General features: G+C 43.5%; 1 protein-coding gene across 4 annotated transcripts; it reads right to left on the minus strand.

Moving 5' to 3' along the window:
• Positions 1-9,888: 9,888 nt before the first annotated feature.
• LOC140716411 (uncharacterized) lies at positions 9,889-40,129 on the minus strand. 4 transcript variants are annotated; one of them, XR_012096292.1, is made up of 3 exons: positions 40,044-40,129; positions 23,056-25,439; positions 9,889-11,662 (listed from the first exon to the last, which is right to left on the minus strand). XR_012096292.1 is itself a non-coding variant. In XM_073029114.1 (3 exons), the coding sequence occupies exon 3, from the start codon at positions 25,239-25,241 to the stop codon at positions 24,189-24,191; it is 1,053 nt and encodes a 350-aa protein (XP_072885215.1). In that variant the 5' UTR covers positions 25,242-25,439; positions 38,814-38,918; positions 40,044-40,089; the 3' UTR covers positions 22,975-24,188. The 4 variants fall into 4 exon arrangements, 3 of the variants coding, with proteins under 3 accessions (XP_072885215.1, XP_072885214.1, XP_072885216.1); XM_073029114.1 differs by lacking the exon at positions 9,889-11,662 and adding an exon at positions 38,814-38,918 and having other exon boundaries at positions 22,975-25,439; positions 40,044-40,089; XM_073029113.1 differs by lacking the exon at positions 9,889-11,662 and having other exon boundaries at positions 22,975-25,439.
• Positions 40,130-72,089: the final 31,960 nt, after the last annotated feature.

Below are 72,089 nucleotides of genomic sequence, written 5' to 3' on the forward strand. Positions count from 1 at the left end.
TAGCAAAGAAGACATTCTGTTAAAATCTTCAATTTTAAAAGATCTGAAGGACAGCCGAATGGAGATTTTTAAAAATCTTTGCAGGAAGAATGAAATTCAAGAATTTTTTCTGCTCTTTATAATGAAGTGAATAATGTTAGGAGAACGAGTTCAGCCCTCACAGGCGGAGTTGCATTCCATTTTGGGGCTCCAATCCACATAAAGGATACCATAAACTCAAGAGATTTTCCAAATGTTAGAAAACTTGAGTAACACACACAAAAGTGCTGGAGGAACTAAGCAGGTCATGCAGCATGAATAAACAATTGATGTTTCAGACAGAAATCCTTCATCAGGACTGGAAAGGAAGGGGACGGAAGCCAAAGTAAAGAAGTGGAAGGGAATCACCATTCTTTGGGAAAAAAAAGAGGGCATCACAGATATTCTAGAATACAATGCCACATCTGGAATGGAGATGGAGGAACCCACATCTCCCTCTGGTTCTCCGCCTCCTTTGCTTTTTTCCATGGTCCACTCTTTTCTATTAGATTCCATCCTCTTCCCACCTATCCCTTCCCAGTTTTCTACTTCATCCCTCCTTACCCCCACCCCCCAGCATCTCCCTTACTGGTCCCACCTATTAACTGCCAGCTTGTATTCCTACCCCTCCTCCATCTTCTCATTCTGCTTCCATTCTTCCCAGTCTCCCAACAGAGGGTCTTGGCCCGAAACATTGACTGTTTAATCCCCTCCACAGATGCGACCTGACCTACAGAGCTCCTCCAGCACTTTCTGCATTTCACAAAAAGGATATTTTGTCGTGGGAATGTGCAATTCAGGCTTTGGATGGGAACTGGAATTTGAAACGTGGAATGAGTGTGGGCAGGCTTCATAAGCTTATTTTGAGTTTGGACGGCTGCAGGTTGGCCTGATTCAGGAATACAACGTGTTGAAAATACTTGGCAAAGTGGCAATATAAAATTATTTTCATGCAACGGACAATCTGCCTGAGGAGGTCAGCACGGTGGGTAGAAATGTTGGGGAGCATATGTTCCCCATATGTTGGAGAGGAACTGCTAATGTTTTGGGCCAAGACACTACATCAGGGCATGATGGTCATTAACCCCATGAGTTCCATTAGCAGGTAGTTTGATGCTCCAGATTCCAGAAACTGCAGTCTCTTGTATCTCCACTAAAATATTTTGAGACTGTTGGTGGAGTTCAGAACAGAATGTCATATCACCGATTTAGAATTAATATTCTGGGTATGACACCGAAAAGGACTTTCCCCTTTTTTTTTGTAAATATCGGCCCTGAATGATTGTGGGAGATTACAGAAATTTCTACGATGCCAGGCTTGGTGATCTTGTAGAAGTAACCTTAAACAAGCTGAAGGAACCCAGTTCAGAGATGGATTCAACTTCATTCATCCTACCCTACATGAAACACAAAAATCTAGAAATAAACATATTAATTAAAAGAAGCCAATTTATTTAACACCTTTATAGTTAATGAATCATACAAATATTTAGTAGCTTAATAGCAAAAGAATCAAACCCTAGAATGATCAACATCGTAGCAGCATCTTAACTTTGCAGTCAACTCTGAATTAATTCTCTGGTGTGTCTGTAAATTAGATCCCATCCTGCGCACGGACTGTTTGATCTGCTTCCGTCTGGTAGGCGCTTCAGATCCCTCCAGACTAAGACTAATAGGCATTGGAGAAGTTTTTTCCCTACTGCGGTCACTTTGCTGAACAGTTAACTGCCGGTTAACTGTCGGCTAACTATTACTTGGATTGCACTACCTGTATGTATAATCTATATTTTCATTTATGTTTATCATTATTATTGTTATGAGCAGAGAGACAACATCTGCCGGAAGTAAATTCCTTGTATGTGCATTGGTACTTGGCGATTAAAGTCTGATTCTGAATGAATCCCTTCCCACACACGGAGCAGGAAAATTGTCCCTGGTGTGAACGCACAGCAGGTTAGACAAACAAATGAATATCTTTATACTCACGGTGCAGCAGAATGGTCGCTCCCCATTGTGGAGTGGTTTGTGCATCAAAAGGCCGGCTAAATGATTGAATCCCTTCCCACACACTTAACATGAGGAGTGGCCTTCTCCCCATGTGGACCCCCTTGTGAACCAGGAGACTGGAAGAGCAAATTAACCTTTTCCTTCACATGTAGTATGTGAATGGCTTCTCCCCAGTGTGAACTTGCTGGTATCTCAACAGGGGATTGACTGAATGCCTTGGCGCAGGTGTACGCCTGTTGCCCGGTGTGAACCTGCTCCTGTAGTAGGAGGCTCTGTGAATGGGTGAATCTCATGGGCTGCTCCACGGTGCGAACTTGCTGAAGTGCCCACAGATACTGAGAGCTTTTCACAATTAGAACCATGCTATCATTTCTTGTCACTGTGACCTCAGTGACGTGCCTTCAGCTTAGATGACTCGAGGAATCCTTTCCCACACACTGTACAACATCAATTCCTGTTGGTGTGTCAGCAGGTGGGATGAATTTCCTATAAACGGAATAGATAAACGGCTTCTCCTTGCTGTGCACCCACTGGTGAATTTCTAGTTGGGATGGGTAAATTAATCCCATCCCATAGTCCCCACACTTACACGGTTTCTCCATGATCAAAGTGACATTGTGACTTTACAGGTTGGGTAATCACTTGAAACCTCATTCACAGAACAGGTCCTTCAGCCTATCTAGTCTGTGCTGAACCACTTAAGATGCTTAATCCCATTGACCATAGCCCTCCATTCTCCTCCCATCCAAACTTCTCTTAAATGTTGAAATCGAGCTCACGTGCACCACTTGCGCTGGCAGCTTGTTCCACACTCTCACAACCTTCTGAGTGAAGAAGTTTCCCCTTAAACATTTCACCTTTAACTCATGACCCTCCCAGTCTCAGTGGAAAAAGCCTGCTTGCATTCACCCTATCTGTACGCCTCATAATTTGCTATACCTTTATCAAGTTCCCCCTCAATCCGAGGAATAAAGTCCTAACCTATTCAGTCTTTCCTTACTACTCAGGTTTTCCAGTCCTGGCAACATCATAAATTTTCTTTGTACTCTTTCAAGCTTATTAACATCTTTCCTGTAGGTAGGTGACGAAAGCTAGACACAACACTCCAAATTAGGCCTCATCAACATCTTATACAACTTCAACATATCATCCCAACTACTGCACTTTAAAAAATGACAGACAAAAAAATCTGACAGAGCTTGAGCTGTTTTGTAAAGAAGAATAGAGAAAAATTGCAGTGTCCAGATGTGCAAAGCTGATAGGACCTATCCACACAGACTCGAGGCTGTAATTGCTGCCAAATGTGCAGCTACTAAATACTGACTTAAATGGGGTGAATACTTACGCAATCAATTATTTTGTGCTTTATATTTGTAATTACATTAGATCACTTTGTAGAGATCTGTTTTCACTTTGACATGAAAGAGTCACAGAAAAAGACTTTTCACGTCAAAGTGAACACACATACGCACGTGTAAAACACACACACACAACGCCTATAAAAAGTATCTATAACAATCCGTTTGCAATTTGACACGAAAGCGTCTTTTTCTGTTGATGTATCAAAAAATGCCAAATTACATCCACTGTGATTCATTGTTGCAAAACAATAACCCATGAAAACTTCCAAAGGTGTTATAGGTATTGTATATATCTGAAAAAAGCTTTTGGTATCTTCTTTTATCCTATCAGATAGCTTACCTTCATATTTCATCTTTCCTCTCCTGTTGATTTTTTACTTGCCTATTGGCTTTTTAAGGCTTCCCACTAATCTTTCCTATTGTGTATGCCTTCACTTTTGTTTTTATGCTGTCCTTGACTTCCCTTGTCAACCTCATTCTCCTTTTAGAATACTTATTTTGGATAAATCTATCCTGCGCTCCAAGTTACTCCCAAAAACTCCAGCCGTTGCTGCTCTACCATCACCCCTGCTCATGTCCGCTTCCGATCAACTTTGGCCAGCTCCTCCCCTGTGCTTCTGTCGTTCCTTTTACTCCACTGCAATTCCAATACAACTGATTTTAGCTTCTCCTTCTCTAACTGCAGCATGACTTCTATTAGATTATAGTCACTCACTCTTTAAAGATTACCTTACGCTCCCTAATCCCATCTGGTTCATTACACTGCACCTAATCCAGAATTGCCCTTGCTCTAGTGGGCTCAACCACAAACTGTTCTAAAACTCCATCTCGTAGGCACTCTACAAATTCCTTCTGTTGGGATCCAGCAACGACTTTATTTTCCCCGATCTAATTGCATATTAAAACCCTCCATAAATATCACAATATCGCAATTTAACATACCATTCCTATCTCACATTGTTAAATTATATTCCACATCCTGGCTAGTGTTCAGAGGCCTGTATATCACTCCCATCAGGGTCTTTTGACATCTATATTTGTAGAAGAACCTCCGCATTTCCATTAAGCACTTCCCTGAGAACATCTGCTTCCAATTTATGCTGCCATTATCACATAATCACCTCCTCCCTATGGTGCGGGGATCAGAACTGCACACAAATTCCAGTTGCTGCCTCACTCGTCTCATACAGCTGTAACATGATGACCTAACCCTTGTACTCAGTGCCTAATCCAATGAAGAGAAATGTGACACTTCCCTCCCTATTTCCATCTATTGCAAACCTACCGACTCTCACAGTCTGTAGCACTATACCTCATCACAGCCTCACAGCCTGTTACTTGTAAAGGAAAATTCCACTCCCATCTCTCATTTCCTCTGTCTCCACTGCATCTGTTCTCAAGATGAGGCTTCTATTCCAGTACATCTGAAATGTCCTTCCCCCCCCCCCCCAAAAATGTGGTTTCCCTTCCACCACCATCAATGCTGCCCTCGCCTTGCCCTGCACATCTGCCCTCACTTCATCCCTTCTTGCCACTGTAACTAGAATAGGGCTCTCCATGTCCTTACCCATCACCCCATGAGCCTCCGTATCCAGCACATCAGTCTCCGTAACTTCTGTCATGTCCAACAGGATGCTACCACTATGCACTTCTTTACCTCTCCCCCAGCCCAGAGAGATCTTCCTCTACCTGACTCCCTTCCCCACTGATCTCTATCCTAGCACTTCTCCCTGCAAGTGGGACAGCAGCTTTACCTGTAACTATACCCACTAAATTCCACCCCCCAGTAAAACTCCTATCATCAAGAATCTAATGCTTTTCAATTTAGCAGTTTTTAAATGTGTCCCCACCTTTCAAATCTACTCATCTTTTTTTCTCCAGTCCTGCTGAAGGGCCTCAGCCCGAAACGTTGACTGTACTCTTTTCCATCGATGCTGCCTGGCCTGCTGAGTTCCCCCAGCATTTTGTGTGCGTTGCTTGGCTTTCCAGCATCTGCAGATTTACTTTTGTTTGTGAGCACATGAAGGGATTTTTAAACTTTACCACCGTTTAAAGGATTTATAATGTAACCTGAGATCAGTTGTTGGTGTAATGTTCCTTTTAGCAAGACAAATAACTCAACTCTGCTATAGAAAATTTAAACCCCCTCCAATGTCCCTGTTCCTCTACTTCATTAGTAGTTGCCTGCATTTTGCTAACTATATAATTTATATTTCTGCCTCTCTGCCACACTGCACCATTATCAGCATATAACGATTTGGAAATGTCTGAGTCAACATTTAAGAAAAAATCATTAATCATAGTATTAAAAAGGAATGGGATTTACACACACTCCCCTGTGGAGTCCCATTCTCTGTCTCATGCTCCTTGGAAAATGTTGTTCCTACCCTAACGTATCTTCCTGTCACATAAAAGTCTTGCATCCAGTTGAATATTCTCCCACCTAGTCCCGTCTTTTCCAGTTTAAACAGCAACCCTTATATCCATAACATATCAAAAGCTTTCTTTGTGTTAAAAGAAAACTGCAATCACTGATTCTTTATTCACTTGGACCTTACGAATGTCCGATTCCAAACTTAACAGAGTCCAAGGTCAGTCTCCCTTTATGAAATCCAGATTGGCATGCAGCTTATTTTCCACTACTTTATACAAATTTAAAAAATGTTAAAACCATTTATTCCATGTGAAGTTTGCGAATTAGGCCTATAACTGGAAGGATCTGATTGATCCTTACCACTTTTATATATAGGGTTAATAACCGCTAATTTCCAGGAAGGAGGAAGTCATCCTTCAACCTATATTGTATTAAAAATTTCCAAGACCAACGTGAGTTTCAAATCTGATAACCAAGAAGAAGAAAGAAGAAAGCCCTTAACTCCGAGTGGAGTCATCGGGACATCATCGTGATGGCATTTTTTTAGCAGGCTTTCTTATTTTTACGAGGCCGAGTTGCCAGCTCGACGCTCAACCCAGCACAGATGGAAAGCGTGCAAGGGAGCCGGCTGGATTCGAACTCGGGAGCCTTCGCTCCGAAGTCCAGCGCTGATGCCACTACGCCACCAGCTAGCTGATAACCAAGTAAAACTAAAATATCATTTTTCCCAGGTGATGTATGACCAGCACTATTAATATCCCTTTTAAGTTCAGTCATTGTAAATTCAATATCCAAACAGGAACTGTAACATTCTTTTTTTTCCTCAGCATCAGTAGAGTTAAGAAGCTGGAAAGGTAAAAAGACCCTAAGGAGAGTCAAATACAGGCCCCCAAATAGTAGTCAGGATGTGGGATATAAATTTCAATGAGTAATAGAAAAGGCTTGTAGTAAAGACAATGTTACAATAGTCATGGTGGATGTCAGTGTGCAGGTAGATTGGGAAAATCAGGCTGGTGCTGGTTCCCATGAGAGGGAATTTGTACAATGCCTATGAGATGGCTTTTTAGAGCAGCTTGTGGTTGAGCCCACTCAGGAGAAGGCAACCCTGGATTGGGAGTTGTGTGATGAACCACATATTATTAGGGAGCTTAAGGTAAAGGAACTCTTGGGGGGACAATGATCACAATATGATAGAAATTGCTCTGCACTTTGCGAAGGGGAAGATAAAGTTAGGTGTAACGGTATTACAGTGGAGTCAAGACAGTCCCAGAGGCATGACAGAGAAGCTAGCCAAAGTTGACTGGAAGAGGTCACTCCAGGGATGACAGAAAAACAGCAAAGGCTGGAGTCTCTGGGGGCAATTCAGAAGGCACAGAATAGATATGCCCAAAGATTAAGTAGTATTCTAAAGGAAGGATGAGGCAACTGTGGCTGACAAGGGAAGTCAAAGACAGCATAAAAGCAAAAGAGAGGGCATATACTAGCAAAAATTAGTGTGAAGTTATGGGATTGGAAAGCTTTTAAAAACCAACAAAAGACAATGGGGAAAAAACCATATGAAGAGAAAAGATGAAATATGAAAGCCAATAATATCAGACGATACCAGGTTTATTTTTCACAGATAAAAAGTAAAAGAGTTAATATTGCACTGCTGGAAAAGTAGTAATGGGGAGGACAAAGAAATGGTGGATGAACTTAAGTATTTTGCATCTGTTTCACTGTGGAAGACACTAGCAGAATGCCAGAAATTCGAGAACATCGCGGGGAGAAGTGAGAGTTGTTGCTGTTACTATGGCAAACGTGCTGGGAAGCTGAAAGGCCTGAAGGTAGATAAATCACCTGGACCAAATGAACTACATCCTCGGACCCTGAAAGAGGTAGTTGAAGATAATGTGGAGGCATTAGTAGTAATCTTCCAAGAATCATTAGATTCTGGAATGGTTCCATAGAATTGGGAAAATGGAGATGTACTCCACTCTTTAAGAAAGGAGTGAGGCAGAAGAAAGGAAATTATAGGCCTGTTAGCCTGACTTCAGTGATTTAGTGTCCACAACTAAAGATGAAGTTTCAGGTTACTTGGAGGCCCATGATAAAGTAGGCTGACTCAACATGGTTTCCTTAAGAGGAAATCTTGTCTGATAAGCCAGGGACCTATCCTGGTTGGCTGCTGGTGACAAGCAGGGGACCTTTTCACGTTATACTGAATGATTTGGATAACGGAATTTGTGGTTTTGTGGCCAAGTTTGCAGTTGATACAAAGATAGGAGGAGGGGCAGATAACATTGAGGAAGCAGGGAATCTGAAGGAGGACTTGGACAGATTGGGGGAATGGGCAAAGAGGTGGCAGATTGATTACAGTGTAGTGGTGTATGGTCATGCACTTTGGTAGAAGGAATAAAGGTGTAGACTTTTCTGAATGGGGAGAAAATTCAAAAATCAGAGGTGTAAAGGGACTTGGGAGTCTGTGCAGTATTCTCGAAAGGTTAACTTGTAGGTTGAATCAGTGATAAGGAAGGCAATGGAAGGAAATGCAGCGTTAGCATTCATTTCAAGAGGACAAGAAAACAAGAACAAGGATGTGATGTAAAGGCTTTATAAGGCATTGGCCAGACCACATTTGGAGTTTCTGGGCCCCTCATCTATCTAAGGATGTGCTGCCATTGGAGATGGTCCAGAGGAGGTTCACAGGAACGACTCCAAGAATGAAAGGGTTAATGTACAAGGCGTGTTTGGCTCTGGGTTTGTACTCACTGGATTTTAGAAGGACTCATTGAAACCTCTCGAATATTGAAAGGGCTAGACAGGACGGATGCTTCCTACATGTGTGAGTCTAGGACCAGAGTGCACAGCCCCAGAATAGAGGGATGTCTATTTACGAAACGGAATTTCTTTAGCCAAAGGATGGTCTGTGGAATTCATTGCCACAGATGGCAAGTCATTGAGTATATTTAAAGCAGTGATTGATAGATTCTTGATTAGTTAGAGGTTACTAGGAGAATGTGGCTGAAAGCGATAATAAATCAGCCATGATGAAATGTGGAGCAGGTTCAATTGGCCAAATGGCCTAATTCTGTTCCGATGTTTTATGCTCATATTGCCTTATACACTTTCCAGTACATATACTTGTTATATCATGAAATACTAGTGTAAAGTCTATAGCAGAAACGGCATTATTAGATTTAATCTTGTACTCCTACCATCATTCAAATACACCAAACACTTTTCTTCCAGAAACTCTTGCACCACCGTCCATTCAGATTTTTGTCGCTACAACTCCACATAGTACTATGAAATTTAAAATCCCTATACCATATAACCTTACCTTTCCCCATTTCCAATATGACCGGGTGTCAACCTTCCACAAGGGTTATAAAAAATTATCTACGTTTTACTATTCATTCCCCAAATTTCAACCACAATTGACTCATAACTAACTCCAATTTCCAAAGCTCTATGTTCCATCACACTTTTAACAAAGGTAGCCTCTCCACCATAATCCTTTTTCCAATCGTGCCCTATATCAACCTTGTATTTAAAACTCAGATAAAATTTCAACAGGTTTCCTGCACATGTCATACGAGGTTTAGTTGGTAAATCTTCAACTAATTTCTTAAATTCTTGACCATTAGCTGTCAAACTTCTGGCATTCCGTTGCACAATTACAATGTCCTATTTTGAAGTCTAAACATTATTTAACTCCTCATCATTAATAACTTCTAGTCAAGTATTTTATCTCTAGATGTCTTTCTGTAGATTTTAATATAATTTTTTCTCTCCTACTTTTACATTATGCTTTACAATTTATTACATCTGCCATGAGATCGATAAACCATTGTTGATAGTGAAATCCCTCACCGGGCTGGTGTGGAAACTTGGGTCATTGCTGGCCCCATTAACAGCCACAGGACTCAGCGGTGAGAAGCCTAACTTTCATAAACAATGAGTGTCTAGGGTCAGTATGATTTGGGGCTCAGCCAAACAGGAGCATCATGATGTTCTGATTAAAGGAACCTCGATTTGAGTGAACACTGTGTAAATACTGCCTATACGCAATTGTTGGTCAGCAAGAAATAACAAATCGAACACCGCATAAAATTATAAAGAAAGTATATTTATATATTTCAGCTTTATCAAACAATAGGAAGAAGAAAAGGGGAAGAAATAAAAGGGCCTATTAAAATTAATCGGCCTCAATGTACACAGCAGTGGAGTTCATACTGAAATTGTCTTCTACTCGCTTTGGACTCTCAGTCTGCGTGAAAGCACACACCACATCCCCAACATCACCCAAAGTCCGTCTTGAACACGTGGGCTCTCCCATGGGAGTACTGGCCCTTCCTCCTTGGAGTCATTCATCTGCACAAAGCACCTTGTGCAGCTGGATGCTACTTCCTGCGACATCCTCGGCTATCTTCCCTCTCTGCAGCTCCCCCCAAAGAGACCATGAACCCCACCAGGGTCCGTCACAAAGTAGAAGAAGGCCAAAAGTTGAATTTATTATAATACGCACAGGTACATGTAAACACAGGTGCAATGAAAAACTAACCTGCAGCAGTATCGTAGGCACATAGCATCAGATACAACATTCACAAGAAAAACATAAATTACTGGGACACAGCTACTGTCAGACAAGTTCAACGTCTGTTGTGTGGGCACGTCAGATTCTACAGGTGCTGGAAATCGTGAGCAACACACACACACACACAGAGGGAAAGGGAAAGAAGACAGAATGAGGTGGTGTCAGGAGAGGGAGTACAGGTTGGCAGGTGGGAGTTGAGACCAGGTGTGGGGAAAGGTGGGGGAGGGGGATAAAGTGAGGAGTTGGAGGGGATAGATGGAAGAGGTAAAGGGCTAAAGAATGAACCTCAATGGGAGAGGAGAGCGAACTATGGAAAAAAGGGAAGGAGGGGAACCAGAGGGAGGAGATGGGCAGATGAGGAGAAGAGAAGGGATCCAGAGTGGGGAATGGAAAACAGAAAATGAGGGAGGGGGAAGGAATTACCACATGGTAGCGAGATCTACCTCCATGCCATGAGGTTGGAGGCTACCCAGAAGGAATGTGAGGTGTTGCTCCCCCAGCCTCATTGTGCCTTAGGAAGAAGGCATGTCAGAACGGGAAGTAGAATTGAAATGGGTAGCCACCGGGAGATCCTTTCTTTCACACTGCAAAGAGTGACCCCCCCAGTCCGACGTCAAGGAGGCTGCACCAGGAGCATGAGATACAACAGATGACCCCAGCAGACACACAGGTGAAGTGTCACCTCACCTGTACAGACTGTCTTGGGCTCTGAATGGCGCCGAGGGAGGTGTAGCTGTTGTCCGGCTTGCAGGGAGAAGTGCTGGGATGGAGATCAGTGGGGTAGGGAGTCAGGTAGAGAAAGATCTCTTTGGGGCGGGGAGGACAGAAGTGCACAGAGTAGCATCCTGACAGAAGTTACAGAGACTGATGTGCTGGATATGGAGGCCCATGGGGTGATGGGTAAGGACGTGGAGTCCCTGATCTCCCCCCACTGAAGGACAGGTTGTGCATGAGCCCTGGGGCAATATAGCCCTTTAGGGAGATTCGCTTGGAGCGAACTGGGACAAAGTGCAAGTGGCAGCAAGTGTGGGGAGAACACCATTGTTTTGCATTGGGATGTGGGTGGGGAAGCCGAGGTTTCCTTATCCAGCCAGGCAGCTGCACTCGGTGTTTTGGGAAAGTGACACCTCTCCAAAGATGAGAAACTCTCTTACCTCCTGCATCAGCTTGTCACAGTGGAGTGTGCACGCTCAGCCGGCCCTTCTCTCCTGCGACCTCCTCCGTCAGTCTGATCCGACAGATAGCAGGCAGATTGAGTTGATGACCCAGCAGACGGCCTGGAGCTCCGAGCTTTTGTGTTTAGTAGAGGGCGGGGATGTTATTCTGCACAGGAACAAAATGCACTTTTGGCAGATTAGTTACCAAGGAGGATATGTCGCCCGCTCCATGTCAAAACATCCCTGCTCGTCCATTGCACTGCCCCCTCCCCAGTAACCCTGCAAATTCTTTCCTTCATATATTGATCCAATTCCCATTTAAAACGACTAAATCGGATCATCATCAACATCCCAACTACCCGCAGCATAACTAGCTTTTCCACATCTTTCATTGGGTTCTCCTGTCCTTTAATTGTTGCCCCTTTGACCAACAGGAACAGCTTCTATCTGTTCTAGGTCCTCCACCAGTTTCTTTTTTGCTTTGAATTCCAGCATCCGCAGCCTTTTATGTCTTCACGATTTAAGATACTTCCATCAGATCCCTTTCCTCAGGAGGACCCGTTTCTTGACTTTATCCAGATGAACTAAAGTTTCTCAATCCTTTGGAAATATCTGTCTGCACCTTAGACATCTTCCTTAAGGTGTTGTGCCAGAAATGAGCACGATATTTCAGTTGCAGACAAACTCTTCTTTATATAGATTTTACATAGCTTGCGTGTTTTGTGCCCTATTTGTAAAACCGGAAATCATGCATGTTTGAAACACACACAGCCAGCCGCACGTACAACCTCACACCCCCTCCCCCCAACTAACATTCTCGGTTCTGAGTCCTACTGCCACTTTGAGACCAAACGCAAGTTGGAGGAACAGCAACTATATTCCATCTGGGTAGCCTGCAACCTGATAGCACAACATCGATTTGTCTAACCTCCGGTAACCGCTCCCATGTCCCTCCCCCAGTTTGTTCTTCCCCACCATTCTGGTGGCAGTGTTGCGTTTTTCTCTTTCCCTATCCTCGTGACCTCCCCATGCCTACTTCCGGTTCCCCTCCCTCCTTCCCTTCCCTTTATTTCTGTCGTCTCCCATGGTTCCTTCTTATTGAGAGCCCTCTATCTCTTCCACTTATCACATTGCAGCTTCTCACACCATCACCTCTCCACCCACCTACTTTCACCCTCAACTGATCTCACCTCTCACTGCCCACCAACTTCCTATTCTGACTTCTGCCCCTTCCCCCATCCCTTCCAGTCCTGATGAAAGGTCTTGGCCTGATACATCAACTGCTTATTTCTCCCCAACCTGCTGACTTCCTCCAGTATTTCGCACTCGTTGCTTTCTGTTCTGGTACCCACTTTAGAATTTTTGCCATGTTTACTACATAGCCCCTCATAATTTCTGCCCTTTCTCAGCATTAAATTTCAACTGTAACCAATTTTCAATTTGATCAGCATTTCAGAGAAATCCATTACTATCATCATAGTTCATGACAACTTCACATTTTGTCCCATCTTCAGATGCAAAAATTCTGGTCTGTATACTCCAGTAAAGCCATTAATCTGCAGTAGCATGACGTAGCTCTGGAAACATCACTCACCACTCCCCTGCAGTATGAGAAGAAACCCTTTCCTGCCACTCAGTGACACCTGTCCAGAGAAACATCTCACATTTCAGACCAAAGACCCTTTATCCTGCCCGACCTACTGAGTTCCCAGCATCTTTTTATTCAAAAATTTTCAGCATCTGCAACTGAAGTAAATTTTTCATTGTACCTGTATACTTGTGCATGTAACAATAATCTTGAATTTGACACATGGATTTACTTTTAGTACTGCTTTCTGTGACCCAGCCAGCTTTCTGTTGCTGTGACAACAGTCCATTCTATCCCCTGGCTGTTAATCTTGGCAACAAACACGTTGTGCTGCATCTTATCGAAACACCTTTTGGAGATGCGTATCTACCATATCAACCTCATTTCTCTCTGCAACTTCAACAAAGTGGAGCAAAACATTTGAATATCTGTTGGTAAAGTGACCTAGATGAAGCAATGGCGAGATACTTAATGAAGTCTGTGGACAACACCAAGTTAGGTGGCCCAGTATATAACGTGGCTGGGAGCAGAAAGTTGTAATGAGATACTGATCAGTATGGATAATGGACAAAACTGCTGTTGGAAGAGATCATTGAGATACCCTGGAGAGAGGGAGAAACAGATATATTAGAGTACTTTCTAAACGGCTAGAAACATGGGAAATATGAAAGACTAGAGTGATATTGAAGCATCACAAACAAATGGGTGGACGTGTATTGGACAATAACTGAAGTGAATGATGCCTTGGCCTGTCATCCAAAGGGATGGAAATTCAGACTATTGCTTCTGGGGGCAGAATGGATCTGGAAACTCACAAAATGATACTGGATCAATAAAGATTAAACATTAAATATCAACTACGTTGACCAACAAACAGACAAAGCATCATGACCTCCCATCACTTCTCCCTGGTTCCCCGCCTCTTTCGCTTTATTCCATGGTCCTTTCTCCTCTCCAATCAGATTCCCTCTTCTTCAGTCCTTTACCTTTTTCACCAATCACCTCCCAGCTCTCGCATTACCCACCCTCTCCCACTCACTTGGACTAATCTGCTAACCTATCACCTACCAGCTTGTGCTCTGACAACCCCCCCGCCCAAATCCACCCCTTATTCTGGCTTTTACCCTCTGCCTTCCAGTCCTGATGAAGGGATCGGCCTGGATCATTGACTGTTCATTTCCCTCCGTGGATGCTGCCTGACATGCTGATGTCCTCCAGTATTTTGTGTGTTGATAGACGTGTATGTGCAAGGTCAGCACTGACCCATTTGAGGTGTTTACTGTCATCAAAGATGATGATGGACAGAATTATTTCTTATGAGGCAACAACAAACCTTTAACTTTAGCATTAAGAGTTCATACCACTCTCTTCCATGGTGGCCGATTCATTGTCTCACCAGTCCCTGAATACAGAAGTTTCTTCTGTATGTGTTTCTGCCTAGCTTACATTCATCTGTGTTTAATATTTTACTTCCTCAGCCACAGTAATACAGCGGTTAGCGTGATGCTCGGGGCATTCCGCAGTGCAATTCCGTTGCGGTGCGGTAAGGAGTCTCTGTACGTCTTCCCCGTGGAATGGGTGGGATTTTCCCCGATGCTCCGGTTTCCTCCCACAGGCCAAAGACATACCGGTTAGATTATCCCGTGATTAGGCTGGGGTTGTGGGGTTACTGGGGTGGTTCGAAGGGCTAGAAGGGGACTGACTCCACACTCCGCCGCTAAATTAATTTAACTTTTGCATCAAATCTATCAAAATATAATTCCCTAAACCTCAATCAATTGTCCCTCAGCTTTTGCTTTTCAAAGCTTTGCTTCTGGGCCTTCTTGCTTGTCTCACAGATGGAGTGTGTGGGAAATACTGGCAGCAAATGAGAGGAATCAGCTCGGAAAACCCCTGTTTGGTATTGAAACGCAGGAAGGTCTTACAGCAGGTTCAATGCCGATTCACCAGAACAATACCGGGAATTGAAAGATTCAATGTGAAGTTGTTTTTTTTTAAAAATAAATTCAAAGTTCAAGGTACATTTATTATAAAAGTATATGCAATTTTGATTCATCTCCTTACAGACAGCCACAAAACAAAGAAACCCAGAAGAACCCATTAACAAAAAGACTGTCAGACACCCAATGTGCAGAAAAACAAATCACGCAAACAATAAAAGTAAGCAAATAACATTCAGAACTGAAGTTCATGAAAGTGGGTCCATAGCCAAGAAGCCACTCTTCACTGCAGCTGATCCGCACACCTATTAGTTACAGTCTCAGTCCAGCACAGAGACGAGTAAACCCTGCAGAGCAGCAAGCTGAACTCCAGCCTGTCCCTCACCTCCGGCCCCAGGACGCTGACCTTTTCAATCTGGCCTGGTGCTTAAATCGCTCCTCACCCTCACACCCAGGCCCTGCTGCCCCGACTCTGTCTTGCCTCCATCTCAGTTCTGCCTCATCGAATCACCTTCAAGTCCGCCCCAAACATTGGCTCAATGCCGCAGTCGGGCCCGGGCCTCGCCCCCTCGATTCAGTCCATCACAAGTATCCTGCACCTTTGAGACTCCAGTTCACACCACAAAAATGTCAGGTGGTTCGAAAGCTCAACTTACAGACTAATGATTGCTGTGATCATCTCTGAGATTAATACAGTAATTCAGTTTTCCTTGCTGCCAGTATTGAGAAATATACCTGACATAATCACTATATATACCTGAAATATAACCACTATGTACTGGCTATTTACTACACTATGTAATCACTATGTAATCACTCCTATGTACTGAATATTACTATGTATTATTTTACTAGACACATTTTGCTTTGTATTGTTTTACTAGATACCTTGTATTCTCTTAGCTACATACTGTGGCAGTTAAAGAACACCTGTTTAGCTAGCAGCACTAATTAGCTGAAGTGTACTCCATGTATTATACTCAGCCTTTGTTTATGAAGAGATAACGGTGGCGGACAGGATGGTACGAGCAGAAGATGTAATGTGAGGGAGGTTAAGCAGGCTGACTGAGATACAACCTTGGCCAGGAATGGGGCCCCAATGCGAACTGGAGAGAAATAATGGTGGTGCACCGAGAGCTAGGCAAGAGCGATTGATTAGTTAATGTATAGATGATATGCAACTAAAAACTGATTGGGTATGCTGATAAAACCGAAAATGTAACTGAGATAAGAAATTACTATAAAGAATGCTGTACACCGGAGCTCGGCGGGCTTTCGGAGACAAGTTCATTGATTGCCTCAGTCTTTGTTTGCAAATAAAGGTTTAAACTTCTCGAAGGATCGTCTGCGTCTCCTGGTCATTTCAAGTAACCGCGACACCAGCAAGACATCACTGTGCTTCACCAGAGACACCTTGAATAATAGACAATAGGAGCAGGGGTAGGCCATTCGGCCCTTCGAGCCAGCACTGTCATTCAATGTCATCGTGGCTGATCATCCACAATCAGTACCCCGTTCCTCTCTTCTCCCCATATCCCTTGACTCTGCTATCTTTAAGAGCTCTATCTAACTCTGCCGTGAAAGCATCCAGAGACTTGGCCTCCACTGCCTTCTGAGGCAGAGCATTCCATAGATCCACAACTCTCTGGGTGGAAAAGTTTTTCCTGAACTCCGTTCTAAATGGCCTGCCCCTTATTCTTAAACTGTGACCTCTGCTTCTGGACTTCCCCAACATCGGGAACATGTTTCCTGCCTCTAGCGTGTCTAATCCCTTAATAATTTTATATGTTTCAATCAGATCCCTTCTCATCCTTCTAAATTCCAGTGTATACAAGCCCAGTCGCTCCAATCTTTCAACATATGACAGTCCCGCCATCCCGGAAATCAATAAATTCAACCTGTATCTGCAATGTGTGACGTCACAGAGAAAATAGTGTGGTCACATGACCAGAAGATGTGCGCGCTTTGTTGCGTTATTGAAGTGGGATTACAGGACAGAGTCTTTTCAATCAAAGTACACAGAATCATCATTCAGACCTCTTCACCAATGACGATCTTCCTAATCCTTCCTCCACTCTGCTCTTTCATTTACGACTGATTCTTTTCCACTTCCTACGTTTTGCAAACTGATTTACCCTGCAGCATATAACATTCGCCAAAATCACATCACTGTGTTGTGCTTCCTTCTGTAATTCCAAAACGTGTGCTAACAAGGATTCTTTAGCCCCGTTTAATGTTTCTCGTTACACGTCCAGACATCCTTAAGTTCACATACACTGCGCTCATACCTTATTGCCGCACTGATAATAAATAAATAAAGCATGGATGCTCAAATTAAAATTGAGATACAGCATGGAATGGGCCATTCTGGCCCTTCGAGCTGCACCGCCAACTGGTATGCCTTTGGACTGTGGGAGGAAACCGCGGCACCCAGAGGAAACACACATGGTCACGGGGAGAACATGACAGAGATGGGAAATGAACCCAGTCATTGAAATGAACAACACTCTAAAGCCAACCACTACACGACTGTGTCGCCAGATCTCATCTGGCTTCTCCCAGGGCAGGTTAATCTCTTGATGCAACCTCCCTCTCACCCTTACATTTCACAACTCCAGATTAAAGTTTTGGAGCATTTCTTTGGGCTGAAATCACTGCACATCTTTTTAGATAAGGGGCCCAGAATACTCCAAATGCAATCTGGCCAAAGCCTCAGCATTACATCCTTTCACTTATATTCTAGTCAATCTTAGAATTGAATTCACATGCTGCCGTTATGAATTTAGCATCTGGATCAATAGTTCAAAACTTTGATGAATAGAGCAGTGTCAACCATTAGCTCATTACAGTCGTTCCACAAAATATAGGAGTTAGACTAATCCATCTAAAGCGAAGGGCGCTGAGTAGGCTACTGTCAATTATGGATAACTCTGAACATCCTCTACATAGCACCATCCAGAGACAGAGAAGCAGTTTCAGCGACAGGTTACTATCGATGCAATGCTCCTCAGACAGGATGAAGAGGTCAATACTCCCCAATGCCATTAGGCTTTACAATTCTACCGCCAGGACTTAAGAACTTTTTAAAAGCTATTATTAATGCTTTTTGAGATAGTGATTTAGATGCATATCATATTCTTTACTGAGTTAAGTATTGTATGTAATTAGTTTTGCTACAACAAGTGTATGGGACATTGGAAAAAAGTTGAATTTCCCCATGGGGATGAATAAAGTATCTATCTATCTATCTATCTAAAGTTCTTACCCCCATTTGATAAGATTATGTTTCATTTAACTAGTTTTCCCTGTACTCCAAAAATTGAGAGCCCTGAACAGCGATCTCCCTCTCTGCTCAGTAGGATAAAGAATTCCAAGTACTTACAAGTTCCAGTGAAGAAACTCCCCCCACCTGCCCCCCCATCATGGGAGAGCAGCAGGGAACAACTAACCATGGGAGTGGTGAATAATGATAGTGGCATAATGCAAAGTATAAACAGCAGAAATTAGAAATGCACATTACAGGAAATAGGCAGATTTGCACATCGTCTGGCAAAATCAAATTAATATTGACAGGATTTATTCCTGTAATGCAGAACTTTGGAGCAACACACACAAAATGTTGGAGGAACTCAGCTGGTCAGGCAGCATCTGTGGAAATGAATGAACAGTTGATGTTTCCAGCAGAGACGCTTCATCAGGACTGGAGAGGAAGGTGGAAGAAGCCAGAATTTTGGCCCAAACAAGTTACCTACCTGATTTGGACCTATTTGCCATGAACCAGTCTAAATGTCCTTTAAGTGTTGTAATTTAACTCACCTCTACCACCTCCTCTGGCAGTTTGTTCTACAAATCCACTCCCATCTGTGTGAAAAATCTGTCCGTCACCTTCCCTTAAAATCTTTCCCCTCTCACCGTAAGTCTACAGACTCTAGGCTTGGACTCCCCTACCCTGAGTAAAAAAGATGGTGTCTATTCATCTCATTGACACCCCTCATGATTTTCTCTTCATAACCTCCCACACTCCCAGGAAAAAAGCCCCAGCCTATTCAGCCTCTCCTTGTTTACAGGATGATTTCATGATTATTACTTTGAGGAACTGATAAATGAACAGGCTATTTTAAATCTGGTTCTATACAATAATAAAGCATTAATTAATAAACTTGCTGAAAAGGGACCTTCTGTGAAGCAATGCCATGATAGTGTTCAAAAATGATGTTGCTCAGTGAAAAAGGAGTTTTCAATCTAAATTAAGTATGAAGAAGATTGAGAGGCAGGTTGACCGTGACTGATTGGGAAACCATTTTTCAGGATAGGACAGTGGACAGACAGTATATAGCTTTCAAAGAAATAATAATTAATTTGCCACAAAAGACATTTAAGACAAAAAAAAAACGTATCTTAACCATGCATTAAAGTAGTAGTTAATATATGGAAGTATAAAGTTACCAGAAAAAAATAGCAAACCAGAGGATTGGGAATGATATACTTAGAAAAGAAGGACACAGATGTCAGTAAAATAGGGGAAAATAGAATGAGGTTAAACTATGACTTACAGCGGACTGAAAAGCTTGAGCATGTAGATATTAAGGAAGAGGTGCTGGAGCTTTTGGAAAGCATCAAGTTGGATAAGTCACTGGGACTGGATGAGATGCACCCCAGGCTACTGTGGGAAGCGAGGGAGGAGATTTATTTACACTACACGCTGCATCCGCAAAGGAAACAGCATTATGAAGGACCCCGTGCACCCGTCATAAAATCTCTTCTCCCTCCTGCCGTCTGGGAAAAGGCTACGAAGCATTCGGGTTCTTACGACCAGACTGTGTAACAGTTTCTTCCCCCAAGCTATCAGACTCCTCAATACCCGAAGCCTGGACTGACACCTTGCCCTACTGTCCTGTTTATTATTTATTGTAATGCCTGCACTGTTTTTGTGCACTTTATGCAGTCCAGTGTAGGTCTGTAGTCTAGTGTAGCTTTCTCTGTGTTTTTTTTAATTACGTAGTTCAGTCTAGTTTTTGTACTGTGTCATGTAAACCATGGTCCTGAAAAACGTTGTCTCATTTTTACTATGCACTGTACCAGCAGTTATGGTCGAAATGACAATAAAAGTTGACTTGACTTGACTTGAGATTGCTGAGCCTCTGGCAATGATCTTTGCATCATCAATGGGGACTGGAGATGTTCTGGAGGATTGGAGGGTTGCAGATGTTGTTCCTTTATTCAAGAAAGGGAGTAGAGATAACCCAGGAAATTATAGACCAGTGAGTCTTACTTCAGTGGTTGGTAAGTTGATGGAGAAGATCCTGAGAGACAGGATTTATGAACATTTGGACAGGCATAATATGATTAGGAATAGTCAGCATGGCTTTGTCAAAGGCAGGTCGTGCCTTACAAGCCTGACTGAATTTTTTGAGGATGTGACTAAACACATTGATGAAGGACGAGCAGTAGATGTAGTGTATATGAATTTCAGCAAGGCATTTGATAAGGTACCCCATGCAAGGCTTATTGAGAAAGTAAGGAGGCATGGGATCAAAGGGTACATTGCTTTGTGGATCCAGAACTGGCTTGCCCACCGAAGGCAAAGAGTTGTTGTAGATGGGTCATATTCTGCATGGAGGTCGGTGACCAGTGGAGTGCCTCAGGGATCTGTTCTGGGACCCCTACTCTTCATGATTTTTATAAATGACCTGGATGAGGGAGTGGGGGACAGGATGGGTTAGTAAATTTGCTGATGACACAAAGGTTGGGGGTGTTGCGGATAGTGGGGAGGGCTGTCAGAGATTACAGCAGGACATTGATAGGATGCAAAACTGGGCTGAGAAGTCACAGATGGAGTTCAACCCAGATAAGTGTGAGGTGGTTTGTTTTGGTAGGTCAAATGTGTTGGCAGAATATAGTATTAATGGTAAGACTCTTGGCAGTGTGGAGGATCAGAGGGATCTTGGGGTCTGAGTCCACAGGACACTCAAAGCTGCTGTGCAGGTTGACTCTGTGGTTAAGAAGGCATACGGTGTATTGGCCTTCATCAATCGTGGAATTGAGTTTAGAAGCCGAGAGATAATGTTGCAGCTATATAGGACACTGGTCAGACCCCACTTGGATTTCTCTCCCATTTCCCGCACATCTGCCCTCACCCCATCCGTCCACCACCCCACTTGGGATAGGGTTCCCCTTGTCCTCACCTACCACCCCACCAACCTCCAGGTCCAACGTATAATTCTCCGTAACTTCCGCCACCTCCAACGGGATTCCACTACCAAGCACATCTTTCCCTCCCACCTCTCTTTCTGCTTTCCACAGGGATTGCTCCCTACGCGACTCCCTCGTCCACCCCATCCCTTCCCACCGATCTCCCTCCTGGCACTTATCCTTGTAAGCGGAACAAGTACTACACCTGCCCTTGCACTTTCTCCCTCACCACCATTCAGGGCCTCAGACAGTCCTTCCAGGTGAGGCGACACTTCACCTGTGAGTCGGCTGGTGTGATATACTGCGTCTGGTGCTCCCAGTGTGGCCTTTTATATATTGGTGAGACCCAACGCAGACTGGGAGACCGTTTCGCTGAACACCTACATTCAGTCTGCCAGAGAAAGCAGGATCTCCCAGTGGCGACACATTTTAATTCCACGTCCCATTCCCATTCTGATATGTCTATCCATGGCCTCCTCTACTGTCAAGATGAAGCCACACTCAGGTTGGAGGAACAACACCTTATATACTGGTTGGGTAGCCTCCAACCTGATGGCATGAACATTGACTTCTCTAACTTCCGTTAATGCCCCTCCTCCCCTTCTTACCCCATCCCTGACATATTTAGTTGTTTGTTTTTTTTCTCTCTCTCTCTGCCCATCACTCTGCCTGTTCTCCATCTCTCTCTGGTGCTTCCCCCCTCTTTCTTTCTCCCGAGGCCTCCCATCCCATGATCCTTTCCCTTCTCCAGCTCTGTATCACTTTCGCCAATCACCTTTCCAGCTCTTAGCTTCACCCCACCCCCTCCTGTCTTCTCCTACCATTTTGCATTTCCCCCTCCCCCCACTACTTTCAAATCTCTTACTATCTTTCCTTTCAGTTAGTCCTGACGAAGGGTCTCGGCCCGAAATGTTGACAGTGCTTCTCTCTATAGATGCTGCCTGGCCTGCTGTGTTCCACCAGCATTTTGTGTGTATTGTTTGAATTTCCAGCATCTGCAAATTTCCTTGTATTGGAGTACTGTGCTCAGTTCTGGTTGCCTCACTACAGGAAGGACGTGGAAAGCATAGAAAGGGTGCAGAGGAGATTTACAAGGATGTTGCCTGGATTGGGGAGCATGCCTTATGAGAATAGGTTGCGTGAACTCGGCCTTTTCTCCTTGGAGCAATGACGGATGAGAGGGGACCTGATAGAGGTGTATAAGATGATAGGAGGCATTGATTGTGTGGATAGTCAGAGACTTTTTTCCAGAGATGAAATGGCTAACACGAGAGGGCATAGTTTTAGGGTGCTTGGAAGTAGGTGCAGAGGAGATGTCAGGGGTAAGTTTTTTACACAGAGAGTGGTGAGTGCGTGGAATGGGCTGCCGGCAGCAGCGGTGGCAGATACAATAGGGTCTTTTAAGAGACTCCTGGATAGGAGCTTAGAAAAATAGACGGCTATGGGTAACGCTAGGTAATTTCTAAGGTAAGGACATGTTCGACACAGCTTTGTGGGCCAAAGGGCCTGTATTGTACTGTAGGTTTTCTATGTTAAACAACCGACCTCCAGAGCTTCTGAGTCCAGTGAGAGCAAATGTGCATTCAGGGTAAATGCATGGTGGAGAATAAGGATAGAATAGAGAGAATAAACAAATATCCTCTGCCTGTCTTCACAAAATAACAAAAATCCCAGAAATGTTGGAGAAACAATCTGATACAAATGTAGAAATTAAAATTAATATCAGCTTAAAAAAATTGTACATGTTAAAGACAGTTAACATTTTAATACTTTGTAGAAGCACAGAAAATGTGGCTGTTGGCTGACCCACTTTAAATCAAGTATTCATTTCAAACTTACTGACTTGCTCTTTCCTGGCAAATAAGCTTAAGAAATTCTGCAGAACTTTTGCAATTCTCTTGATTTCTGAAAAATTTTGGAAAAAAAAAGAAAACGAGTCAGTTACCCAGAGAGGAACCTTAACTTTGGCAAGCACATTTATTTGTGAGCAAGTATTTCTCTGCTGATTATCAACATATCAAAAAGTCTTGAGGCACATCTGCATCTAGGACGTGGTAAATAAAGACCAGTCTTTCAGAAACAGTATAACATGTCACATTAATCCCAACAGTCAGAATACGAACCATTTCAAAGCAGTGACTATTTGAAAATCAATGATGAAATACTGAATGGATAAAATTAGAGATTGTTGCTGAGCTTTTTAGACGGTTAAGGGCTGAAAAGATGATTTCAAGCTATGAATGCAAAGTTGTCGGTCACAATTCTATACTTTAAAAAAAGCCTACAGAGTAGATGCGGAAAGGATGTTTCTCATGGCGGGAGAGTCTAAACGAGAGGGCACAGCCCTCAGGATAGAGGGGCGCCCTTTCAAAACAGATTTGTGGAGCAATTTCTTTAGCCAAAGGGTGAATTTGTGGAATTTGTTGCCACATGCAGCTGTGGAGGCCAGGTCGTTGGGTGTATTTAAGGCAGCGATTGTTAGGTTCTTGATTGAACGTGGCATCAAAGGTTACAGGGAGAAGGCCGAGAACTGGGGTTGAGGAGGAGATTTTAAAAAAAGGATCAACCATGATCGAATGGCGGAGCAGACTCGATGGGCTAGATGTCCTGATACCGCTCCTATGTCTTATGGTCTTTTAAGGAGAAAACCTTTATTGTTGCTAGAAATTTTAGCAGAAAATTTTGTATTTATGCCTTCATGATTAAGAATAGCAGTATCCATTCACATACGGAAATCTTTCATGAGCAAGATTCGATCTGGCTCATTAATCTGACCCTGGCAGTGACAAAACAAGAGGAGTGTTGTCATTCCAACTCTTAACAAGCTATAGAAATTCAGTTCAAAGATGTATTTAGTTCAACTTCTGAACTTCAAGGAGTAAACCAACGTTATTTAAAAGAAAGCTGATTTCACACTTTTACACTGCAGATGAACTATCAATATTACGATCAGGATCGAAATGTCACAATGGTCAGCTCTGGCTGTGATTAACAGCTGTCTTATGAGCAGAATCAAAACTCTGCAATCGTTTGTGAAATTGTTGGTGTGACAGTAGACGGGACGACTGAGTGAATCCCTTCCCACACACCGAACAAGACAGAGGGATTGTCCCAGGATGAATCCGCTGGTGCCGTAGCAGGTTGGATGAATGACTGAATCCCTTATCACAGACACAGCAACTGAACAGTTTCTCCCCCGAGTGAACAAGCTGGTGACTTAGCAGATCCCCTGAGTTTTTGAAACTGTTCCCACATTTGGAGCAATGAAACGTTCTCTCATCAGTATGAACTCGCTGGTGATGGCACTGCAGGTGGGATAGCTGGGAGAATCCATTCCCACATACAGAGCAGGTGAAAGGCCTCTCCCCAGTGTGAGCTCTCTGGTGCGTCAGCAGGTTTGACGAACAAGTGAATCCCTTCCCGCAAGTGGAGCAACAGAACGGTCTCTCCCCTGTGTGAACTCGCTCATGTATCTGCAGGTGGGTTGACTGAGTGAATCCCTTTCCGCAGGCATTACAGGCGAACGGCCTCTCCCCCGTATGGATACGCAGGTGCCTCAGCAGAACCTCCGAGCTTTTAAAGCTTTTTTCACAGTGAGGACAATTAAACGCTCTCTTTTCAGAGTGAACGAGCTGGTGCTTCTGGAGGCTGGACATCTGAGTGAATCTCTTCCCGCACGAGGAGCAGGTGAACGGCCTCTCCCCGGTGTGAACCCGCTGGTGTCTCAGCAGGTTGGACGACCGAGTGAACTGCTTCCCACACGCCGAGCAAACGAATGGTCTTTCCCCTGTGTGCGCCAGGACGTGAGTCTCCAGGTGGGTTGACTGAGTGAAGCCCTTGCCACACGCGGAGCAGGTGAACGGCCTCTCCTTTGTGTGTGTCCGTTGATGAGTTTCCAGCTGGGATGGGTAGCTGAATCGTTTCCCACACTCCCGACATTTGCACAGTTTCTCCATGGTCTGAGTGCCCTTGTGTCTTTCGAGACTGAGGAACGAACGCAAGTCTCCTCCATATATGGAACCCATGCACAGTTCTTCCTCACTGTGAAAGGCAGAGTTTTTGTTTCAGGTTATTCATCTTTACGAAGTTGCTTCCACAGTCAGTGAACGAGGACACTGCCAGTACAGGAGATGTGCCTCAGACACACTCCATTCACCCGGACGTTAGAAATACTGTCCACAACAGATAAATACTCTCCTGTTCTGTTCGGTGATATCCAGGTCCTGGTAAACAGAGTGATAGTTAGATTGAATAGTGAGGTTTCCATCTGCAAACCCTTTAATACACACCATGTGAAACAAGCGTTCAAAATAACATTCAACAAATACAAAATAAAACTTCCAAACAACACTTCTTCCATTTAATATTACTTCATTCTTCTGCAGCTGCAGATCTGAGTCCCACAAACTCTCCCTCTTTCCTGCATAGTTTTCACACCTTATAGTTTTCCCTCAGTTTTGTTCCCTCCCTGAACTGGCTGGGCGAGAAACTGTTCCCTTCTTACAGTGCAATAGTTTACAAATTCTTTCTATGGGCTTCAGGAATGAGTTTCTGCTTCAAGGAGAGTGAGAAGTAAATGGATTGATAATTGTCGCATGTACTGAGGTACAATAATATCCATATCAATCATTTCATCACAGCAGTACAATGAGTGTTGCATTAGAGCATATATGTCAAACTCAAGGCCCGCGAGCCAAATCCGGCCCGCGGTGGAATTATCTTTGGCCCGCGAGATAATATCTAATTACTATTAAAGCTGGCCCCAGTGATCGAAGCGCCTATGGCGTATGATATGGCTAATGCTGAGTTTATTCAGGTACCAGGTTTTCAGGGTTTTTAGTGTTTATTCGGCAGTCTTCTTCATAAGAAACGGAATTTGTAAAGTGAAACACTTTGTAGTTATAGCAGAGACTGAGACACATGAGAGCAGGCTGAAAAAACGGAGGCAACGAAAGCTGCGTTCGCACGCGTCCGACTGATCTGGCCCGCATGAAGCTGCATTTTGCTCAATCCGGCCCGTGACCTAAAATGAGTTTGACACCCCTGCATTAGAGTGTAGAATTGTTATTTTTCTTGTAGTTTAGCTTTCCTGTGCTTGCTTGTATTGTAATATGTTCACCTGTATACCCGTAATTCTTCAGTGAATTTTCCAACAAGTACAGTACTGTTGCATTTGTACTTTTCTAAAAACTTCCTTCTTGTCAGTAGCAGATGTCACACTACTTGAATCTGGCTATTTTATAGGTTAATTGCTATCACTGGAACTTTTTGTTTTCCTCTGTTCTGAGTATCACGATTGCCCTTTTCCTTCTTACTTTCATCGTTCTCTCAACTCTCTCGGGTTCATTTTCATTCTTGTAACATTTAATAAAGGGTCATAAGCAACAAGTTTTATTCCCCCATTCCAAAGGTACTTTGGAACGCAGATGTATCGGGATCCAACACTGAAGCGGTACAAGGGATTTGTATTTACATTGCTTCCTGCTCAGTTTGCTACAAAGGGAAGTGTCATTCTACATCAGAAATGCTATTATCTTCCACCTTCTCTGTAGCAAGCATTCTGAGGAGCTCACTGAGATGTTATCAAATAAACTTTGACAAAGAGACATCACCCTGTTTGGGAATGAGAGAGGGCAAATGACAGGAGTGTGTTTTGGGGAACACTTTGGATCTAGTGATCATAATTCCATCCATTTCCATATAATTATGCAGAATGATAGGACTGCCCCTTAGATAGAGATTCTAAATTGTAGAAAGGCCAATTTTGATAGCACCAGAAAGCATCTAGCAAGCGTGGATTGGGATAGGTTTTATTTCAACCCAAAGTTACGCTTGGCAATTAGGAAGCCTGCAAAAGTGAGATATTGAAAGTAAAATTTGCATGTTTCTGTTAGAATAAAAGACAAGGCTAACAAGTTTACTTTGCTTTTCGAGGGACAGCGAGGCTCTGGTTAGAAGAAGAAGGTGCTTAGCAGTATAGGTAGCAAGGAAAAAAATGAGGTTTTTGAGGAGTATAAGAAATGCAAAAAAAAACACTCGAGGGGAACCAAGAGATTGAAAAGCAGGAATATGGTGGCACTGGCAGAGAAGGTGGGGGAGAATGACAAGGGTTTCTACAGAGTGCGGTCATCTTTGGACGGAACTGAAAGAGATGAGATCGTTTGCATCCGTATTTACACCATGGCATAATAACAGTGAGGCCATGGGCCATATATGGTGCAAATTAGGATGGATTATTTCCCAGGGCCTGACCAGCTGTCCTCTCGGATCTGGTGGAAAGCTAGTGCAAGAATTTCAGGGGCCTTAGCAGAGATATTTAAAATGTCCTTAGCCACAGGTGAGGTGGCAGAGGACTGGAGATTAGTTAATGCTGTTCAAGAAAGGCTCTAAAAATAAGATGGGGAGCGATAGTCGGTGAGCCTGGCATCAGTAGTGGGTAAATTTTCAGAAGATTTTCGAAGGGACAGGATATACGTATTTGCACAGTCAAGGCCTTAGTAGGGACAGTCAACACGGCTTGGTGTGTGGTAGATCACAATCAACCTCAGAGAGTTTTTCAAGGAAGTTACCAGGAAAGCTGATGAAGGAAAGACAGTGATCATTGTCTACGTGGAGTTTAGCAAGGACTTTGACAGAGTCCCACACGGAAAGCTGGTTCAGAATGTTAGTCGCTTGGCTTTCAGGATGAAGTAGTCAGCTGGGTTCCACGTTGATTTAGTGGGAGGTGCCAGGGAGTGGTAGTACATGGTTGCCTCTCTGACTGGAGGCTTGCTGCAGGGACCCGTGCTGGAGTTGTTGCTATTGATCATCTATATTAATAACCATATAACCATATAACAATCACAGCACGGAAACAGGCCATTCCGGCCCTCCTAGTCCGTGCCGAACTCTTAATCTCACCTAGTCCCACCTACCCGCACTCAGCCCATAACCCTCCACTCCTTTCCTGTCCACATACCTATCCAATTTTACCTTAAATGACACAACTGAACTGGCCTCTACTACTTCTACAGGAAGCTCATTCCACACAGCTATCACTCTCTGAGTAAAGAAATACCCCCTCGTGTTTCCCTTAAACTTTTGCCCCCTAACTCTCAAATCATGTCCTCTCGTTTGAATCTCCCTTACTCTCAATGGAAACAGTCTATTCACGCCAACTCTATCTATCCCTCTCAACATATTAAATACCTCGATCAAATCCCCCCTCAACCTTCTACGCTCCAATGAATAGAGACCTAACTTGTTCAACCTTTCTCTGTAACTGTAAATTAATGGTTTAGATGACAGTGTGGTAAACTCCATCAGCAAAATTTGTGGATGACACCAAGATGATGACTATCAAAGCTTGCAGTGGGATCTGAACCAGCTAGATAAATGGGCTAAGATGGCAGGTAGAATCAGATGCAGACAAGTGTGAGGTGTCTGTCCACTTTGGGAGGGCAAACCAGGGAAGGACTTGGTTGTCATGTTGAGTATGATGGGGTTGTCTACCGGTGGGCTGTAGAGGCTGATCCAGGGCTCACATACTATATTCCGGTGCATGAGCAAGTGGTGGCTATGGCTAGCAGCTGGGTCTTTTGCTTGTGCAAGCAGCTTCCTTAGTGGAGGATGTCTGTGCACGGATTTGTTTCACCCGGGGAGGCTGATGCACGGGCAGCCACCACACGGTCCTTGCCAGGTCGGGGTCTAGTGGCACGGAGAGCAAGACGACCGGAGGGGAGGACTTACACAGTGCAGGGTAGGGCACCGAGGAGTGCGGCAAAACAGAGGGATCCGGGAATACAGAACTACGATTCCCTGAAGGTGGCCTCAAAGGTAAAGAAAGCTTTAGGCAAAGTAGCCTTTGTATATGAGCACAGGAGTTGGGATGTTATGTTAAAGTTGTACTGTATAAGAAATTGGTGAGGGCTAATTTGGTGTGCAGTTCTGGTCACCTACCAAAAGGAAAGATACCAATAAGACTGAGTACAGAAAAAAGTTACAAGAATATTGTCTGACTTGAGGATCAGAGTTAGACCATAAGATCGGAAGACAGAGGATCAGAATTAGGCCATTTGGCCCACCAAGTCTGCTCCAGCATTCAATCATGGCTGATCCATTTTCCCCTCCTCAGCCACATTCCCCAGCCTTCTCCGCATAACCTTTGACGCCGCATCCTATCAAGAATCTATCAAACTCTGCCTTAAATACATCCAATGACCTGGCCTCCACAGCTTGTGGTAATAAATTCCTCAAATTCACCACCCTTTGGCTGGGGAATAGGGAAAGGTTGAATAGGTTTGGACTTTTATTTCCTAGAGCGTAGGAAAATGAGCAGAAATTTGATCAAATTATACAAAATTATAAGGAGTAGATAGAGTAAATGCAAGCAGGTTTTTTCAACTAAGATTAGATGAGGCTAGAACCAGAGGTCAAGGGTTAAGGGTGGAAGGCGAAATATTTAAAAGAGGCCTTTTCACTCAAAGGGTGGTGCAAGTGTGGAATGAACTGCCAGAAGTAGTGGTGGATGCTGGTTTGATAGCAACAATTAACAGAAGTTTAGATAAGTAGATAACCTTTGGATAAGTGTGGGGTGTATGGGGTGTCTAGGGAGGGGTAGCACCTCAGGTGAAGGAGCTTGTCGTGTCCATTCCAGGGCAGCTCACTCACTGTAGGTCCCCACTTGACACTCGGTTCTCACCTGTGGCTCCAAGTAGGTGTTTGCATGTGACAGTGGCCACCCCCTGGTGCACCAATTTAACAGGTGGGCTAAACCAGATGAAGGTAGCTGGCAGCTTTACACTCAGGTGATAGGGCCACGCCTGGCCGAGCATGCGATCAGCTGCAGCGGACTGGGCAGACGGGACCTAAAGTGACAGGTGGTACTTCAACGCTCTGTGGAAGGCGAAGAGCTAGCACAGCGCAGAAGACGTTATCTTGCTCATACAGCTAGTTATGCTTACAGCTCACTAACATTATTCACAACTCTGTCCGTTACCTATCCATGGCGTGCAGTCTGCCTAATACTGTGCTACCTCCTGTCTAAGGAAGGAAGAGCCCAGTTTGCGACGCTGGACCTGGACTTCTGAGTCAAGAGAGTGGAACTGCCCCAGTGCTTTTCCACTTTAAAAACTCCGCCCCGCGCAGGTTTCCTGTTATCGTCGGACAATCACCAGATGACTACATTGATGGGAGGAGCAAGAGGTGCTACGGACCAGATGCAGGTCGATGGGACTAAGCAAAATAACACAGCATGGATGAGATGGGCCGAAAGGCTGGTTTCGGTGCACTATGTCTCACTGAGACATGATACAAAAGTTGGTCATAGGAATGCTAATTTGCTTCAACCTTGGTTACTACCTCTCTGAGGTCTCCATTTGTCTCCTTCACAGCCCCTTTTTATCCTCTTACAACCTAGTAACAACTTTCATTGATGTTACCCACAGGTTATTATGTCCATGGTGCTTTAAATCAAATTGGCAGAGAAGCAGTAATTGGTCATGTTTTTATTGGTGTATACTGAAAAACTTTACTTTGCATGTTTTCCATACAGGTAATTTTAAAAACTCAAGTCACTGCGTTAGTATAAAAGGAAGAGCCATAGCAGATAATAATTTAGATTTTAAAGAATACAATGATTATGACAGAAACTTGCCGTCACCACATGAGACATCAATACAGCAGTAGAAAGGAGAGTATACAGAGCACATTTATAGCACTTGTACAGGAAGCAGCAGCGCATTAGGCAGGCTGCGAGAAAGCCATGGACAGGTATGGAATACGTATACGGTGACACACAGTTCTGAATAATGTTAGTGAGCTGTAAGCACAAATAGCTTAAGGAGAAAGAAAATGTGCCAAAAAGTGAAGCTGGGCAAGAGAAAATAAGTGGGGGGGGGGGGGGGGGGGGGAGAGAGAATCTGCTGGGAAATTGCAATGTGGTGGTATTTGGCGACTTCAACTATCCAATTCCGATTTGGATAATGTTAAATGCAAAAGAACGATCAATGCTCTGAAACGTAAATATAGAGCATACTGTGAGGAGGATGTGAAGAGGTTAGACATTAGGCAAAAATCTTGCCAATTAGGGTGGGAAAGTGCAAGGGAATGCACTTCAATAGGAAGAGTCTGAAGGCAAAATTTTATCTAAGTTGACAGACATTGCAAATCTGTGGAGCACAGACAGATCCAAGTACGAAGGTTTGCACAGAGACACAGCAAGTAGTTAGGAAGGCAATAAAGGCAATTATTCTATTTGAAAGGGGACTATAATGTTAAAATAAATAAGAGTTGTTTCAATTCTACTGTGAACAGTTTTGATCCCCTTAAGATCTGCAGGCAGTCCCTGAGTTAAATGAGGGTTCTGCTCTTGAGAAATGTTTGTCAGGTGATCCATCTGTCAGTCAGAAATACTTGTTTACTGAAGCTAGCTATCCTGTACTGCTTCAGCCTACATTTCCTATAACCCTTACTTCACATGAATATCCATTCCAACACTCCCCGTGCTCCAACTAATGGAACATATACTGCATCCAGTGAGACAGGCTTGAACAAGGGCACTATTTATAAGATAAAAGCCATGGAAACTTCTTCAGACAGAGGGTGGTAAATTTTGGATTTCTTTTCCTCTGAAGGTGGTAGAGTGCAGATAATTGGAGGTCAGGTTGAAAACGCCTTATCCAAAATTCTAAAATCTGAGAAGTTCTGAGCTCTGACAAATGTCACAGATGGAAAATCCCAGCAGATGCACAGCACAGACAGTTCTGAGAAGTGAGCTCACATATGTAATGAACAGAATGAAAACTAGATAAAACTCTGCATAAAGTGAAAAATGAGGGTCCCTATCATGTATTGAAAAGAGTCGATTCGTCAGCAGAGCGAACGTACGCTGCTTAACAGTATGTTAATTGTGAAACAAGCAAAGATCTATCACAACAAACTGAAATTTGAAGGTAATTGTGAATACTCAGCAGGCTGATTACAGAAACTTAAGAAAAGGCATGGTATTGAATTTTTAAAGTGTCTGCTGATCATGAAGCAGCAGAGAAATTCATTGATGAGTTTGCAAAGATTGTTGCTGATGAAAATCTACAAGTCTAGAATGCTGTTTTTATACCTTACAAAAAACTCAAGGTAAAATAAACTAAAATACCAATTCAGTGTACTATAACATTTTAATCAAAACGCGGGATCATAAAGGGAGACTGTAAGTTTGTTGTTACTCAACAGTTGATTCAGGTGTTCCCCCGATGTTGCAGAGCTGCTTTCGTTACTCTGCACACATTATACTGTTAAGTACATTTGTGTGATGAACAAGTGTAAGACACAGACTGCTTTCCAGTAGCAGATTAATTCAGTTGGAAATGATGGTGATCCCAAGCTATCTTATTATACATATTCAAAATACGAAAAAATCCACAGTCCAAAAGACTTTTTCAGATAAGGGGTACTCAACCTGTAGATAAATTCTTCAATGGTCAAGGAATTGAGAGGTTTGTGGAGCTGGCACAGGAGTGGAGTTGCGGCCTGGGGAGATCAGCCTATTGAAATGCAAAGTAGGTGTGAGGGACCAGGTGGATTCAAGAGAAATTTCTCAGTTACTTTAGCTCAGGTCCAATAAGAGGACAGAGCTGCAAAGTAATGGATCTGCCACGTGAAGTGCGCAGAAACAACTTCTCTCAGAAGATAGTGATTCTCTAGAATTCTCTGCCCCATGGTAATAGATACCAGATTGTTAGATATAATTAAGACAGGTAGATAAATATTTGAAACATCAAAGGAACTATGGGGAACAGAAGAGGAGATGGAGGCAGTAGGGATCATATTAAATGGTAGGACAATACTGAGGAGCTGAGTGGTTGAATCCTGCTCCAATTTTGCGTTATTGTGAAGTTGTAGCTGGATCTGGTTCTGGAGAATCAGGTTGACCAAGTGCTCATGGAAGATCTCAGAAGGTTGCCACTGGATTACGGGCTTCAGGTTAGCTACGAAGGACAAGAGGAAAACCAAATGTGAACTTCCAATTTCAAGAGGGATGTCCATCACAGGGACGACAGTAATTCTGGACAGAATAGAGTGGAACCCAATATTTACAGAAAAAACTGTGTTCGATGAATGAAAGACCTTTAAGTGGACGCTTCAAGTGCAGGTTAGTTACTTTACAATCAAGGTAAAGGTAGATAAATACAATCAGAGCTTCTAGAAAACAATGAAATATGAAGAAAGATACAAGCCACGTAAATGATTTAGGTGAGAACTAGTTTGACATTGCAAGTTAACTGGTAGATGAAGTGGAATGGCAATTAATATAAAAGCGAGTCTGAAAATCTTCAACCAGCACACAAATAGCAAGGAAGAGCAGGCATGCATCTGGTAAAGGGAAAAGGCAGTAATCTGTGCATTAAGACTGAAGCTACAAATGGAAAACCAAATTAATTCTTTGTATTGGTCTTTACCAGGGAAGATGCTTTTATGATTCATAGATTAACACAGCATGGAAAACAGGCCCTTCAGCCCAACACATCTGGCCAATCTCTTACTATATCTTCTCCATTCACATACAGTACAAGTGTCTTTTAAACGTAACTGTACCTACTTCCTCTGGCAGCATGTTCCAACACTGCGTGTGAACAAGCAGCCCCTTTAAACCATCCCCCTCATCTGAAACCTATTCCCTTTCCCTTGGAAAAAGACCACTGAGATCTCAGTAGAATGTGAGGCAATAGAGATAATGGATGGGATGAAAAGTGATGTACTAGGGAGTCATCTGACCAAGAAGGGATGCATCCCGAGCTGCTGAAGGAATTTATAATGATTGCAGAGAAACATGTTGTAACCTTCCATTTCTCCCCAGCAACAGGGTAAATGGCAAGGGACTGGTAAAAGACAATTATACTACCATTGCTCAAGACGTGCTACAGGACCATACCCATTAACTATAGAGTAACCACATGAAATGATGGAAGTCATCACACACGCCTGTTTAGGACTACTACACCACCTTGATGATGTTTCTGAACAACTACCACCAACATATCACCTGTGGACCCAGAGGAGCCAACTCACTTGACTACAGTTATACCACCATCAGGAAGGCTTAAAGTGCCATCCCACGCCCACACTTCGGAAAGAACAATTTCTTCACTGTACTTCTGCTCTCTGCATATCGGCAGGGACCAAAGATTGCAGCACCCGTAGAGGGGGCCGAGAAGGTGTGGTCAGGGGAAACGGAGGAGCATCCACAGAACGGCTTTGAATCAATGGACAGGGCAGTATTCAGGATTCATCTAAGAACCTGAATGAATATGCTGCAGTTGTCACCCACTTCATCAAAACCTTTGTGGATGAGCGTGTGGCTTCGAGAACAAACTGACATACCCAAATCAAAAATCCACTCTCTCTACATCCACAACTGTGTGGCTAAGTACAGCTCAAAGTCCATCTGTAAATTTGCCAAAAACACAACTACTGTTGGTAGAATTTCAGATGATGACAAGGAGACGTAGAGGAGCGAGACAGATCAGCTGGTTAAGTGGTATCGCAACGACCTTGCACTTGCTATCAGTATGACCAAGGAATTGATCGCGGACTTCAGAAAGGGTAAGTCTAGGGAACACACACCAATCCTCATCAAGGAAAGGGTGAGCAGTTTCAAGTTCCTGAGAGTCAACACTCCTTGCTAACGATCAACACTGCACACCTCAGGGGTGTGTGCTTAGCCCACTGCTCTACTGTCTATATACACACAACTGTGTGGCTAGCCATAGCTCAAATACCATCTATAAATTTGCTGACGATACAGCCATTGTTGGTAGAATCTCAGGTGGTGACGAGAGGGCGTACAGGAGTGAGATATGCCAACTAGTGGAGTAGTGTCACAGCAACAACCTGGCACTCAACGTCAGTAAGACAAAACAGCTAACAGTGGGTTTCAAGAAGGGTTAAGATGAAGGAACACATACCAATCCTCATAGAGGGATCAGAAATGGAGAGAGTGAGCAGTTTCAAGTTCCTGGGTGTCAAGATCTCTGAGGATCTAACTTGGCAGTTTTAAAGAAGGTAAGACAGCGTCTGTACTTCATTGGGAGTTTGAAGAGATTTGGCACTCAAAAACTTCTATAGTTGAGTGCAATCTGACAGGCTGCATCACTGTCTGGTACGGAGGGGCTACTGCACAGGACCACAAGAAGCTGCAGAAGGTTGTAAATCTCGTCAGCTCCATCAAAGTACTCAGGACATCTTTAGGGAGCAGTGTCTCAGAAAGGCAGCGTCCATTATTAAGGACCTCCAGCACCCAGGGCATACCCTTTTCTCATTGTAACCATCAGGTAGGAGGTACAGAAGCCTAAAGGCACACACTCAGTGATTCAGGAACAGCCTCTTCCCCTCTGCCATCTGGTTCCTAAATGGACATTAGATCTTTGGACACTACCTCACTTTTTAAAAAAAATATACATTATTTCTTTTTTGCACAATTTTTATTCTATTCAATATACGTAACTGATTTACTTGTTTATTTATTATTATTTTTCTCTCTGCTAGATTACCTACTGTATTGAACTGCTGCTGCTAAGTTAACAAATTTCACATCACATGCCAGTGATAATAAACCTGATTCTGATTTTATCCCGGACCCAATATATTGATGCAATTACAAAAGACGGCACGAGAGAAGCTATGTTTCATTCAAAGTTCAAGGAGAACTGGTATGCCACCAAAGACACCCCAAAAGCCACCCTCAGAGAGCATTGTAACTGGTCGCATCACTGTCTGGGACAGAGGGGCCACTGCAAAAGGTTGGAAAAAAAGCTGCAGGAAGTTGGCTATTATTTCTCAGCATCCAGGGCATCTTCAAATGGGAATGCCTCAAAAAAGCAGCATCCATCATTAAGAACCCCCGTCATCCAGTACACAAGACCATAAGAAACAGGAGCCCACTGCGTCTGCTCTGCCATTTCATCATGGCTGAACTAATTTCCTCAGCCACAATCTCCTGCTTTCTTCCATATCCCTTCATGCCCTGACCGATAAACAATCTGTCAACCTCTGCCTTAAATATACATAAAGCCTTGGCCTTCACAGCTGCTTGTGGCAAAGAATTCCACAGACTCACCACTCTCTAGCTAACGGAATTCCTCATCTCCATTCTAAAAGGACACCCCTCTATTCTGAGGCTGTGTCCTCTGGTCTTTTCCATAGAGGCTGCCTGGCCTGCTGAGTTCCTCCAGCATTTTGCGTGTGTTCCTCTGTACAGGTCCTTTCTTCCCTGGAAGAGAGCCCAATGATCCAAAAATCTAATGCCCTCCCTCCTACACCATGTATTAACCCGTATAATCGTAGCCAGGTATTAACCCGTATTATCGTAGCCAGGGTTTAACCCGTATTATCGTAGCCAGGTATTAACCCGTATTATCGTAGCCAGGTATTAACCCGTATAATCTTAGCCAGGTATTAACCCGTATTATCGTAGCCAGGTATTAACCCGTATAATCTTAGCCAGGTATTAACCTGTATAATCATAGCCAGGTATTAAACCTGTATAATCTTTCTAGTTCTGGCCTCACTAACACATGGCACGCGTAGCAATCCTGAGATCACAACCCTGATTCCCTGCCCTTTAACTTAGCACCTATCTCCCTGAACTCCCTATGCAGAACCTCATCACTCTTCCTATCCATGTCATTGGTACCTACGTGGACCACGACTTCTGGCTGTTCACCCTCCCACCTAAGAATGCTGAGGACTCGATTGAGTTATCCCAAACGCTGGCAACATACCATTCAGGAATCTCATTCTCGCCCACAGAACCTCCAGTCTGTTCCCCTAACCAGCAATTCCCCTATCACCACAGCATGCCGACTTTTCCCTATTCCCTTCTGAGTCACAGAGGCCGACTCAGTGCTAGAGACCCAACCATTGTGACTTTTTTGTTAGGTCACCCCCCACCGACAGTACCCACAATGATATACCTGTTGTTGAGGGGGGACGGCCACAGGGGTACTCTGCACAGGCTCCTTAACCCCTTTCCCCTTCTGATTGTCAGCCAGTTTCCCGTGTCCTGCACCTTGGGTGTAACTACCTCTCTATCTGCCTCCTCTATCAGCCCCTCATCCTCCCGAATGACCCAGAGTTCATCCAGTTCCAGCTCCCTAACGCAGATTGTTAGAAGCTGCAGCCGGATGCACTTCTCGCAGTTGTGCTGGTCAGGGACACCGGAGGTCTCCCTGCCTTCCCACACTATCCTGCGAGGAGCATTCCACTATCCTGCCTGAGAACTCTACTGTCCCAGCTGAGCAGATATTAAGGATAAAATAAACCTGAGCTTTTCTTTCCTTTGCTTCCTCTGAGTGAGGCGTCTCTTTGCAGAAACCTTGAGGAGCTTTAAGATCACCACTCTATGTCCACTCAGACGACGGCTGCTGCACTTGCCCCCTGCCTTCCTTCAATTTACTCTTACTAGTCAACCCCAAACTCCGACTGGCCGCTGGTCAAAGCCCTTTTACACTGCCGCGAGCCACTCCGGCCTTTCATCCTCGGCCAGTGGACCTGTTTGAAGTTCCCACCTCTCCAAACGTCTGATATCTGATTGGCCACTGGTCAAAGCTCTACATGGCCTTCTCTGATTGCTACCATCAAAGAGGAGGTGCAGGAGCCTGAAGATACACATTCGATGTTTCAAGAACAGCTATTTCCCCTCTGTCATCAGAATTCTGGATGGACAATGAACACTTCCTCAGTATTTCTCCTTCACTTACTTAAATTTATTGTTTTTATTACCATGTATGGCAATGTACTGCTGTTGCAAAACAACAAATTTAAAGACATATGCCGGTGACATTAAACCCGATTCACCTTTGACTTTGATCTATGATATCAACTCCAAGACTCACCAATGATGAGACCTCAAACTCCAAGTCTCTAAAGCAGGACTTGCGGACTCGAGTTTGGGGGGGGTTTACGAGTGTAATGCGCTGTATGGTTTCACTGCTAATTTAATGCCTCTCTGTAATGTTTCACTGCTAAGGTAATGGTTTCTGTGTAGCAGCAATGTTTGGGTTATGACTGGAGATAACGGGGGCTTTGGAATGTGCGCCATCCAACGAGAGGCGTGTTGTTCTTTCTCGTGGGTCTGGGAGCAGGGATTTTGCGGTCTTTTGTCGACGAGAGATGGAAGGGAGAAGTCACAAGTGGAGATAGTTGGTTGACCGCTGGACAGAGTGGACTCGGAGTGAGGGTCTGAAGGTCGGCGACACTCGGAGGTCGATGGGGGACGAATGGACAAATCCGTGAGCTCCAATGTGCACATTTGACTGTTTCATTAAGATGGACCCTTTTTCTTTTTTTATTTACTTTACTAACCCTATAGTCCGATTAAGATTTATAAAGTTCAGTCGTTTAATTGCACATGGTGTTCTGTCTGATATTTTGCGGTTCAGATTTGTAACCGGGCAACGCATCACGCAGCATCCACACAAACGAGATTTCTCAGTTTGGCTGGGCCAAAGGTGGTCTTCCCCTAGACAAACACGTGTTGGCCGAACCTCAGGTTACACTAGCTTTGGTGCTTCCTGCTGACATGGACGTCTAATCCTGGAACCTGTTGCCCTGGAGGGACTCACCAATGTGGGCAGCCTCCAGCCTTCATCCTCGCTGGTCCTCTTCCACTGCCTTGCCCCCCTGGCATCGTCCATAAATGTCCTGTGTCCCACATCCACACTGCTGACCTTCAAATGCAGAGCAGAGCCCAAGACTTCAGCCTGATCTCGAACTCTCCACAACCCTGCCCCTAAATCCTAACCAGACCTTTAACAGCCTTCTCTATCCCCAAAACCATCTCCATCAACCAAGAAAACAAATGGGCCAAGACATCGACAGAAACTGCAGCCTGATGCTATCTTGACAGACAGGTGGCATAGGACTTAGAGGTATAAATCACACCTGACTAACTCGAGTAATTTTTTTAAAAAGGAGATAATGGTGAAGGAAGTGCTGGAGATAACACTCATGCCAATAATTCAGAAAGCTTTGTTAAAGTCCCATGTTAAAGATTGGTAGGACAAATTGAAGAATTAATGTAAAAGTCAACAGGGCCAGAAATTTGGCACCAGTTGGAAAAGTTGCTTTTCAGACCGGGAGACGGTAAACAGCCTTGTTTCACAGTCAGGACTGTAATTATGTGTATGTGCAGGGTAAAAGCTTAAAATCTGCAAAGACACAATTTTTTTGAGACCAATATGCAGAGGAAATATTAACAGAATATAAAAGATCGCTGGCAGATGATTGGTCAGTTCACAGATGATGTGAAATTGCTGGTGTCATGAAAAAGAGGCTAGTCCTGGACTACAGGACTACACTAATCATTCAGCATGTAATCCTGGCAATGGAGATGCTGGTAAGGGAACTTAGTATCCCCACCTCCCCAACAGAAGAGCCATGCAAAACTAATAGACAGAGGCTTGGAGTAAAAAGTTTAGCGGGGATCTGACGAAGCACTGGTCGAGAAGTTATGGGTACAGTTCCTCGTACAAAACTGATGTCAAGACAGGTTCTTGATTGGCAAGGCTTAGAAGGTTCTGGAGCAAGTGGTATTAGTATAGATGATAATTTGCGGTGGGTATGTTATCTGTATGTTGTCCGGCCCATGGTTAAATTTAAACACAAAATGCTGGAAACATTCAGTGAGTTAGAGACGCTCCCGACTACTTTCCCTAACTAAAAAGTTCGCGTTATGCGTGCGCCGTTTCTGGAAGTTTGTCCGGTGCAAAAGAGAAGGGTGGCGGCAATGACTAATGGGGAAAGTAGTTACCGTTTTCAAGTCAGTTTGCGAGGCTGCGCTTGTAGTTTCATACCTGGATTGTGCAAATCCGATGACACTTCCGTAGTTTGCCATTCTACCCCCTCCCGTCTCCTGCCTGTTGCGTCACCGGAAGGGTACTCTGCTCGTCGGCGTTGCTATCTGAACCAATGGAATTAAAGAAAGACTCGGCAGGAGGCCGGTCGTCCAGCCAATCGGAGCGTGTGGGGCGGGATTTGAGGCTGTGTTTTTGACACTGAGGAAAACTTGTACGGTAATAATATTTAGAGTGATTTATCTGACGAACCGCGAGCAAGTTGCACTTTTCTGTCTCATGGTCAGAGTGAAAAGTTGTTTCTAGGTACAAAGTGAAGATTTGTAATAATCTGTAGTTAGAAACACGTTTTCGCTCGGAACGTAATGTGCGAATTTAAATGAAATAGAATCTTATTAAAATTTGTGGAAACGTGAAGGGGCTCCAGTAACTAGTACAAATGAGAATTGAATTACAAAGGAATTGGATTGATGGGTTCCATGGGTGGGCAGAAGAGCAGCTGGACAAGTCCAAAGTCTGATCGCTGAAAAGCAACCTTAGGCATTTTAACCATCTAATGCACCCGCGTGTACGTTTGCTGTGCAGGGGTGTCAAACTCATTTTAGGTCACGGCCGGATTGAGCAAAATGCAGCTTCATGCGGGCCGGATCAGACGGACGCGTGCGAACGCAGCTTTCGTTGCCTCCGTTTTTTCAGCCTGCTCTCATGTGTCTCAGTCTCTGCTATAACTACAAAGTGTTTCACTTTACAAATTCCGTTTCTTATGAAGAAGACTGCCGAGCAAGACTGCCGAATAAACACTAAAAACCCTGAAAACCTGGTATCTGAATAAACTCAGCATTAGCCATATCATACGCCATAGGCGCTTCGATTACTGGGGCCAGCTTTAATAGTAATTAGATATTATCTTGCGGGCCAAAGATAATTCCACCGCAGGCCGGATTTGGCCCGCGGGCCTTGAGTTTGACATATATGCCGGTTTCCGGAACCACGAATCAGCCTCAAAATTAAACACTGAGATGAGAAATGATTCCTTCATCTTGAGAATCAAGACAAAATGGTTCTGAACTAGAGTCACAAAGCATCATAGTACAGAAATAGGCCCTTCAGCCCATCTAGTCCATGCCAGCCCGTTCATCTGCCAAGTTCCATCTACTCACACTCATACCATAGTCCTTCATATCCCTGTCATCCATGTACCTTTCCAATATCCTCTAATAATTGCAACTGAACACACATCAACCACTTCCGCTGGCAGCTTTTTGCACACTCTCACCTCCCCAGAGGGAAGATGTTCCCCCTCATGTTCCCTTAAACATTTCACCTTTCACCCTTAACATCTAACCTCTTGTCCCAGTCTAACCTAACCTCAGGGAAAAAAGTCTGATGTATTTACCCTATCTATACCACTCATAACCTTGTTTACTACTGTAAATTTCCACTCATGCTCCTACCCTGCAGGGAATAAATTCCAAACCTATTCAATCTTTCCCTAGGTCTGGTCCTCAAGTCTCAGTAACACAGATAATTTTTCTCTGTACTCTTTCAAACAAAATAGCGAGGTAGGTTTCAAAGGTACATTTAATGTCAGAGAAATGTATATAATGTTATAATTATATAATGTATTAAATGTTGGAATCTCAAAGCTCCCCCCTGCTTCCCCTCACTCTGGCACATAAGTGGCAGCAAACAACAATTCCCCCTCCCCTGACCGGCAGCAAAAAAGCATTGGCACTCACCACTGAGCGTGAGCAAAGCAACAACAAAGACATGGACTTGCAGTTATCTCAGAGACTTCACGTTTCACCCGGTATTCGACTTACCACAGGCTCTCTCTCCCTAATAACGGAGAAAGCGGTGTCTCCGTTTCACAGTGAGCGGGGAGACATAACAAGCAACTTGCTGGTTTATGATATTGAAAGTCCGTTATGTCGCTTTTCTCGAGCTCTGTGCCCAAAGATCTCGGGTCTCTGGGCACACAGCTGTAGATATTCCTACTCCCCTGACGACACACAGATCTCCTGCTGTGACAACAACTTTTGATCCACCCACCCCCAGAGCCCCGAGATCCTAGGCCTCCAAAGTTGAGCCGAACTCTTAGGCCAAGCCCTTGGTGTGCCGAACAACGGCCAGTTGTGAAATCCTGAGAGCGGGTCCCATTCCCGCAAAGAACCATAGTCAGCGTGTAACTCCAGGTCAGGGTCTTCAAAAGAACCCTGAAAGGGAAAAATAGAGATATTAAAGATGGAAATAGAGCTGTTTCCAAAGATGCAAGCAAAGGAGTCGCCGTTTAGCACCATCATCACTTCACTCCACTAACTGGTAGTAATCATGGGCTCACTGTCCATTCAGAAATCTTGTGGCAGGGAAGAAGATGTTCCTGAAATGTTGAGTGTGTGTCTTCAGGCTCCCGTCCCTCCTCCTTGGTGGCAGCAATGAGTAGATGGCATGTCGTTGGTGATGGGTGTAATGATGGATTCTGCCTTCCTGAGGCATTGCCTTTTGTAGGTGTCATCGATGCCAGGGAGGTTAGTGTTGATGATGGTGTTGGCCGAGTTTACATCTTTCTGCAGTTTTTTCTGATCCAGTACAATGACCCTCCATACCAGATGGTGATGTAACTCGTCGGAATGCTTGCCACAGTACAACTGTGAGAGTCTTTGGTGACATACCAAACCTCCTCAAAGTCCTGATGAAATATAACTGCTGGCGAGCCTTCTTCACAATTGCATCAATATGTTGGACCTTTGGAGATGTTGACACCCAAAAGACTGAAACTGTTCACCCTTTCTAATGCTGATACTTCAGTGAGGACTTTTGTGCGTTCCCTCAACTTCCTCTTCCTGAAGTCCACAATCAATTCCTCGGTCTTATTGATTCTAAGTGCAAGATTGTTGTTACAACACCACTCAACCAGCTGATCTCTCGCTCCTATATACCACGTTGTCACCATCTGAAATTCTGCAAACAATAGTTGTGTCATCGACAAATTTATGGATGGCATTTGAGCTGTGCCTGACCACACAGTCATGGGTGTAGAGAGAGTACTGCAGTGGGCTAAACACGCACCCTTGGGGTGCACCACTGTTGATTGTCAGCGAAGAAGTCAACAAACCAAGGATTAGCTTTCCCACGTAGACATTGAAACTTCAAAACATATAGTGAAATGCATTTCACTAAAATAAAATCAGCAAGGATTACGCTGAAGGCAGCCCACATATCAAATCAACTTCCTGGCACCAACATAGCATGCCCGCAACTTACAATCCCTAACCCAAACATCTTTGGAATGTGAAGGAAACCCCAGACAAAGCTACATGGTCATGGGGAGAATGTACACATTCCTGACAGTCTGAAGCAGGACGTGAACCCTGGTCACTAGATCTGTAAAGAGACTGCACTACCATGCTGCCAGTGTATGTGCAGTTAGTGGAATGTGATGCTTATGTAAAAGGACTCGGCATTGTTGTGTGTTTAATATTTAAGTAATATTGTAAATATATTGTTTGAGTAAGTATTCTTTGTTTAAATAATTCATTACGAGTTATTTGTAAAAGTATGTAAACAGAATACGTCATCACAGCACAACATCATACTGTATGTGCACCTCGCTAAAAGTAAAAATGAAACTAAGACGCACATTCTGGACTCTCTGTGTTTTCCTTTTTAATTAGTTTTTGTGTTTAGGAGTTACAAAACATAACAGTGGCAACGAGGAAGTTTGGGCGAACCCTAGACGACTACCTACATGTGGAGTGCAGTGAGATATTCCAGTTTAAAAAAAAGTGCGGCAAGATGTTGAGTTAAAAATAAAGCAATGTCTCTTTGGAAGGGAGAGACAGCAGACAGTCAAGTGGAAAAAGGCAGAAAATATAAAATTCATGGATTCATAAACAAGAAGTACTAGATGATAATAATCATAAGTTTTAAAGAAGCAGAAATGGCTGGCTACATCGGATATGTTCGATTACACAACGGATAACTGGATATTGTATACTGAGCAAATTGAGCTATATTTTGAAACAATTGAAATAACCAATGAGAAGCAAGTGCCAGTTTTGCTGAGTGCAGTGGGTGGAAGAGCATACAGTTTGCTTAGAAGTTTAATTGCTCCAACCAAACCAGCTAAAATGAGCTTTGGATGATATTATGGAAGTAATGCAGGAACATTTTCAGAAGTGGAATCAAAAGGAGGCAGAGTCCATTTCTCCATATGTGGCTGAATTGAAGAAATTGTCTGAGCAGTTTTGGATATCTCAGAAAGAATGTGGTGACATTGGACAGGGTTCAGAGGAGGTTCACAAGAATGATTCCAGGAATGAAAGGGTTATCACCTGAGGAACATTTGATGGCTCTGGGCCTGCACTCAATGGAATTTAGACGAATGGGGGAGGGGGGCAGGTTCTCACTGAAACTTTTTGGCTCTTGAAAGAGTGGATATGCAGACAATGTTTTCCATACTGTGGAGGTCCAAGTACAGAGGGCACAATCTTAAAATGGAGGGACATTCATTCAGAATGATGAGGAGGAATCAGTGAAGTTTGTTGCCATAGGCGGCCCTGGAGGCCAGGTCATTGGGTGTATTTTAGGTGGAGACTGTAGGTTCTTGATTAGTCAGGGAATGAAAGGTTATAAGAGAAAGCAGGGGAATGGGTTGAGAGGGAAGTGAGTCAGCCATGAGCAGACTTGATGGGCTGAATAGCCTAATCCTGCTTCTATGGCTTATGGTCTGAGCATTGCCAGTTCAGTAATGGGCATACAGATGCACTGAAGGATTATTTAGTTTGTGGAATCTTACAAGAAAGCATTCAAAAACGGCTGCTAACCGAAGCCCAATCTACACTTAAAAGGGAAAATCATCAAAGGAGACAGCACACAGAGGTGTAATTGAGTCGCAGTCAGAAATGAAAGTGAGCATGAACAACATTGCAATGTGTAAGCAGAAACCAGCCCGCCCAAACAAAATGTGCCACCGTTGTGGTGGGGCTCACACATACCAAGATCAAGGCAGGTTTAAAGGTGAAACTGCAGGAAATGCAAAAAAGTAGAACACATACAAAGAGTATTCAGGCAGAGGAAAATTGACTGCACAGGGAAGAGAAAAAAGTCAAGTTGCTGTTTCAGAAAGATAACTAATCTGCATGCTGTTGATGAAAAATCAGAAAATGATGAGAGCGACAGGGGACTGGGTAGCCTGGAGATTTAAAACGTGAAAACTGATGGGAGACAAACAACATGGCTTATACCAGACGTGACTGGCCAATTAATTAAAATGGTATTGGACACTGACTTGGCTGTTTCAGTTATTCCCCAAAATGAGTTTGAATGGCATTTCAAAGATACTGAACTGAAGCCTGCAAATATCCAGCTAAAACCTTATACTGGAGAAAAGATAGCTCAGGATAACTCCAGGCTGGAGGGCTGGAAAACTGCAGATATCACTCCAGTCTTTAAGAAAGGAGGAAGGCAAAAGAAAGGATGTTATGGGCCAGTTAGTCTAACCTCAGTGGCAGGGGTAGTGTTGGAATCCATTATTATTAAGGATGAGGTTTCAGGGTAGTTAGAGACTCAAGATAAAATAAGTCAAAGTCTGCGTGGTTTCTGCAAAGGGAAATCTTGCCTGATAAATCTGTTAGAGCTCTTCGAGGAATTAAGGAATTAGGGTGGACAAAGGAGAGGCAGTGGATGTCATTTACTTGGATTTTCAGAAGGCATTTGATAAGATGCCACACATGAGTCTGCTTAACAAGATAAAATCTTTGTTCTGGTCCGGTCCGGTACCTGCATTCCGGGTCTTGATCCGGTCCGCAGACTCCGGACTCCGGGTCTTGTAGCCGTCCCGCCTTTCACCCTTAAACCCAAATAGGATTATCTTTGCTTAAGGAGGTGCACCTGTTACCTATCAGCTGGCAGGTGGATATAAGGGGCTCTGGGACTGAGTCTAGTTGGGGGTTGTTTTGGCTATCCTGTTCTGACCTTGGCTTGGAGTACTCACTGTTAATCATCTAGTTCTGTAAGTCTGTTCTTGTAGTCACCCTGGACTGAGCTCCCTTCTGATCCCTTGCCTCTGTTAGGTAAGCAGGCTGGACTGCTGTTGCCTGGTGGGGGGACTCTGACCCTTTCCTACCCCTTGCTTCTGATGGGTTGTGCCCTGTGTTCCTGCCTAGGAGTTATGTGGCCTGCCCAGGGGACTATCCTCCCAGTATTCCTTGTCCCATAGACCCATCCTTTAACCTAACCAGGGTCCTGCCTTTGCCATGAATTCTCTGAACCTTTGCATGCCATGGTCTCCCCATCTTGTTCTATCCTTTAGTTGTTCCTGTCCTGCCCCTAGTACTTCAGTGCCTGTGTCCTGCATTTGGGTCCAGTCTCCATGTCCCCTTGTGACAATCTTATGGCATTACAGGAAAGATATTGGCATGGATAGAGGAATGGCTGACAGGCAGGAAGTAGTCAGTGAGAATAAAGGAGGCCTTTTTTGGTTGGCTGCTGGTGACCAGTGGTGTTCCTCAGGGGTCTCTATTGAGAATGCTACTTTTCTCATTGTTGTCAAATATAGGATAATGGAATTTATGGCTTTGTGGCAAAGATTGTGGATGATATGAAGATAGGCTGAGGAAGTAATGTGATTGCAACAGGACTTAAGACAAATTGGAAGAATGGGCAAGAAAGTGACTAATTGAATACATTGATGGGAACTGTATGATAATGCATTTTGGTAAAAGGAACAATAGTGCAGACTGTTATCTAAATGGAGAGAAGATTCAAACAGCAGAGGGATTTTGGAGTCCTTGTGCAAGATTCCCAGATGGTTAATTTACAGGTTGAGTCTGTGGTAAAGAAAGCAAATGTAAAGTTGGCTTTTATTTCAAGGAGAATAATATAAAAGCAAGGAGATATTGCTTAGGCTTTATAGGACACCAGTCAGGCCATACTTGGAGTATTGTCAACAGTTTTAGGCCCCATATTTCAGAAAGCATGTGTTGTCATTGGAGAGAATCCAAAGCAGATTTACAAAGATGGTCTAATTCTGCTCCTCTCTCTAGGTCTTATGGACATTTGTAACAATTAAATTGTATTGGGCTTGTGAGTGGCAAGAACAGGAGGGCCAGCATTGTGAGGTCATAAGTTGTAGTTGTCTCAATCACTCGATTGGAGATTCATCCACTATTTGCATGCCACATCACAAAGTCAACTGAAAGTGAATTAAGAAAGATATTGAATGATGCCACAGCAGTGTATAATGATGGCATTGGAAAACTCAAACATTTCAAGGGTAAAATACCATTAAATGAAAATGCCACACCCAACTTTTGCATAGCCTGTCCAGTTCCTTTCACCATCTATGAAGGCTATGAGCTAGATTGCACGGAGGCTGAAGGAATTCTTTCACAGGAGCACATGGGCATTGCCAATCATCCCAGTAGTCAAGAAGAATGGGTCTATCAGTATCTGGAGCTTTTAAGGTCACCATCAACCCAGTACTGTAAGTGGATCAATACCTTCTGCCCAGGATAGAGGATATCCTTGCAAGGCTTTCTGGAGGGAGACACTTCAGACAAGGTGGATGACTGAGGACTACCTACAGATGGAGATGGAAGAATAGTGAAAAGTGTTTCTCACCATAAACACTCTCAAAGGGCTTTATCACTATAATATCTTACTAATGGAGTAACATCTGCACCTGCACTCTGGCAGAAAGCTGCAGACCCTGTGCTGCAAGACCATCCAGGTGCTCATTGTGTTACCTGAATGACATCATTGTTACTGGTAAGGATGACAAGGACCATCTCCAAAATCTCAAGAATGTGTTTCAAAGATTGGAAGATTATGGGTTGAGAGCATGACACAACAAGTGTGAATTCTTTAAACTTACTGTGGTTACACCATTGATGGACAAAGATTACACATGTCTGCTGAGAAAATTAAAGCTGTGGTAGATGTCACAAAGGACATGTCACAGTGTGGTCCTTTTTAGGATTTGTCAATCATTATAACAGGTTGTTGCCAAACCTGGCCACTGTACTTCACCCCTTAAACTCATTACTGCAGGTCAGGATGAAATGGTAATGGACAAAGCAGTGTGAGGTAGCTTTCAAAAAGGCAAAGGAAATGGTGACAACAGACACTGTACTCTCACATTATGATCCATTTCATCCAGTGAAGCTTGTCAGTGACGCCTCTCCTTACAGTATAGGTACAGTCATTGTACATGTTATGAGTGATGAAAGTGAACGCCCTATAGCATTTGCATCATATCCTTACTATTACTGATAGTCAACCGCTAGTGTCCATTTTCAATCCCAGAAAGATGTTCCACCTGTAGCAATAGCATGAATGCAGAGAAGGAATCTGTTTCTTGGAGGACACAATTACCAGATCAAATTGAAGAGGACAACTAATCATGGAAATGCTGCTAGATTGTCCAATGTATCCTTGGAAAAGGAAATACCTGAATATTTTACAAAAGAGGACACTCTCCTTGATAAATTCTCACTAATGTAAATTGAAAATCTCCTTATTACAGTAGAGATGTTCCAAAGGGAAACCAGAAAAGACTCCACACCGTCTCAGGTCTACATAGGTACCAAGGATGTCTGTAATGTGCAGCAGAAACCCCAGTTACTCCAATTTTACCAGCACCAGCATGAATCTAACCTTGATGGAGGTTCCCTGATGTGGGGATTGAGAGTCATTGTACCATCCAAGCTGAGTACTAAAGTGTTGGAAGAGCTACATGCCAGTATTCTACACAAGGTCAAAATGACCTTGGCTCAAAGCTTTATCTACTTGCCTGAACTGGATTAGCAGATTGAGCAGCTTGCCATGGACATTTTGGGATGCCAACACATCCAGAAGATTCCAAGAGCACCTTGGTGAAGAAGAAGAGAGAAGAGAGTGTCCAGAGCTGTCAGAACCACTTCCTGCATTCCCAGAGTCAACTCCTAAAATCACCTTGGAGGAGGTTTGAGAACCTGATTGTATCACAGCCACAACCTACCTGATGCTGCATAAAAACTAAAGGAAGAGCTGGAGGCCATAGAACATCTCCTTCGTGATACTTAGTTCACCCATTGTTTGATGACGTCGTTCATTCTTTCAACTTGTCCAGATGACTCTGGATGGTACGGGTAATGAAAAGACCATTCAATATTCATCAGTTGGCATAATTCTTGACAAACATTTCCAGTGGCAAGCGTTCCTTGGTCAGAGTCAATGTGGCAAGCAATCTAAAACTAGGAATATTGTCCTTATCAGGGTTTTGGCTGTATGCGTGTGGCTTTTCTTGCTGGGATGACTTCCACCCATCTTGAAAATTTGTCCACTATTACTAACACATCTGAATATCCTTGGCACTTTGGTAAAGTAATGTAGCTTACTTGTAGATGTAAAAATGGACTTGGTGGGGTAGGAGTAGCTTCTCCGTTGTTCCTGGATTTGTTTTCTGGCATGTCATATACCTCTCCACTGTTTGTCCAGCTTGCATCCTGAACTTTGGATTCCAGCACCAGTGGGAGAATCTGTCGACCATCTTTTGTGCACCAATGTTTTGCACTCTAAGGTGTTTATCTGCTGTGGTAGGTAAGAAAGCAGCTCAGCTGGGGCTACCAGTCTGAGTAATGCAATATCTCCAAACTCCATCATCATTTAGTAACCCACCATTTTCCATCCAGTACCACTTTTCTTCATTTGAGCACTGATCTTGCATTTCCTGAATATCTTGGATGTCTGGCTGTGATCCAGTGTTTAACTTGGTTTTAGTTATTGGGCCGCCTTCAATTTCTTTGATTTTCTTTATTCCTTCTTTGGCTGCCCTTTTTTGCAGTTTTGTCTTCAAATGCATTTCCACAGCTTTCCATTGTGGCCATTTTAGAGCAATATTTACATCAACTTCTGATGGTAGTTGCATGACTTTCATGAGATCTTGTACTAGTTTGCCATTCTGGATTGGAGTTCCTTCGGCTGTAAGAAATCCTCTTCAGCCAAAGTCATGAATGACTCCAAAAGCACATCAAGAATCTGTGCAGACATTAGCTGATCTCCTTTCTGTTAGATTACAGGCTTCAATTAAAGCTTTTATTCCTGCCTGTTGTGCAGAGGTACCAGGAGCCATGTTTCCTGAAGCTAGCACTTCATTTTCTGTATCAACAGCCCAACCAGCCATTCAAATTCCTCCATCAATGGTTGAGGTACCATCAGTGTACAGAATCAGATCTTCTTTATGATAATTTGCATAATTCTGGCATGTTATTGTTCATGCACTGTCACGATCATCATGGTCTTCCATGTCCACTGATAACAGTGTCTATAAGCTGTCCAATTTTTGCTCTCCCACCACGGATGAATACTGCGGGGCCGGGCCTAGTTGGAAATTTGACATCTCCATTGCACCTGCAACTGTAGCCTTAAATCAGAGGTGTCAAACTCATTTTAGGTCACGGGCCGGATTGAGCAAAATGCAGCTTCATGCGGGCCGGATCAGTCAGACGCGTGCGAACGCAGCTTTCATTGCCTCTGTTTTTTCAGCCTGCTCTCATGTGTCTCAGTCTCTGCTATAACTACAAAGTGTTTCACTTTACAAATTCCATTTCTTATGAAGAAGACTGCCGAGCAAGACTGCCGAATAAACACTAAAAACCCTGAAAACCTGGTACCTGAATAAACTCAGCATTAGCCATATCATACGCCATAGGCGCTTCGATTACTGGGGCCAGCTTTAATAGTAATTAGATATTATCTCGCGGGCCAAACATAATTCCACCACGGGCTGGATTTGGCCCGCGGGCCTTGAGTTTGACATATATGTCTTAAATTGTGCCATCCATTCAGTGTTTTCCTTCCCTTCTGAGGTAAGGGGTTGAGGTGAAGTTGATTTCTTATGCCAACAAGGTCTTCTTCTACCACATAATTTGCATATTCAATTTCACTTGTTCCATTGGTTAGCAGGTGGAGACTATTGATCCATCTGTACTGATCTTATTTGGACATCAATAACCCACTCTACACACACAAAATGCTGGTGGAACGCAGCAGGCCAGGCAGCATCTATAGGGAGAAGCGCTTAGTATCTTTCCTTTCGGTTAGTCCTGACGAAGGGTCTCAGCCCGAAATGTCGACAGCGCTTCTCCCTATAGATGCTGCCTGGCCTGCTGTGTTCCACCAGCATTTTTTGTGTGTTGTTGTTTGAATTTCCAGCATCTGCAGATTTCCTCGTGTTTGCTCTTAAAATAACCCACTCTACTTACTTGGCAGCTTGTGCCATTTCATTGTAGGTAACAGCAGTTTCACTCCAATTTGCCTTTGTTATTTTTACCATTTGATAACATCTGGTTTCAAACCATGCATGGAAATTGTCTTGAGAGGGCCATATAGAGCATCTTTGATATTATCTTCATTTATTCCTGGGACTCCTGAGTAACTGAGCCAAACTGTCTCATACTGGTCTTCATATTCACAAACATCTCTGAAGGCTTTTGTTTACAATCAACTACCTTCTTCCAATCAATTTGATTTGGGCTTGACCCTCCAACCATGCCTTAATCACTTCCCAACCAGCTGGTAAATTCCATTTATCCTCTCATACTGTCTTCAGCTTCCTGTGTCAACTGGTTTATTTGCTGAGTTGTTAGCATTGTAGCTAAAATTTGAATACCATCATATGGATGCAATTTGTATACATTCTTAATTCGTTGAAGTTCGGCTTTAAGCTGCCTTTTTTAGGGTGTGGAATTTCCCTGGACTATTTGTCAATTTTTTCAGATCTGGTGGTTGATGACAAACTTCCTCTTTCCTTTCTTAATCTCCATCATCAGTCTAGCATGCTTTCACTCTCACAGTTTGTACTGGGGCAAGTCTTGTCAAGGTTGCCAGACCAATGACCTCATTTCTATCATCATCCCTAAGCCACTAGGCTTTTCTAAGCAACACACACAAAATGCTGGAGGAACTCAGCAGGTCAGACAGCATCTATGGAAAAGGATACAGTTGACTTTTCAGGCTGAGACCCTTCAGCAGGACCCTGTTGAGTCGCTATCACTTTGCAGTTTCCATGAGTTCCAAAGGTGTTGCTGTGTCTGGGGACTAGTTAGTGTTGGCTGCTTTTCAACATGATTGACATCACCATTAACACCACCTACTGGGTTTGCTGAACCGCCCACTGAAGGACTTCTGATGCAACTCTGGATGGAGGTATTTAAAACTATTTTGTGACAAGTGTAACAGATAATTAAAAAAAAAATTATGACAAAGTGTCCTGGAACCAGCAGGGCCTAGAATGTTACCACTTGTTGGATCTGGTTACTGATGGATATGATACTCAACAGCAGGAACAGGATGGAATCTCTGAAGCCTTAACATTGAACAGAAAATCCAACAAAAAGTACTGGGTATGGCCCAGTCCATCATGGTTAAAGCCCTCTCTACCACTGAGCACATCTACATGAAACACTGCCACAGGAAAGCAGCATCCACAGGAAGGAGCTTAAGAATGAAATCAGGAGAGCCAGAAGGGGCTATGAGAAGGCCTTGGTGGGCAGAATTAAGGAAAACCCCAAGGCATTCTACAAGTATGTGAAGAGCAAGTGGATAAAATGTGAGAGAATAGGACCTATCAAGCTTGATAGTGGAAAAGTGTGTATGGAACTGGAGGAGATAGCAGAGGTAATTAATGAATACTTTGCTTCACTACAGAAAAAAGATCTTGGTGATTGTAGGGATGACTTGCAGTGGACTGAAAAGCTTGAGCACAGAGATATTAAGGAAGAGGATGTGCTGGCGCTTTTGGAAAGTATCACATTGGATAAGTCACTGGGACCAGACTAAACACATTGATAAAGAAAGAGCAGTAGATGTAGTGTATATGTATTTCAGCAAGGCATTTAATAAGGTACCCCATGCAAAGCTTAATGAGAAAGTAAGGAGGCAGGGGATCCGAGGGGACATTGCTTTATGTATCCAGGACTGGCTTGCCCACAGAAGGCAAAGAGTGGTTGTAGATGGGTCATATTCTGCATGGAGGATGATGACCAGTGTTGTGCCTTAGGGATCTGTTCTGGGACCCCTTCTCTTTGTGATTTTTATAAATGACCTCGATGACCTGGATTCAGCAGTGGCTAGATGGGAGATGCCAGAGAGTAGTGGTGGATAACTGTTTGTCAGAATGGAGGCCGGTGACTAGTGGTGTGCCTCAGGGATCTGTATTGGGTCCAATGTTGTTTGTCATATACGTTAATGATCTAGATGATGGGGTGGTAAATTTAATTAGTAAGTATGCAGATGATACTAAGGTAGGTGGCGTTGTGGATAATGAAGTAGGTTTTCAAAGCTTGCAGAGAGATTTAGGTCAGTTAGAAGAGTGGGCTGAATGATGGCTGATGGAGTTTAATGCTGATAAGTGTGAGGTGCTACATTTTGGTAGGAATAATCCAAATAGGACATACATCGTAAATGGTAGGGCATTGAAGAATGCGGTAGAACAGAGTGATCTAGGAATAATGGTGCATATTTCCCTGAAGGTGGAATCTCATGTGGATAGGGTGGTGAAGAATGCTTTTGGTATGCTGGCCTTTATAAATCAGAGCATTGAGTATAGGAGTTGGGATGTAATGTTAAAATTGTACAAGGCATTGGTAAGGTCGAATTTGGAGTATTGTGTACAGTTCTGGTCACCGAATTACAGGAAAGATATCAACAAAATAGAGGGAGTACAGAGAAGATTTACTAGAATGTTACCTGGGCTTCAGCACCTAAGTTACAGGGAAAGGCTGAACAAGTTAGGTCTTTATTCTTTGGAGTGTAGAAGGTTGAGGGGGGACTTGATAGAGGTATTTAAAATAATGAGGGGGATAGATTGAGTTGACGTGGATAGGTTTTTCCATTGAGAGTAGGGGAGATTCAAACAGAGGACATGATTTGAGAGTTAGGGGGCAAAAGTTTAAGAGTAACATGAGGGGGAATTTCTTTACTCAGAGAGTGGTAGCTGTGTGGAATGAGCTTCCAGTCGAAGTGGTAGAGGCAGGTTTGGTATTGTCATTTAAATTAAAATTGGATAGGTATATGGACTGGAAAGGAATGGAGGGTTATGGGCTGAGTGTGGGCCAGTGGGACTAGGTAAGTGTAAGCGTCGGCACGGACTAGAAGGGCTGAGATGGCCTGTTTCTGTGCTGTAATTGTTATATGGTTATATGAGGAAGTGGAGGGATGGGTCAGTAAATTTGCTGATGACACAAAGGTTTGGGGTGTTGTGGATAGTGTGGAAGGCTATCAGCGTTTACGGCAGGGCATTGATAGGATGCAAAACTGGGCTGAGAAGTGGCAGATGGAGTTCAACCCAGATAAGTGACAGAATATAGAATTAATGGTAAGACTCTTGGCAGTGTGGAGGATCAGAGGGATCTTGGGATCTGAATCTATAAGACACTGAAAACTGCAACACAGGTTGACTCTGTGGTTAAGAAGGCGTACTGTGCATTGGCCTTCATCAACTGTGGGACTGAGTTTAAGACCTGAGAGGTAATGTTGCAGCTATATAGGACCCTACTCAGACCCTACTTGGAGTACTGTGCTCATTTCTGGTCACCTCACTACAGGAAGGGCGTGGAAACCATAGAAAGGGTGCAGAGGAGATTTACAAGGATGTTGCCTGGATTGGGGAGCATGCCTTCTGAGAATAGGTTGAGTGAACTCGGCCTTTTCTCCTTGGAGCGATGGAAGATGAGAAGTGACCTGATAGAGGTGTATAAGATGATGAGAGGCATTGATTGTGTGGATATTCAGAGGCTTTTTCCCAGGGCTGAAATGGCTAGCACGAGAGGGCATAGTTTTAAGGTGCTTGGAAGTAGGTACAGAGGAGATGTCAGGGGTAAGTTTTTACGCAGATGGTGGTGAGTTCATGGAATGGGCTGCTGGCGGTGGCGGTGGAGGCGGAAACAATAGTTTTTTAAGAGACTCCTGGATATGTACATGGAGCTTGGAAAAATGGAGGGCTATGGGTAAGCCTAGGTAGTTCTAAGGTAAGGACATGTTCAGCACAGCTTTGAGGGCTGAAGGGCCTGTATTGTGCTGTAGGTTTTCTGTTTCTACTTTCCTAATGCATCTACCTCTACCACCAGCCCTGGCAAGGCACTCCACACATCCACCACTCTGTGTATATAAAATAAAACCCAAAAAAACAAAAAAAAACAACAACTTATTTTTGTAATCCCCTTAGAATTTCTTCCAAACAGCTTATAATTGTACCCCATATTTGCCATTAATGCCCTAAGACAGTCTCTCGTTATCCATTCACTATGCTTTTTACCCATCTTGTACCGCTATCAAGTAGCCTTACATCCTCCTTCACTCCAAAGAGAAAAGCCCTAGCGTGCTCAGCCTAGTCTCATAAGACATGCTCTCTACCCCAGACATTATCCTTGTAAATCTACTCAACACCTTCTCTAAAATTTCTGCATCTTTCTTATAATGAGGTGACCAGACCCTGAACACAACATTCCAAGTGTGGTTTAACCAGGGTATTATAGAGCTGTAACATGGATCAGGAACTCAATCACCATTCTAATGAAGGTCAACAAACCATATGTCTTCTTCAACCTGATCAACTTGTTCAGCAACTTTGTTCTAAGAAATGTTAAATACGCCCACTCAAAAGACCATTTTGTCCTTCCCAAGGGTTGGAAATCTATATGGTTGTCCAAGGTGGGTCTCACCATTTGAAACTGAGGAATAAATTCCAGCCATTCATATTCCAGGACCACGATATAGAGACCAATATTCTATTCCCAGCAGGAAATATGAGCTGTTTGGTCTAATTTATGAATGTTAATTTGTAAATTTCTCTTACTTCCTAGACATTCTGTTTATATAGAAAAACAAGTACAATTTTGGGAAAACTTTCAAAAGGTAGTATCCATTTGTTAGCTTATTCTAATATTTTCCGACAAATTAGAAAATGCGTCTACTCATTGGGTCAGTACTGGCTCTGAGAGTATTGCCATCAGTCCTATTCCTCTTCACATGACCATCAATTAATACAACCCCTCCCCTCCATCCCCACCATTTCTTCTGAAGACATAGGAGCAGAATTAGGCCATTCAGACCATCGAGTCTGCTTTACCATTCCATTAGGGCTAATTTATTTTCCCTCTCAATTCCATTCTCCTGCCTTCTCTCTGTAGCCTTTGACTGCATTTCTAATCAAGAATTTCTGAACCTCCATTTTAAATATATTCAATGACATGGTCTGCACAGCCACTTGTGGTAATGAATTCCACAGATTCACCACCCTCTGCTTAAAGAAATTGCTCCTTGTCTCTGTTCTAAAAGGACATCTTTCTATTCTGAAGCTGTGCCCTCTGGCGTCACACTCTCCCACTATTGGAAACATTCTCTCCACATCCACTCTATCTAAACCTTTGAGTATTCAGTAGGTTTCAATGAGATCCCCTCATTTGTGAGGGGACATTTTAGCAGTGACAAAGAGCTGAAGCACTTGGAATCTGATCGAAGAGGGAGGTGGGGAAGGCAAAGGGAGTAGTGGACGAGGGGACCCAGTAGGAGGAATGTGTGGGTGATGGGTGGATGGAAAGGGTGGAGCAGAAGAAAGGGTTATAATGACTGAGGCCAGGAGGAGAGAGAAATTACCCACTCTGGGATACACAAAGAAACTAAGCCAAGCAGCTTTTGGAAACTGTCAGACAGCAAGCTGGATCAGAACCAAACCTAAAATGCTAGAGCAGTGTCACTGCGCTCCCACTCCTCCACATTGTTCCACTTTGAACGTAAAATAAAACCATCTTTTCTGAATCCAAATGGATTCTCCATGATCAATTCCACGGCTTCCTTTAATCTCTCTGGTGACATTCTGGAAAAGGGCAATTTTAATCTGTTCCACAACAGTGAGATTATGGTCATTCTTTTTATTAACTCCATATATCTTACTCTGATACATGATAGCTCAACACTGGTACCTCACAAAATTGGTAGCCAGAGACTTCTTCCTCCTTAAAAAACTATTCTGATTCTTAAAGCTGACCTGTCATAAAACATGAGAAATGTAGGTGGAAGAAAACTATTGAAATTGAGATCAGCACTCTTGCTTGGTTATCCATTAATATCATGGCCATTATGCTTTGTAAACCCAAAACATTAAAAGTAATTGAAAAGAAAACGTTGAGAGTCTGGAATGTGATGCTTAGTTTCATTTTCTATTTTAGTGAGGTGCATGTATGACGTGATGGTGTAATGGTGTATGCCATTTATGTACTTTTACATGTAACTCGTAATGTTTTATTTAAACAAACAATGCATAATCAAACAATTCAGTGTTGGAAACCTCAGTTTTTTTAAAATAATACTTTTCATAAGATTTCCAAGTTTTAACATTCTCATGTAATTTTCACATTATATGGTGGTTCATCCCCACTCATCGGCAAAAAGCGATATTGCAGCTAAACTAGTAGTTTATCACCTTTTTCATTTTTCATTGGGTAAGTATTAGCACATTACTCATGTAATGTAAATATTTTAAATATGTAGCCTATTAGCTAGTTTATTCCTACCTAAGGAAAATTCCTTATCTCATTATAAAAGTGATGAATTTTTCCGAGGCTTCTTTATTCCTTTATTCTTTGCATTCATTCTACCTATTAGCATAGTTTCTCAGCTCTTTACTTAGTTTTCCTACAATGTTTACTTACTTACTGCCCATTACACCACTGACATTTAGGGCAGCAGTGAAGGTCCTCCAACTCTGTGTAGGAGGATTCGTCGTTGCTGTTTCTATAACAATTTTTTTTGACCAGTCAGGGTTGTTAGTCTTGAACTGAACCCCTGAACCTGCAGGACCAGTGGACCACTTTTAGTCTAGTCCTTAGCCTTTGACCTGCTTGGCATGGGTCACCCTATCAAGAGCCAAATCACAAGGCCATGACTCTAGGCAACATAGCTCTCTGTGTAATTGAGGACACAAGCCTCCAAATCCTACGACAAAGTTGTGGTCCTCTTGGAGGATTTTGTGTGTTTGTCTCTTTATGGTTGAGGCAGGTGAAGAGCCATTGATAAATACCTCTCCATGTGTTCTAACATCAATTAGAGTGTTCCACACAGTGAAAGCTGCAGCATGCACAGCCCACCCTGCTGGTCAACATATGGAGTTTTCCTTCTGCCAAATGACAGCAAACTGACTGAAGAACTCAGCAGCTTGAATAGCTTGGTAGGGGTAGAGATTCTACATTTGGACATGCAGTAAAAAGACAGTCAGTGGGAGAGAATGGAAAGAAAGAGGTTGGGTTTCTGCTGGATTTAGGAGGGCTGAAGGATGGTATGCAGAAACAGCCAGAGGGGGGAAGAGGAGGAGGAATGGAGACGAGAATCAGATAGGCGCCAGATGGAAGCAGACAAGGGAAAAGGAAGTGCTATTTCATGTTGTCGAACAGTGGCAGGTCACCTGCCAATCCTGTGCATAGTGGTCATCGCCCAGTTACAACAGAGTTCCTCACCCCGAATGATCCCTACCTTAACCATTCACAAGTTGGAAGTGTGGTATTGAAATGAGTTCCCAGTTGGCATAATTGGAATTAGTTTATTATTGTCACATTTACTGAGGTACAGTGAAAAGTATTTTTCTTGCATACTGTTCATACATATCAATTCCTTACACACTGCATTGAGGTAGAATCAGGTGAAACAGTAACAATGCAGAATACTGTGTAACAGTTACAGAGGAAACAATAGGGTTCAAGACCATAATGAGGTAGATTGTGAGGTCAGAAGTCTATAGTTTTGTATCAGAAGACCATTCAATAGTCTTATAACAGCAGTGCTGAAGCTGTCCTTGAACCTGGTGGTATCTGCTTTCAGGCTTCTGTATCACCTGTTCAGTGGATATGAAGAGGAGAGAATGTCCAAGGATGGGAGGGGGTTTTAAATATACAGAACATGCCTACAGCCCCTCAAAGTTCAATGATTAACTTTTTATCAAAATACATAGAGGTCACCATATACTTCCTTGAGATTCATTTCCTCATAGGCATTTACAGGAAACCAATGAAATACAGTAGAATTTACAAAAATTCTACATAAACAAAGACTGTTGTAGAACCAATTCAGAGTTGTGGTCGTAGTTACCATGCCGGTTCAGCAGCATAATGGATGTAGGGTAATAACTGTTCCTCAGCCTAGTAGTATGGGACCTAAGGCTTCTGCACCTTCTGCCTGATGGCAAGAGAAGACAGCATGGCCCGTTGGTGTGGGTTCCTTGTTGATGGATGCTGCTTTCCTGTGGCAGGGTTCTATGGAAATGATAAGGAGAGCTTTGCCTGTGATGACTCTGTTGTATCCACCAGTTTCTTCCTTTCCTGGGCATTGGTGCTTGCATATCAGGCTGTGATACAATCTGGTAGGATATACTCCACTGTGTATCTACAGAAGTTTGTGAACCTACACAAATTTCTAAGAAAGTAGAGATGCTGCCGTCCTTTCTTTCTGCTGGCGTTTACTTTCTGGACCCAGGAGAAGTCTTCTGATATAACACCAAGAAATTTAAAGTTACTGACCTTCTTCACTCTAATCTTCTAATGAGAACCAGCTCATTCCTCCTGTAGTCAAATATCAGCTCTTTCGTTTTGCTGATGTTGACCGAGATGTTGTGGCATTAATCAACTAGATTTTTAATTTCCCTCCTATATGTTGATTCGTCACCACCTTTGCTTCGGCCAACAACAGTGGTATTGTGAGAAAGCCCAAGTACAGCATTGGAGCTGTACTCGGCTGCAAAAATCATAGTTATAAAGTGCAAAAAGCAGGAGCTGAACACACTGCCTTGTGGCGCACCTGTGCTGATGGTGAGAGTTGAGGAATGCCGCTGTTAATCTGCGCTGTCTGCCAATGAGGAAGTAGAGGATCTAGTTGCACAAGGAGGTATAGAGGCCATCATACAACACTAATGGTCTCCCAGCAGCTACAGAGTTTCTTATGTCTGTTGTCTAAGCTGGTTCCACTTGCCCATGTTTAGACCATATCCTGTAGCAGGCCAGGACACAGTTCAAACAGACAAATCTAACAAAACGAACAGAAATGGCTCTTAGCTTGTTGTCCATGCAATCAAGGTAGGATCATCTTTCATAACTACCACCTTCTATGTTGATGCATCCTGTACAGGCTTGCCTGGCACATCCCTGACACTCAGGGATGTGAAAATGTCAGGGTCACCCTCTTGGTACCCCAGTTGGTCTAAAAAAATTAGAGCACAACATTTGTTTGTGGGTTGGTTATAAAAATCGCTGGAAAGATAACAAATCTGCCTTTAGACATCAGATTATATTACAGGGCAAAACAAGGGTGGAAATCCTATCTCCCAAAATACTCACAGACAGTGGAGTGACTCTTCCATAAATAAGAGTCAATTAAAAAATCATGGGATCCTCAAGTCCCTGAACTGTATATATGGGACTGATCCACCCAGGTTTTCCTGAAGCTTAGCCTTGGACTGCTACATTTCCTGTCACTACATGGAGGCAAAAGGGAGGACTTCCTAAAGTAGAGGCTGCACATTGATATTACAATACTTAACCATCTGGCAGTCTGCCCAGCCAGAGGAGTACGGACATGTGGTGAACTACATATACCTGTCTGGACACGGCCCCACCCCCCCGCTGACTGCCTGTGGCTGCTCCCACAGACCCCGGTATAAAGGCGATTGGAGGCACTGCTCCTTCCTCAGTCTCCAGGATGTTGTGTGGTGGTCGCTTGCTGCTTGTGCTTTCTTCCAGCCAATAAAAGCCTACCTTAACTCACGTCTCCGAGAGTTATTGATGGTGCATCAGGGCACAAACATTTTTCCACCCACATGCTGGACCATGACTTTTGACTGTAATGAACTGAAATGTGGGATGTGGCGTGCACGCCTACAAGGCCCTGAAGGTAGCAAGTCAATAATGACCCAGGCAGAAAATGAGATCAGCCAATATTAAATGCCAAAGAGGGCTGGAATTCCTAATCTGTACGAAACACTTGTTTGGCATGAAGGTACTGGTGAGACTGGTGTGCAGTTTTGGTCCCCTAATCTGAGGAAAGACATTCTTGCCATAGAGGAAGTACAAAGAAGGTTCACCAGATTGATTCCTGGGATGGCAGGACTTTCATATGAAGAAAGACTGGATCGACTAGGCTTATACTCACTGGAATTTAGAAGACTGAGGGGGAATCTTATTGAAACGTATAAAATTCTAAAGGGATTGGACAGGCTAGATGCAATAAGATTGTTTCCGATGTTGGGGAAGTCCAGAACAAGGGGTCACAGTTTAAGGATAAAGGGGAAGCCTTTTAGGACCGAGATGAGGAAAAACTTCTTCACACAGAGAGTGGTGAATCTGTGGAATTCTCTGCCACAGGAAACAGTTGAGGCCAGTTCATTGGCTATATTTAAGAGCAAGTTAGATATGGCCCTTGTGGCTAAAGGGATTGGGGGTATGGAGAGAAAGCAGGTACAGGGTTCTGAGTTGGATGATCAGCCATGATCATACTGAATGCCGGTGCAGGCTTGACGGGCCAAATGGCCTACTCCTGCACCTATTTTCTATGTTTCTACTGGTGTGCAGTTTTCAACACCAGAACAGGAGGAAGATATGATGCCACCAGAAAAGGTGCAAAGATTTATAAGAATGTGATCAGAGCTGGAGAATTATGAGGAGGTAGCTACTGAGCTGGGATTGTTCTATTCAGAATAAAAACTGAGAAGTGACTGAAGTGTGGCTTCGGCATGGGAAAATAGGAAGGACCCATTCTCTTCACAGTAAAAGAAAGTTACTGGTTTTATTAGAGAGGAGTTGATAAATATTATTTCATTCATTGTGTGTTGGGCATGGAGCTCACTGAAAGGATGGTGAAGCAGCAATCCTCATGAGGTTAAATAAACATAGCGGGATTGGCACCTCAAGAGTGTTAACAATCAATCAAAGTACTTTTATTATCCAAGAATGTATGAATTATGCACCTTGAGAAGAAACCTGAAGAACTCAATTTTTTTAAAAAAAGGACTGTAACCAGTGGAAAGCAGCCAGTGAGTGAGTGGGCCAGAGAAGGAGTGGAGCTTTGAGGCTTTGACTTGAGAGGCTTCGACGAGAAGAGGCAGAAGATGAGCTTGCTCCCAGTTGAGCTTTACAATGCCTCCTGAGATGGTGATGTGCCTCTCATGTGAGATGTGGCAGTGTTGGGGGAACTCCCCTCTCCCACAGAGTCACATCTGCCAGAAGTGCATGCGGCTGGGCGATCTGGAAGACTGTGGAAGGAATCTGAAACAGCAGCTGGATGACCTTCAACTCATAAGGGAGAATGAGGCAATCATAGATGAGAGCTACAGGGAGGTAGTCACACATAGGTTGCCGGAAGTAGGTCGTTGGGTGATAGTCAGAGGGGGGAAAGCAAAGATGAGTAGACAGGTAGTGCAGAGCACGCCCGTAGCCATTCCCCTGAATAATAAGTTTACCGTCATGGATACTGTTGGTGGGGACATCCGACCAGGGGTGAGCCATGGTGGCAGGGCCCTCCAGCACTATGACCCTGTGGTGCAGAAGGGTGAGATGGAGAAGAGGAGAGCTGTCATCATTGGAGACTCTATAGTCAGGGAAGCAGACAGGAGATTTTGTGGACGTGAGAAGGAAACCCGCATGGTTTGTTGCCTCCCGGGTGTCGAGGTCCGGGATGTCTCTGACCGGGTGCACGACATCCTAGTACGAGAGAGAAAGCAACCAGAAGTCATGATACATGTTGGGACCAACGACATAGGCAGGAAGAGGGATGAGGTCCTGAAGTGTGAGTTTCGGGAACTAGGCAGAAGGCTGAAGAACAGGACCTCAAGGGTGACGTTCTCAGGATTGCTGCCAGTACTACGTGATAGTGATGGTAAGAATTGGAGGAGATGGCAGTTGAATGCGTGGCTGAGGAGTTGGTGCAAGGGGCAGGGTTTTAGGTTTTTGGATCATTGGGATCTCTTCTGGGGAAGGCGGGACCTGTACAGATTGGATGGGTTGCACCCGAACTTGAGGAGGAGCAATATCCTTGCTCGCATGGTTCAGGAGGGTTTAAACTAATTTGCAAGGGGAATGGGACCCGGAACAATAGAGCAGTGGAAGAAGTGCATGGAGTAAAGCCAGATCTAACATATAGAGAGGCTTTGAGGAAAGAGAAGCAGAATAAAGGGTGTAAAGGTAGTAAGGTAGAAGGGCTAAAGTGCATGTACTTCAATGCAAGAAGCATCAGGAACAAAGGTGATGAACTGAGAGCTTGGATACATACATGGAATTATGATGTAGTGGCCATTACAGAGACTTGGCTGGCACCAGGGCAGGAATGGATTCTCAATATTCCTGGATTTCAGTGCTTTAAAACAGATGGGGAGGGGAGGGGAGGCATTACTGGTCAGGGATACTATTACAGCCACAGAGAGGTGGGGTAATGTAGCAGGATCCTATTTTGAGTCAGTATGGGTGGAAGTCAGGAGCAGGAAGGGAGCAGTTACTCTATTGGGACTATTCAATAGGTACCCTGTAGCAGCAGAGATACTGAGGAGCAGATTGGGAGGCAGATTTTGGAAAGGTGCAAAAATAACAGGGTTTTTATCATGGGTGTCTTTAACTTCCCTGATATTGATTACAACCTGATTAGTTCCAATGGTTTAGACGGGGCAGAGTTTGTTAAGTGTGGCCAGAACGGATTCCTGTCACAATATGTTGACAGACCGACTGGGGGAATGCCATACTAGATTGAGTATTAGGTAACGAACCAGGTCAGGTCACAGATCTGTCAGTGGGTGAGCATCTGGGGAACAGTGATCTCCGTTCCCTGGCCTTTAGCATTATCATGGAAAAGGATAGAATCAGAGAGGGCAGGAACATTTTAATTGGGGAAGGGCAAATTATGAAGCTATAAGGCTAGAACTTGCGGGTGTGAATTGGGATGATGTTTTTGCAGGGAAATGTACTATGGACATGTGGTCGATGTTTAGGGATCTCTTTCAGGATATTAGGGATAAATTTGTCCCAGTGAGGAAGATAAAGACTGGTAGGGTGAAGGAACCATGGGTGACAAGTGAGATGGAAAATCTGGTCAGGTGGAAGAAGGCAGCATACATGAGGTTTAGGAAGCAAGGATCAGATGGGTCTATTGAGGAATATAGGGTAGCAAGAAAGGAGCTTAAGAAGGGGCATGAGAAGGCCCTGGCAAGTAGGGTAAAGGCAAACCCCAAGGCATTCTTCAATTATGTGAAGAACAAAAGGATGACAGGAGTGAAGGTAGGACTGATTAGAGATAAAGGTGGGAAGATATGCCTAGAGGCTGTGGAAGTGAGCGAGGTCCTCAATGAATACTTATCTTCAGAATTCACCACTGAGAGGGAACTTGATGACGGTGAGGACAATATGAGTGAGGTTGATGTTCTGGAGCATGTTGATATTAAGGGAGAGGAGGTGTTGGAGTTGTTAAAATACATTAGGATGGATAAGTCCCCAGGGCCTGATGGAATATTCCCCAGGCTGCTCCACGAAGTGAGGAAAGAGATTGCTGAGCCTCTGGCTAGGATCTTTATGTCCTCCTTTCCACGGGAATACTACCGGTGGATTGGAGGGAAGCGAATGTTGTCCCCTTGTTCGAAAAAGGTAGCAGGGATAATCCGGGTAATTATAGACCAGCGAGCCTTACATCTGTGGTGGGAAAGCTGTTGGAAAAGATTCTTATAGATAGGATCTATGGGCATTTAGAGAATCATGGTCTGATCAGGGACAGTCAGCATGGCTTTGTGAAGGGCAGATCGTGCCTAAAAAGCCTGATAGAGTTCTTTGAGGAGGTGACCAGGCATATAAATGAGGGTAGTGCAGTGGATGTGATCTACATGGATTTTAGTAAGGCATTTGACAAGGTACCACACGGTAGGCTTACTCAGAAAGTCAGAAGGCATGGGATCCAGGGAGGTTTGGCCAGGTGGATTCAGAATTAGCTTGCCTGCAGAAAGCAGAGGGTCATGGTGGAGGGAGTACGTTCGGATTGGAGGGTTGTATCTAGTGGTGTCCCACATGGATCGGTTCTGGGACCTCTACTTTTTGTAATTTTTATTAATGACCTGGATGTGGGGGTAGAAGGGTGGGTTGGCAAGTTTGCAGATGACACAAAGGTTGCTGGTGTTGTGGATAGTGTAGAGGATTGTCAAAAATTGCAGAGAGACATTGATGGGATGTAGAAGTGGGCTGAGAAGTGGCAGATGGAGTTCAACCCGGAGAAGTGTGAGGTGGTACACTTTGGAAGGACAAACTCCAAGGCAGAGTACAAGGTAAATTGCAGGATACTTGGTAGTGTGGAGGAGCAGAGGGATCTGGAGGCACATGTCCATAGATCCCTGAAAGTTGACTCACAGTTAGATAGGGTAGTTAAGAAAGCTTATGGGGTGTTAGCTTTCATAAGTCGAGGGATAGAGTTTAAGAGTCGTTAGGTAATGATGCAGCTCTATAAAACTCTGATTAGGCCACACTTGGAGTACTGAGTCCAGTTCTGGTCGCCTCACTATAGGAAGGATGTGGAAGTATTGGAAAGGGTACAGAGGAGATTTACCAGGATGCTGCCTGGTTTAGAGAGTATGCATTATGATCAGAGATTAAGGGAGCTAGGGCTTTACTCTCTGGAGAGAAGGAGGATGAGAGAAGACATGATAGAGGTATACAAGACAGTAAGAGAAATAGATAGAGTGGACAGCCAGCGCCTCTTCCCTAGGGCATCACTGTTCAATACAAGAGGACACGGCTTTAAGGTAAGGGGAGGGAAATTCAAGGGGGATATTAGAGGAAGGTTTTTTACTCAGAGAGTGGTTGGTGTGTGGAATGCACTGCCTGAGTCAGGGGTGGAGGCAGATACATTAGTGAAATTTAAGAGACTACTAGACGGGTATATGGAGGAATTTAAGGTGGGGGGTTATATGGGAAGCAGGGTTTAAGGGTCAGCACAACATTGTGGGCCAAAGGGCCTGTAATGTGCTGTATGTTCTATGTTCTATAACCACTGTGCAGAGAAAGAGGGAAAAAACACACACACACACCAGAGGTGCGAACAACAGCATTCCGAACTTGATTGAGTCCTAAGCTCCGCTCCCCGGAGCAAACAGAGTAGTAAGTCCAAGCCTCAATCTCAAGTTCATCATTAGTGGGGCCAAAACGCCGCAAAATTCACAGAGGTGACAGCTACCAGAGAGAGAGGAACGAACATTGCAGAAGAGCGAATGAAATTTGCCCGACCTTCACCTCCACACTAGTGCTTTTCAGTCTAAAAAGTGGACTAGCTTTTTAATTAAATCGTCCAAGCACCAAGTAGTGCCTCAGTCTAGGACCCAGACCCCAGTGCAACGACACAGCCCAAAGCCATTCTCGATCTCAGCAAACTGGCCTGGCACTTGGAATGATCTAACAACAGACAATGGACCTAGAGCTAACAAGAGGGATTAACCCAAACTTCATGAAAAAGGATGGGAGGTGACTTGATAGAGGTGTACAAGATGTTAAGAGGTATAGATCGAGTGGTTAGCTGGAGACTTTTTCCCAGGGCAGAAATAGCTAATACAAGGGGGCATGATGTTAAGGTGATTGTAGGAAAGTATAGGGGGGGGTGGGCTTTCAGAGGCTTTTATTTATTTCCACAAAGTGTGGTGGGTGCATGAAATGCCCTGCCATAGGTGGTATAGAGGCCGATACATTAGGGGCATTTAAGAAATCCTTAAATAGGCACACAAATGACAGAAAGGAGAGAGGGGTGGGGAGAGATGGAATGGAATTTGGATTACTGCTGAAGCTCAAATGTAATTTTTAACCATATGGGCTGATGGACTATTTATCTTCAGAGACTTGGTTGGAAAGACTCTCCTCTTGGATAGACACCCTGCAAAGAAATATTGTTCTAAGCTGATCCTTGGGCCTTTGCAGGGGAAACACTTTCAGCAGTAATGCCCTTGATCCCGAGGTTAGGGTTGGCTAGGTAATCTGAGTGATCAAAGTTTCTGACAGAGTGGACATAGTAAATTATTCTCAGAGTGCAGAACAAAGTATATACCTTCAAAGGGATTAAATCAGAAGCCTTTCTACCCCACATTCTTCATATGCTTAACAAAATATTAATGGCGATCTGCCCCCTGTATTGAAATGTACACGATAGAACATAGAAGGAAGAGGAATTGATCCACTATGATTCCAACAGAATTTGATGCCCTGAAAGGCATTTAATGCTCAGAGATGTTTCCTACCTACTTAATATATATAATCTGGTAGTCACTTTGGAGATAAACACCTGATATTTATTGGACATATAAAGAATATTAAAGCAGATCAGATGCACAAATTATTTTGGAGGATCTGTCCTGGGCTCAGCACGCAAGTGCAATTACAAAGAAAGCACTGCAGCGCCTTTAGTTATTCAGGAATTTGTGAAGATTTGGCATGACATCTAAAACTTTGACAAACTTCTATAGATGTATAGTGGAGTGTATATTGACCGGCTGCATCACAACCTGGTATGGAAACACCAATGCCCTTGAACAGAAAATACTAAAAAAGTAGTGGATACGGCCCATTCCATCAAGGGTAAACCCCCCCCCCCCCACCATTGAGCACATTTACACGAAGCGTTGTTGCAGGAAAGGAGCATCAGGGACCCCCACCACCCAGGACATGAACGGACATTAGCCCTCAACCATCAGGCTTTTGAACCAGTGGGGATAACTTCATTTGACTTCACTTACCCCATCATTGCAATGTTTCCACAACCTATGGATTCACTTTCAAGCACTCTTCATCTCAGGTTCTCAGTATTTAATGCTTATTTATTTATTACATTATTATTATTATTATTATTATTATTATTATCATCATTATTTCTTTCTTTTTGTATTTCCACAGTTTGTTGTCTTTGCACACTGGTTCAACATCCAACTTGGTGCGGTCCTTCATTGATTCTGTTATGGATTAATTGAGTATGCCCACAAGAAATGAATCTCAGGGTTGTATATGATGACATATATGTACTTTGGTAATAAATTTACTTCAAACTTTGAACTTTGGAAACTTATAGCTCAACTTTCCAAATGATTGTGGGTCTGTTCTGATGCAATGAACAGCTACTGTAGCAGCAGCATCCAAACCTCATCATCACTTGTGAATTCCTTCGTGAGACTGCAGATGAGAGAATTGAGTGAAACGCTTTCCACATATGGAGCAGATGAATGGCTTCTCTCCGGTGTGAACTCGTTGGTGTATCAACTGGGTGGATGAACAAGTGAATCCCTTTCCACACACAGAACAGGTAAACGACCTCTCCCCAGTGCGAATTTGCTGGCGTTTAAGCAGGTTAGATGAACAAGTGAATCCCTTTCCACATGTAGAGAACGTAAATGGCCTCACTCCTGTGTGAACCAGCCCATGTATCTGCAAACGGGTTGACTGAGTGAATCTCTTTCCACACACTGTACAAGTGAAAGACCTTTCCCCAGTATGAATATGCTGATGCTTAAGCATATCCTCTGAACTTTTAAAGCCCTTCTCACAGTCTGAACAATTAAATGTTCTCTCATCAGTGTGGACACGCTGGTGCATCTTTAAATGGGTTGACTGTGTGAATCCGCTCCCACACACATTGCACGTGAATGGCTTCTCTCCTGTGTGAATACGCTGGTGCCTCAGCATAACCTCTGAGCTTTTAAAACTCTTCTCCCAGTGAGAACAGTTGAATGTCCTCTCTTCAGTGTGGACTTGCTGATGCGACTGTAGGTGAATCCTTCCCGCACACTGCACAGGAAAACAGCATCTCCCTAGTATGAGTTCACTGGTGTCGCAGGAGATCAGGTAGCTGACTGAAACCCTTCTTGCATGAAGAACAGGTGTATGGTCTCTCCCCAGTATGGACTCGCTGATGTCTTAGATGGTCAAACAACTGAGCAAATCTCTTCCTGCACACAGTGCAGGTGAATGGTCTCTCTTTGGCGTGAGCACTCTGATGGACAACTGAATCCCTTATCACGGTCCACACATTTACTCAGATTCTCCATGGTTATAATGGTTCTGTGTCTCTTCAGGTTGGATGATTAGTTAAATCCTTACCCCCACACACACTATTTCTCCCCACTCTGAATGGCTGAATAATTTGCCGCACCTCTTCTCACATTCAGTGCAATGGGAGATTTTACTTGTGTACCTCCAAGCTTGTCCAATCATAGTGTGCAAAACCTTTTCCAAAAACATGACAAATAAATATTTCTTCTGTTCTTTACAAAGGCCAGTCATATTTAGTTCCTGATAAATTGTGCCACAGTCCAATACTGAAGTCTGGTTTGAATTTCCCATCTATCTATCTTCTTATAGTATCCTGTAGAAAGAATTTTCCAAATTTATCACCAAGTACAGAGAAATAATTCAGAACAGTTAATTCTACTTGAATGAAATTTACATTCTACTCATTTGGCACACATTTAAATTCCATTTCATGCATTCCCCTTCCTTCCTGTACTTAGATTCAAATTTATTACTCCCCTAAACTTTATTTCCATCGTTTCTCTTTACTGGATGTACTGACCTGGTGTATTCACCTATTAACCACCAGCTTGGACTCCTTTCCCTCCCCAACCTTCTTATTCTGGCTCCTTTTCAGTCCTAATGAAGGGTTTCAGACCAAGACATTGACTATTTATTCCCCTCCATAGATACTGCCTGGCCTGTAGAGTTCCTCCAGCATTTTTCGTGTGTTCCTCCGAAAAATCTCTTCTGTTCAGTTCATAATTGCCTGATTTCAGTCTCACAGTGAAGGACTGAGAAGTGAATAAGATCATGGGCCAGAAATGGCAGGAAGAGTTGCTTCTCTGAATCAGACCAGTAACAGCCATTAGAAAACTGACCAAGCTGATGGTAGGTGGTAACATACTGTGAATCAGAGAAGTACAGTTCTGTAATTGTAGTACCATAGACTAGTTTATTTTTATATTAACTCTTTGGGAACTGAGATTTGCTAGTAGTACTTTTCAATTAAGGTTCATTCACCATGCTCATGGGAAAGGAGTTCCAGGATTTAAACATAGTGATGAAAGAATCTCAATGTATTTCCAAGTCATGATGGAATGCAACCTGCCAGTGAAAGTCGCATCACTGCCTAGTATAGAGGAACCACTGCACAGGATTGGAAAGAGCTGCAAAGTTCAGCCAGTTCCATCATGAGCATTGACCATTGCCATTGACTTCACCATTGAGGACATCTTCAGAAGGCAATGCCTCAAAAAGGTGGCATCCATCATGCCCTCTTCTCATTACTGCCATTAGAGAGAAGGTACAGGAGCCTAAAGACTCACTTTCGGCCTTGTAGGAACAGCTTCTTTCCCTTCTCCAGCAGATTTCAGAATGAACAATGAACCCAGGAACACTACCTCACTATTTGAACTCCCCATTTGGACTACTTATTCAATTTTTTAATATATTAGTGTAAGTCATAATATATTTTATGTTTTGCAAAAGCAGAACAGAGCAATACAACAAATTTCACGGCATATATCAGTGATAATAAGCCTGATTCTCATTCTGATTCAGCTGGTGAGGGTGTTCCCATTGAAATACAACTTTCAGCTAGCAGCAGTTTTTAATGTGATATCATTGTTGGTGAAATAAATACCAACTGGAGAACTTGGGACATAAGGTTGGACAAATCTCAAATCCATGGCAAGGGTAATGAGATTTTGAAAAGATAAAACCAAAGACATACTTGCAACAAAATATTTCACAGGTACAGAAAGATTTAAGTAACAAGTGTTCGGCAAAAATACTTGGAGTGTTCTTGTACTTTTGACTTCAAGAACTAATAACAGAAAAATGCAACCCATCTCAGAGTAGCTGAGGGTCTATAATATAAAATAAAAAATGGGATTTGGTAAGTCTAAATGCCAAAAGGGACATGTTCTGATTAGAGTTCCAGTCACATCTAATCGAATGATATTAGGTACCACATAGAGTCAACTTTTAATCCTCAATGATCCAAGAATTTCATTGATTTTAAGGTGCTAAAATGACTGTAAATAAGCTATTCGCCATCATATCCAGCCCAGGCACCACTTCATCTGTTTTGTGCATGACTTTCAGTTCCTGGAAAACCTCCTTTTGTTTCTCGCCATTCCAACAGCAACTTGTGTTTTTTCACAGGTAACTGTAACAGAGTCATTACAAGAGGTTCACTGAATAGAATTTGAACCAAACCACAAAAAAATATTGGCACATGACCAAAAGTTTGGTCAAAGTGAGGACCATTAATACAGTCATGCAGCATGAAAACAGGCCACTCACCCTACCACGGCTACACCAACCATCTGCAACTATCCGTATTAATTACATCTTCCAGCGCTTGGCCCCAGTCTTAAATGCCCGAGTAATTCCAAATTCTCCCCAAGACACTTCTTAAATGTTGTCAGCATGTCAGCATGTCAGCTCCCATTACGCTCAGTCCTGCAATCTGATACCCACCACTCTCTGGGTGAGAAAGGCCCTCCTCAGAGTTATTCTGAATCTTACCTCTTACTCTAAATCCTTGTCTACATAGATTAGCGTTATTAGATAGATTCACTTTACTTGTCATATGTACATCTAGACATACAGCAATATGCACCATTTTGCATCAGCTGGGCAGCCACAAGTGTCACCCCACTTCCAGAGCCAACATAGCGTGCCCAAAACTCACTAACCATAACTGTATGTCTGGAATGTGGGAGGAAACCAGAACATGTGGAGGAAATTCATGCAGACATGGGAGAACTTACAGAGAGTAGCTGGAATCTTACAACTGGTACTCTAATAGTGATACACTAACTGCTTCACCAATGGTGCACCACACAATACTTGCAAAGTCAAAGTAAATTTATTATCAAGGTACATGAATGTTACCAAATAATACCTTGAGATTCAATTTTTATAGGCATTTACAAGACAATAAATAAATACAATAGAATTTATGAAAAATATTAAATGTGGAGTCCTTGAAAGTAATTTTATAGGTTCT

This window comes from Hemitrygon akajei, chromosome 25 (genome assembly GCF_048418815.1).
Source record: "Hemitrygon akajei chromosome 25, sHemAka1.3, whole genome shotgun sequence".
Lineage (NCBI taxonomy): Eukaryota > Metazoa > Chordata > Chondrichthyes > Myliobatiformes > Dasyatidae > Hemitrygon > Hemitrygon akajei.

What these genes read in the sequence shown, in the direction of transcription:
- LOC140716411 (XM_073029113.1), bottom strand. Translation starts at nt 25,241, where the DNA reads ATGGGTTCCATATATGGAGGAGACTTGCGTTCGTTCCTCAGTCTCGAA.